The sequence below is a fragment of the Camellia sinensis genome, chromosome 7 (assembly GCF_055761805.1).
Source record: "Camellia sinensis isolate YWXY chromosome 7, ASM5576180v1, whole genome shotgun sequence".
NCBI lineage: Eukaryota > Viridiplantae > Streptophyta > Magnoliopsida > Ericales > Theaceae > Camellia > Camellia sinensis.
Window position 1 is genome coordinate 1,531,112 of NC_138967.1, and position 55,200 is coordinate 1,586,311.

Genomic DNA, 55,200 nt, shown 5'->3' on the forward strand with positions numbered 1-55,200 from the left:
TATGGGATAGGAGTGTTGTTGATAGCGCCCGACAACTCCCGTATTCCTCTAGCCTTCAAACTCCGGTTCAAAGTCTCGAACAATGAAGCAGAATATGAGGCATGCATTGCCGGTCTAGAAGCAGCCCTGGAACTAGGGGCAAGACGGTTGGACGTCATCGGGGACTCGAACCTTGTTGTGTCTCAAGCAAAAGGAGACTGGAAAGTCAAAGAAGAAAAAATGATGATGTATCACCGAACCTTGGTCTTGTTAATTCCTCGGTTTGAGAAGCTAAATTTTGCTCATCTACTAAGAGAGAACAACAGGTTCGCAGATTCTTTAGCAACTCTATCTTCCATGATAGACATCCCGTCCGGAGTCCGGATGCGTGCCGTCATCATTGACCAGAAATTTGCGCCAGCATACGAGTCAATTGCTGCTACAGATGAGGTTCAAGATGAAAACCCCTGGTATTACGACATTTGGAATTTCTTAGAGAAAGAAGCATACCCGCCAAGGGTAAATGCCAAGGATAAAAGGGCAATCAGAAGAATGGCCGTTTAGTTCATCATTTGTAGAGGTAAATTGTATAAGAGAGGTCACTTGGGAATGCATAATCTATGTGTAGAAGCTGAGGAATCAAAGCACCTGATGGAGGCCATCTACGGAAGAGAATGTGGGGCACATATGAATGGGGTAATGCTAGCGCGGAAGATCCTCAGACAGGGTTACTACTGGTCCACCATGGAGGAGGATTGTATCGGCTTTGTTTGGCGATGCCACAAATGCCAGATCCATGCAAATCGCATGAACATTCCACCGTCGAAGCTGTACAATATGACTTCGCCATAGCCATTTTCAGTTTGGAGAATCAATGTGATCGGGGCTGTTACTCCAAAGGGGTCGAATGGGCATGAGTTCATTCTGGTCGCGATAGATTACTTTACGAAGTGGGTCGAGGCCTAATCTTATGCGGTGTTGAAGGCTTCACATGTTACGAAATTCATTAGAAACAACATCATCTGCCGCTATGGGGTCCCAAACGAGATTATTTCAGACAATGGTTCCCACTTCAAGAAGGAGGTGATTGATTTGTTAAACAAATACAATGTGGCTTTTCATAAGTCGTCCACATACCGGCCGCAGACCAATGGAGCAGTTGAGGCTGCCAACAAGAACATCAAGCACATACTACAGAAGATGGTGGAAACCTACCGGGACTGGCCAGATAAGTTGCCATTTGCTCTGTGGGGCTACCGGACTCCAATTAGAAATTCTACTGGGGCGACTCCATATTCATTGGTTTATGGGATGGAGGCCGTTCTACCTATCGAAATTGAGGTTCCGTCTTTGCGAGTATTGGCTGAGTGTCAAACAGCCGAAGCAGATTGGCAGCAGAGCAGGTTCGAGGAACTCATGCTCTTTGATGAGAGAAGACTGAAAGTACTGTACCATGTTCAAGGTTATCAGCGCAGAATTGCCCGGGCTTTCAACAAGAGAGTTAAGTCCAGGAATCTAAAGGAAGGAGATTTGGTGCTCAAGGACAACCGAGCTCCCATCCACGACCCAAGAGGCAAGTTCAGACCTAATTGGACTGGTCCCTACATCATCAAGTCAATCTGGTCAGGTGGAGCTGTCGGTTTGATGGACCTAGATGGCCTAGAGTTCTCCCAACCGATCAACATGGGCAAGTTGAAGAAATATTATCCCTGAGAGGCTCGCTAGGCCGAAAACCCGAAAGGGCGACCTAGGCAAAAGGTAGAGCATTGAAAAAATTGGAAAATATAAAAACTAAGCTCGCAAGGTTGAAAACCCGCAAAGGACGGCCTTGGCAAAAATTAGAGCGTAAAAGGAGAGTGAAAATACTCGAGTGAACCTAAGCCTGAACTACGTAAGGCTTGATTCCCATCTTTGGGATACGTAGGCAGCTTCATCCTGAAGTTCAGCCATAAACTTTTCCCCGATCAGCTTTGTCCATTTGATCATCTCGGTCATCTTCGTCTATTTAGCATTCAAGAGTTCGGTCATGATCTCTGGTACAGTGTTTTTCAGACTAGGGGCAACTTTCCAGTTGCTGGGATCCGAGGTTTGTGCGTCTCAGTGACAGATCTCAGGCGTGTCCAGTTCTTATCCATATCGAAAATAGTTTTGAAAAGTTTTGGTAAAAGTTGACTTTGTTCAAATTAATCTTTTCACAACTAAGACCATCTCTAGACCAAAACGGGAAATTTTCAATACCACAACCTTCAAAGTTCATTGATTTCAGTACAGAGTTCTCCTGCTCTTGCATACAAATTGAAGTTGCTTTTTATTACACTCATAAGGAAAACTTAAAAGTACTAATAAAGCAATAAATCTGAGGCATAGTCAAGTCAGGTGTTCCTGCGCCCCTTTCCAGAGCTGGTCGAAGCCCCTGGTGCCAAGCTGGGCCCGATCTGTGCCTGCTCATTAAGCCAATCTATGCACTCATCAGACAAAGTACAACTGAAAGTAGGAGCGGGGGCCAGGAGTTCTCTTGTCCTCCACGTTGTGGCCTGCCGAACAAGTTGCGCACCTCGAAACGGAAAGGCAGCTGGATATTTTATCCCCTCTGCGGGGCAAATCTGGTCATGGACGAACTAGCGTCGGAACCGGAATGGAAAATAGAACACACAGTGAGTAAAGCCAATCAACTGAATCCCAGTCTGCCAGGACATGCTGTAGCCCATTGCCGGTAGATTGAGCCAAGGGCACCGCCAAGCAATGACATCGGTAGATAAATTACACATCCAGTCGAACCACCAACCCTCATCAAGGGTGTCAACCAGACGTCGCCTGAAGAAGTAGCCGCGAGCTGAATATGCTAGGCAAGAGTCCACAACCTGCAACTTATCCATCAACCACACCTGGAAAGGGATGAAAAATGAGAGAATAAAGAATAGAGAGAAGTACGATGAGAGAAAAGTGAGAAAAGGGATTTTTATAAGAAAAACCGAGCTTGAGGGTCGAGTGACGTAAGCAATACATATATAAGATTGGGTGGGAAACATTACCTGCAGCAGTAGTGGACTCCCCGCAAATCTTGTCTTCTCTCGATGATAAAAGGCGTCTAAGCCCATCAACGTCTCTGCCAGAGCCATGGCAATGCAGCTCTTGCCCTCCTTCAAGCCTAGGGCAACCTCGATCAATTGGACGCTAGATCCCCCGGAGCCTGAGGAAAACAGAAAATGAGATAGCATGCACAAATAGAGGGCATGTCCCCGGAAACCTTGCCAATGATGGTCGCTGAGGTCACCGGTATCAGAAAACCGATGAATCAAACTCGGAATATCTAGCATTCCGTCACAAATCAGAGATCGAGCGTCATACGTAGTGAGTCCACACATTCGCCCTAAGGTCTGAACATGACCAAAGTTAAGCTGGGGTAAGATCTCCTCGTCACGCTCGGATTCCATTAAAGCTTGAAATTCTTCGAAGGTAGGGCATACCTCTTGCCCGCTAAAGCTAAAGACATGAGTCACCGGGTTCCAAAACCTCGCTGCGGCATGAAGAAACGAAAAGTGCAGCGGAGTGCGACTCAGAGTGAATAGTGCATTTATGCCGAAACCCCGGAAATTCAGCTTTTCCGAGCCATCCAAGTTGTTAATCCAGGACGAAAGATTCTGGGCAAGAAATCCCTCCATTTCGAGCAAATCAGTGTTGAATTGAGTAGAACTACGAAGCTGGGGCCTTTTGTAGGGGATAAGATTGAGTGAAGGACAAGTGTCAACATTCTGGTGATTCTTTCATTCATGGCCGGCCGGCCAAATATAGTGCCGACCGACCACCACTTTTGGCCGATAGATCAAAGATTCTGGCCGATGGCCGTTTCTTGAGGCCAGCGGCTTTCTCCCGTGGCCGGTGGTCTTCCTCTTTGCTCCCTGAGCTGTTTATATGTTGAAACATGCTGAGAATTTGGAGAATGCCACCACTTCCAAGGCCCTCCGATGAGGGATTTTGCGGCGTCACGCTCATTTGTTTATCAAGTTGTTGTAAATTTGCTTATCGAGTTGTATTTCACTCTTTTCAAGTCTTTGTTGCTTGTCGAGTTGTACTCGCACTTGGCTAGCTTATTGAGTTTCCTTGTTTTGCTTATCGAGTTGTAAGTCAGTTCACTACCTGATTATTACGATGCGAATGCTCAATTTTCAAACCAAGTTCAATTTCATTCACATTGTTATGTGATACCATGCGATGCGATGCATAGGAAGCACAAATGTAACATCATTTTGAACAAAATGGTTGTTTCATTTCCCTCGTGTGTTTTGTAAAATACACATTTTTGAAAAGGTAAAACTTGCCTAAGGTAGTGCAATGTGTTTAAACTACTAGTAAAAAGGAAAGTAAAGCAAAAAGAAGAGCGAGGTAGCAAAGTATCGGAATTGATACTGGTAACCTCCCCTTGTGGTCAATGCACCTCCCGCGCCCTTGTTCGGGTCAACTATGTGGTTTGGCGCCTTCATTACTCAAAACAGTGCAAGGAAGTACACTTTCGGAACATTAGTAGGCCTTCGAGTTGACCTCAAGTCGTGTCTTCTATGAGCGATGCTCGGTACGCGCAAGGAACGTCCCTTCCCGTATCCTTTTTGTATCTTGTGAATTCCACAAATCGCTTCAATTATACCATGTTACAGTGCTTGGCATTTCAACATCATGAATAACTGGTCCTTACCATATTTCAAGTTTCTGTACACATTGCATGCGTTGTTGCGTTATGCTTTACTTACATGTGTTCAAGTTCCTTTTTATACACATTACTTGCGTAGACCGCATGCTTTACTTACATGTGTTCAATTTCAAGTTCCTTTCTCTACACATTGCTTGCGTAGACCATGCTTTACTTACATGTGTTCAATTTCAAGTTCCTTGCTATACACATTGCTTGCGTAGACCGCATGCTTTACTTACATGTGTTCAATTTCAAGTTCCTTTCTCTACACATTGCTTGCGTAGACCGCATGCTTTACTTACATGTGTTCAATTTCAAGTTCCTTATTATACACATTGCTTGCGTAGACCGCATGCTTTACTTACATGTGTTCAATTTCAAGTTCCTTGCTATACACATTGCTTGCGTAGACCGCATGCTTTACTTACATATGTTCAATTTCAAGTTCCTTTTTATACACATTGCTTGCGTAGACCGCATGTTTTACTTACATGTGTTCGATTTCAAGTTCCTTTTTATACACATTGCTTGCGTAGACCGTATGCTTTACTTACATGTGTTCGATTTCAAGTTCATTTCTCTACACATTGCTTGCGTAGACCGCATGCTTTACTTACATGTGTTCAATTTCAAGTTCCTTGCTATACACATTGCTTGCGTAGACCGCATCCTTTACTTACATGTGTTCGATTTCAAGTTCCTTTTTATACACATTGCTTGCGTAGACCGCATGCTTTACTTACATGTGTTCGATTTCAAGTTCCTTTTTATACACATTGCTTGCGTAGACCGCATGCTTTACTTACATGTGTTCGATTTCAAGTTCCTTTTCATACACATTGCTTGCGTAGACCGCATGCTTTACTTACATGTGTTCGATTTCAAGTTCCTCTTCATACACATTGCTTGCGTAGACCGCATGCTTTACTTACATGTGTTCGATTTCAAGTTCCTCTTCATACACATTGCTTGCGTAGACCGCATGCTTTACTTACATGTGTTCAATTTCAAGTTCCTTGCTATACACATTGCTTGCGTAGACCGCATGCTTTACTTACATGTGTTCAATTTCAAGTTTCTATACACATTGCTTGCGTAGACCGCTTGCTTTGCTTACAAGTGTTCAAATCTCTTCATACACATTGTGCACGTTGTCACGTGTTCTTTACTTACATGTGTTTGTGCCTTCACAGCATTGTTATGCGTCCCACTCAACTTGTGTTGTCACACACTTTCGATTGCATGTTATGCATATTGCTAACGATATCTGTACCTGTTAAGTTTTCTTTCTCTTTCAGGCACGATATTGTATGTATGGTTCATTTGAAGCTGGTGCAACCAGACGAACCGCGCAGGTATTGTATTCTCCGAGTGAGACGTATCGAGAATTACATAATTCTCTTACATCCTTTTCTGCATTGTAATGTAGTTTGGTGTACGCTAGCTTAAAACAGTTGCATCTTATGCTTCGTTACAGCTTTCTTTGCATGATCATAAGTTATGTTTGGCTCTTTGCATTGTCAGTTGCATTTTGCCCCTGCCTTCGGGCGCATATCTTTGCTTGTCTTGTATGTTTGTCTAAGTCTTCAGCCTTGTCAAAAATGGGTCGTCTCTAGGCTTTGACATTCACTCCCGTCATTGTTATGACTTTCGAGTTCTGTCAAAGAGGGGCAACTGTAGACACCCCATTTTTTACCGTCCTCAAGGCTTGGATGTCATCGTTTGAACACGCGATGATTATCCATGCTTGTGTTTGTTTTGAGTTTCGAAAAGTCTTGGCTGCGCGCCTTGCCTTAGAATCTCTTAACTTCTCTGTTTTGTGCTTGGTTGCACCAAGAGCTTGTGGATGTGTTCCTGAGGGAAGGGGGTAGCCTGTCGACCAAGTCTCCTGCCCACCAGCCACCTTGATTTTCAATCGGCCAAATGTGATGGCCGGCCGGCCAATTTGACTGCCGGTCGACCACTTTTATGGCCGGCCGGCCAAGTGTGGTTTTCAACAGATATTTCTGTAGACAGCTGGTTTTCAACAGATATTTTTCTTTTCTCCTACTTTCGGCTCTCTCTCCATTTGTGTGATGTAAATTTTTGAGTTTAGACGTAGGAATATTTAAAATGAGAGTTAATAATTTTACAAGAGATCAGAATTATTTTTAGAGATCCATGGAGCAATTTTAGATTTATGGTGATGGAATTAATTATTTTGAGGTAAATTCGGGTTGTATACAATATGCTCTATTTAAATCTCTTTGCAAAGAGTTCTCTATTTTTAATTATCCTTAATTTGTAATCCACTTGATTATTGTGGTTATTAATAGATTTTGTAAAATCATCTCATAGTCGAATCGTTGATATTCTAATCATTTGGTAAAGTTTCCTACAAATATTTCTGTGTTAAAATGGTGATTTGTCTGACTGAATGACATGGAAATACTCCGTACATGGATCGAGTGAATCTTATTAATTATTTACACCAATATGCCCAGATAAGCGTGGAGCTTGGGTGAGGTGAGTGAATAAATGAATCTATTCACTGGTCATGTACTGAGTAGAACCGGGTATTTGGTCCAGATAAATTATAGTTAATTTGTTGTGCAATTTGATAAATTGCTTGATTATCGTATCGTTGATTTAATGTCATAAATTGCTGGATTCCTGTTAATTTATTCCTTATCCGAGCCTTGTATTCATGTCGTGTTGTATACTTCCAGAATTAATTTATTTTTCAGGTGCGGAGCAGATTTTAGTAGAGCTCAAAATTGAGATTAAAAAGATTTATTAATATAGAGATTTGGGACCCACCACTGTAATTATTAAATTTGGAGATAGTTGTAATATTGTTTATTTTGGTGGTAATTAGAACATTTGGAGGATATTATGCCATTTGGAGACGATTTTGTAATTATTATTTTTGGGAGCAAAACTTGTATTTTTTTTAAGGTTATTTTAGTGTATTTAACGACCCGGGAGTAGGGCGTCACAAAATGGTATCAGAGCGTAGGGATTAGGTCTTACATGGGATCTGGTGGGTGGTGAGTATTATGGGAAAAAACAAAAATCATTTTTATATCAGAGTGTGTAGCGGAACCGTGTTATATGGAGTTTTAGTTGAGATTAAATTTTGGAGCATTACGGATTGGAATTTCGAGGACAAAATTAATTTAAGGGGGATAGATTGTGACACCCCGTATTTTTGAAGTATTAATATTTAATGAGTGGTATTGGTGGTTTATTATGATAATTTAATGGTGAGATTTTTAGATAAGAATCTAATTTTAAATTATTTATTTATATTTATCTCATCCCTTTTATACCTATCATATTGTTATTTATAATAAACTGTTAACTAACAGTTTTGTCTTTTTTTCTTTTCTTTTTTTTTATATTGTTTCTTTTTCCACGTGATGGGGAATTGTGGGGAAAATTAATTTATTATTATATCAGAATAAATAACAATATGATAGATATAAAAGGGATGAGATAAATACAAATAAATAATTTAAAATTAGATTCTTATCTAAAAATCTCACCATTAAATTATCATAATAAACCACCAATACCACTCACTAAATATTAATACTTCAAAAATACGGGGTGTCACAATTAGCGCTAACAGAGCAGACACAGAACAGATGCAAACACATGGTGGTTATGAATAACCAGTTCCATAAAGGAACATCCGGATCCGGATAACAGAGAATAAACATGCTGAGCCCCATGATGGAGCCTCCGGTACGGGTAATAAAGTACAGACATATTAAGTTCAATGATGGACCCTCCGATATCAAGTAATAACTAACAGATATCACATTATGCTAAGGATGCCATGAATGCATTATCAGAAATTGGACAATCATTCATTGTACAGAACATATCATTTCTGGAAACAGATCTTAATTCATCACACAGAAAATAAATAAGGTTGAACATAAATTTACTAAGTTATTACTTACAGTTGGCTTTGAGGCAGATAGATGGAACAGACTGGTCAAACAGTATTCGGCACGTGACCTACATGACACATAACAGATACATACCTGAAACACACGTTCGAATTGTACATAACTTATTTCGTTTGTTCTTAGTGCGTTTCTAGCCTTTAATCCTCATCATGGAGTCTTAAACATGGCCTAGGAATGCCTAGGATGGAATGATGATGCAAAAATGTATTGGAAAACATTTTTCAAAACTTGCTGAAAATAAGGTCCACGCTCGAGCGTAGCTTTCCTCGCTCGAGCGGGCATGCAGACAATGAAGCTCCGCCCAAGCGTGCATTTCCCCGCTCGAGCGGACTGCAAACGTTTGAAAAAGTACTAGTTGCATGTTTTTCACGCTCGACGGACGCTCCATTCCCGCTCGAGCATGAGACTCAGACCCTCGCTCGAGCGGACTGCAAAACACATGAACTTCTGGGTATATGCATTTCACGCTCGAGCGTGACTCTTGACGCTCGAGCGGAAGTGCATGTATTCAGATTGAACGCTCAAGCGTGAAGTCCCCCGCTCGAGCGTGGATTAAATTTCTGAAATTTCCAGATTCGATCACCAAGCTCAAATTCAACCTCAAATGCATCAAACCCAAATTTCTAGGCCCAAAACTTTGGAAAACACTTAGAAACTCATAAAACAACATGTTTAAAGCATTATTTCAAGAAATCGTGGGCTAAAAGGATACCAATTGTGCACAAACTCAACTTAAACTCTCTGAATGTTCCAAAGCATAACATACATGAACTCTCTTGTATTCAACCTCTTTAAAACATGATCAAACTAGGCAAATTGTTAGAAAACATGATGAATTCTCAAAACATAGATGAAATGAACACATGCATGAAAGGAGTCTTTGAAATCATGCTCAAAATGTGAAGAAATGCACATGCATGCACATCATTGAACTAAGGCTCTCCAAAACATGATCAAATGCTACTAAATAACATTAAACTCATTGTTTTCCAAAAATTAAAGTGAACTCAACACATGCATGAAGAAACTTTTGAAAATCAATCTTCAAAATGCTATGAAACATGCATGCATGCATAGAATGACTAACAATTGCTTAGTTCTAACCCAATTCTTGCATAAGTCCAACATTACACTTGAATCTTAGTAGAATCAAATTCAATTATACAACTAAAAGCTTGATCCCTTACCTAGAGTTCACAATTCCCTTAATTTTAGCCGAAACCAACAATCAACCACCAAATCCTTCCAACTCTTGATCCTTCATAGCAATTCTCTTCTATCCTCTAAGAATTGAACCCAAGCTTCTCCCTCTCATTCTCCTTCTCGTTTGGGGCTTAAAGGTGAGAAGAAGTGGAGTGCCAAATAGAATTAGTGGGGTCAAATGGTTTATTTGGAGGTGGACAAAATTGAATCAAATGAGCATTAATTTAATCTAATTTAATCGTTCTAAACCGAATTTTAATTAAACCTACCATAAAATTCTATAAATCCTAATCAGCACATAAATCAAGTCAATTTCTGAATCGGACGCCGATAAGGCCTCCAATTCGCAAACTGAAACTAGAACGTGAACAGATCTTCCTACGCCTAACAAATATAAACACAACAATACAACACACACATGCAGTTCAATTCAGAATTTCACCTTAATTACTAATTGGGCATGATTAATCATGGATTAACGTTAATCAGAGGTCGGGGTTGTTACAGTCTTCCCCCCTTAAAAGAGTTTGGTCCTCCAAACTCGGATTACCTTCATTTGGAAAAACATTGGGTCTAACGGAAATAGTTCAGGATATCTTTTCATCATGTCCTCTTCTGTCTCCCAGGTTGCATAAGTTCCTCCATAATTCTGCCAATCAACTTTTACTAGCGGTATTTCTTTATTTCTCAATCTTTTGATCCTGCGGTTCACAATCTAGATAGGTCTTTCCTCATAAGTGTAGTCGTCCTTCGAGAGCACATGTGTTGGCTCAATGACATGGAGCAGATCTCTCAAATACTCTCGAAGCATGGATACATAAAAGACGTTATGCATATGTTCCATTATTGGAGGTAAGGCTACCCGATAGGTTATTGAATTGATATTTTCAAGGATTTCATATGGTCCAACATATCTTGGCGCCAATTTGCCATTAACACCAAACCGAGTTTGACCCTTCATCGGGGTCACCTTTATGAACACATGGTCTCCAACTTCATACTCCCTATCTCTTCTTCGGACATCAGTATAGCTCTTCTGCCGACTCTGTGCAGTTTTCAGACGCTGCTGGATCAGTTTCACCTTCTTGGTTGTTTCTTGCACAAGTTTTGGTCCCAACAAAGGTCTATCACCTACTTCAGCCCAACATATCGAAGAACGACATTTTCTTTCATACAAGGCTTCGTAAGAAGCCATTCCAATGCTTGAATGGTAACTGTTGTTGTACACAAATTCAGCTAATGGCAAGTAGATCTCCCAATTCCCCTGAAAGTCTAATACACACATTCTGAGCATATCCTCAAAAGTTTGGTTAGTTCGTTCAGTTTGTCCATCTATCTGTGGGTGATAGACACTACTTAACCTCAGTTCAGTCCCCAAAGCCTGTTGCAAACTCTGTCAAAAGCTTGACACAAACTTTGAGTCCCTGTCAGACACAATAGATACTAGCACTCCATGCAATTTGTCACGACCCAAACCCGGCCCTATGGGTTTAGCACCGTAACCGGCCAGTAATCCGAGATTACCGAAGGCCTGCTTAACAGTAATACAGTAAAACAGAGTACAAGGCCTGGCGGAAGCCAATACAGTAATTAAACAATGTCCAATGAGCTGTGACAGTCTGTATGCCAAAAAGATTTTTCATGCATTCACATATATACACAAACAGTACAGTCTATACAGAATTTACAATCACACAGTACAGGGACCTAATCCCTTGATAACAGTACGGTAAACATTCAGTCTATACAGAACAGTTAGACAGTATGAAGACAGGCGGGGGAAAAACAAACAAAACACCCCCAAGCCATAGCATGGCAACTCGGAACCTCGCAGTGAGGCACAAAGGCTGGCTTGACAAAACTGGAGTTACCCTGACGCTCCTAGCTCCGATCTGGTGCCTGTACACCTACATATATATATGAGCAGTGAGCTAAAGCCCAGTGAATAACAAAATGCGTAAAGAGGTTTAGAATGAATGTCCTTACGGTAATGAAAACAATTCAATTCAATCAGTATTTCAGTTGTTCAGTACAGTAAACAGTCATATGTGGTACATCCATTAGCGTAACAGTAACAGTAGGTCTTAAAAGACCGAACAGTAATGATGGCCATCAGTAAGTAAACAGTAGTGGTTCCACAAGGGAACCGACAGAGATCTCTGTAACAGTAACAGTAACAGTAAACAGTAGGTACTAAGGATGCCATAGTACAGTTCAGAAATAAAGGACATACATTCATTCAGTAATACCAGTTCAGTAAACAGTTCAGTCCAGTATTCAAAAGATATCAGTTGAACATATCTTTACACAATTGTTACTCACAGAGTTTGGGCTACAGTAGGCTAGAGCGTGTCTCCCCAGTCGCCAACCCTACACAGTTCACAGGTTGAACACACACTAAGCTACACAGTTGGGAAATATCACAACTTAATCCCTAATTTGCCTTGGTGTGTTCTACAACGATATCCTCATCTAAATGTCTTAAACTAGGCCTAAGAATGCCTAGGATGGGATGAGGATGCAAAAAAAAATACACTTAGAAAACATTTTGCAAACTTTGCTGAAAATAGGGGCCTCGCTCGAGCGAGACTTTCTTCGCTCGAGCGGAAGTCCAAAATCAAAGGCTTCGCTCGAGCGAGGAATCCTTCGCTCGAGCGGTCTGCAAAACAGTAAAAATACTGGATGCTGAGATTTTACGCGCGATGGTCGCTCGATGGTCGCTCGAGCGGAGCCCTGGACAAAGGTGCTCGCTCGAGCGGGGAACCCTTCGTTCGAGCGAGGAAGCCAAATCTGGAATTTCCAGATTTGCCTCCCAAGCTCAAACCAAGCATTCTACCACTCCAAACTCGACCTCTTGGGCCCAAATTCTGGAAAACATAACTAAATTCAATGTATATCAAGTTTCAAAGCTCAATTTATGAATTCAAGCCCCAAAGGTGAGTCAATTAAAGCCATATTCAAAGCCATATTCAAACCCATTTTCAAGAATATGAAGAACATGCAAACATGCATGGATTCAAACCAAATTCAACCTTCAAAGCTTGTTCAAATGGACTCATTCCTTCAAGAACATGATGAATTCATGGAGTATGACCAAAAGATGGACATGCATGTGAGGAAACATGGACTTACAACCTCAAAACTTCAATATATGTACATGCATGCAACAATTAAGCTTCAATTCAACAACAATGAACCAATTCATGACTTAACTCTACAATTAAAGCATGAATTGTGCAAGAATGGATTCTAAGACAACAACAAGAAGATGAATGTCCTACCTTAGTCTTGTGTTCAAGGTCTAGGAGCTCAAAGTAGCAATCAACTCTTCAATTCCAAGCAAGATCAAGCAAATCTCTCAAGAACAACTCAACTCTCTCTCTCATGGTCGGCTAAGCTCAGGAGAAATGGCTGATGGAAATGTTTTGAGTCAAGGATGCAAGGCTCTAGCATCACTAGGTAGTGTGCCACTAAGGGTGGCAATATGGTAAATAAACCGAACTCTTTAATTAGCTTATTTTAATCTAATTTAATCATACCTAATCAAGTTTCAGATAATTATACTATAAAATCACATAAATTATGTTGATCATTAAACATCAATCAATTTTGGATTCGGCCGCCGATAAGGCCTTCCATTAGCAGTTTAAACATATAAGCATGAACAGATAATCATACAGTCAAACAGATAGAATGCAATTCAAACAGATGCATTCATTTAATTCAGTTTAAAGTTCGGTCAGTCAGTTCAGTACTTTAATCAGTTCAATTATCAGTCAGTTATCAGTCATTATCAGTTCCGTTTAGCAGTAATCGGTGATTATCGGTAATCAATCAGTCATTAATCAGTAAACAGTATGAGGGTTGTTACACAATTTCACAATTTCAGTCATATAAATATTGGTCAATTTGTCAGCATTGTAAACAGATTTAACAGGTAGGAAATGAGCAGACTTAGTTAAACGGTCTACAATGACCCAAATAGAGTCCATACCTCGGGAAGAGCGAGGCAATCCCACTATGAAATCCATGGTTATGTGCTCTCATTTCCATTCCGGTATTGGGAGTGATTGTAGCAAATCAGCGGGTTGTTGATGTTCAGCTTTAACCTGTTAGTAATGTAGACATCTAGCCACAATATCTGCAATACTCTTTTTCATTCCAGGCCACCAAAAATTCTGTTTCAAATTATGATACATTTTCGTGTTCCCCGGGTGCATGGCAAACTTGCTGCTGTAAGCTTCGGTCATAACATGCTTTTTCAAATCAGAAGAATTTGGCACGCAAAGTCTATTCTGAAATTTCAACACATTATTCTTAAACACAAATCCCGAACTCAGCTTCGAATCAAATTCCTCTGTGATCTTTTTCAAGTACTCATCTTCACATTGCTTCTTTTTGATTTCTTCAATAATTGTAGGTTGAGCGAAAATAGCAACTAAAATCCCACCTTACTCTCGCAAGACAATTTCAATCTCCTTCTGTTCCAGGACATCTAGCAATTCTTTTCGATTGGACAGCAAACATGACAAATTTGCAATGGATTTTTGGCTTAAGGCATCTGCCACGGTATTTGCCTTCTCCGGATGATACAGAATCTGTAGATTGTAGTCTTTAATCAATTCTAGCCACATTCTTTGTCTCATGTTCAGTTCCTTTTGGGTAAAGAAATATTTGAGGCTCTTATACACTTCACAAGTTACCCCATACAAGTAGTGACACCAGATTTTCAAAGCAAACACCACTGCTGCCAATTCAAGATCATGTGTTGAGTAATTCTTTTCGTGAGGTCGGAATTGTCGAAAAGCATAGGCAATCACTTTTCCATTTTGCATTAACACACCCCAAACCTTTGTAGGAAGCATCCTTATAAATTTGAAACCCATCAGTACCATTGGGCAAAGTTAAAATTGGTGCAGTCACTAACCTGGTTTTCAACTCTTAGAAGGCTGCCTCTCTTTGTTCGTTCCAATCAAATGACACATTTTTCTGAGTTAACTGGGTCAATGGCATGGCAAGTTTGGAAAAGTCTCTCACAAATCTCCTGTAGTAACCTGCAAGTCCCAGAAAACTTCTAACCTCTGTCACATTTGTCGGTTTAGGCCAGTCCACAATAGCTTCAATTTTCTGAGGGTCAACAGAAACACCATCCTTGTTGATTACATGACCCAAAAATGTCACACTGTCAAACCATAATTCACATTTGGACAATTTAGCATATAGTTTCTTTTCTCTCAAGGTCTGTAGAGCAATTCTCAAGTGATTCCCATGTTCTTCCCTGCTTTTAGAGTAAATCAGGATATCATCAATAAACACAACAATAACTTCATCCAGAAATTATTTAAACACTCTGTTTATAAGGTCCATAAAGGCAGCAGGTGCATTGGTCACCCCAAACGGCATTACTAAAAATTCATAATGTCCATATCTAGTTCTGAATGCAGTTTTCTTTATGTCTTCAGTCTTAACTTTTAATTGGTGATACTCAGATCTGAGGTCAATTTTGGAAAATACTTAGGCTCCCTGAAGTTGGTCAAACAAGTCATCTATTCGAGACAGAGGGTATTTGTTCTTGATAGTTACTTTGTTCAGTTCTCGATAGTCTATACACAACCTCAAAGACCCATCTTTCTTTTTGACAAATAGTATTGGAGCACCCCAAGGTGAAGTGCTTGGACGGATGAATTTCTTGTTCAGCAATTCCTGAAGTTGAGTTTTTAATTCTTTCAGTTCCGAGGTAGACATTCTATAAGGGATCTTGGAAATAGGTTGTGTTCCCAGAAACACCTCAATAGTGAATTCAATTTCTCTATCAACTACGTCCCCAGGTAAGTCATTCGGAAACACATCGGGAAATTCACAAGCAACAGGGATAGTTTCTACGTTAGTATTGTCAGATGGTGCAGTCAGTATACAATATAAGTAACCCCTACATCCCTTCCTAAGCAGTTTTACAACTTTCATAGCCGAAATCAGATATAGGGAAGGAACTACCCCATTCCCAGTAAAAATAAATTCAGGCATACCCAGTGGTCTAAACACAACAGATTTATTTACAAAGTCAATGGTAGCACAGTATTTAGTGAACCAGTCCATTCCCAGAATACAATCAAAATGATCAATGATCAATGTTCAAGGGCAACAAGTCAACATATAATATCATATCGCCAATCATAATATCACATGCTGGATAAACATGGGAATACATTATAGAACCCCCAGACGGTGTAGATATAGATAACACATATGTCATAAGTTCTAATGGTCTAGTCAATTTCTGAGAGAAAGCATGCGATACAAAGGAATGTATAGAACCAGAATCTATCAGTACACATTCATTTTGAGAACATATAGGGAGTATACCTGACACCACAGTATCGATGTTTTGTACGTCACCGGGTACTAAGGCAAACACTCGACCTTGTCTCAGAGGTTCTTTCCCAGTATTAGCCCTTGCATTTGTTTTGGCTGTAGAAGCGGACCCAGCCGAACTCACCATAGGACGGCTAGTATTCTCAGACCCAAGTGGGCAATCTTTCACTACATGACCTGCCTTGCCACATCGGAAACAAACGCCGGATACTCGGTAGCACACACCCCTATGTCTTCTTCCACAATCAGAATAGATCGGGATAAACCCACTACTCTGACTCGAGCTGCTTGTAGACCATGTATTCTGCTTCTTACTCCCATGAAACCAGCTTTTTCTAAAACCATACCCAGACCTTTTTCCTCTCCAATCAGTTGTTGTAGTTGCTGAGGCTTTACCTTGTTTCATAGCGGCTAGGGTGGCTTCCGCCATTAAGGATCTGTCTAATACTTCCACATAAGTAGGCAATTTCAGCACGCCTACTCGATCAAACACTTCTAAATCCAATCCACCTTCAAATTTCCGTGCTTTCTTGTAATCAGTATCCACCATATGTGGAGCAAACCGTGCTAGTTCAGTGAATTTGGCTTCATACTCAGCTATAGACATTCTTCCATATTTAAGTTCTTGAAACTCTGACACTTTCCGATCCCTGAAACATTGGGGAAAATATTTATCATAGAAGATTGCATTAAACTGTGCCCACGTCATATTCCCATTGCCGCTTCGAATTAGTAACCACCACCTTCGGGCTTCATCCTTCAGAGTATAGGTGGCTAGAAGGACTTTATGGACTTCAGAACAAGGAAACACTTCAAATAGCTTTTCCATTTCAAGTAATCACGTCTCTGCTTTCAACGGTTCAATTCCACCAAGGAATGTCAGCAGTTTCATCTTCATGAATTTCTGTGTCAAGTTGATAAATGTCATTATTATCTGCTTCGGCTTGTGCCGGCGGAGGTGGAGGAGGCAAAGGTTGTTGTCTTTGCTGTTGTGTCATAGTTTCGATCAATGCCGCAAACATTTGTTCCATTCGGCTCATGCGAGCCGATGAAGATTCACTTACATCATTTTCCCTTGCATTCTCCATGTTGCTATAGAGACATCAAATGATAATAAACATAGTAACAATCTTATTCGTTTCTTTCAATTCATTTGTTCAAATTTACATTCAGTTTCCATATCCATTTGGATTACCATACACTCACACATGCAGATGGAATGCCCTTAATTCTTACTAGGACATCCTAAGCTCATATGGACCTGTGTGTGCGGTAGAACACGTGCTCTGATACCACTCTGTTACGACCCAAACCCACCCCTGTAGGTTTAGCATCGTAACCGGCCAGTAATCCTTAGATTACTAAAGGCCTCTTAACATATTAGCATATAATAAGGGGCTGCGGAAGCAAATATACAAAATGCAAATGGTCTAGTGAGCTGTGACGACATACATAGGACAGAATAATTTAAAACTTGTATAAACATAAGAGTGACGACCAAAAGATGCAGCATTTACATAATCCTCCCATAAGGGTAATATAGGAAGACCAACCCAATTTAAACAAAACAAATAGAGTTTAATATGATTACAAAAACAGCCACAAAACAAGACTTCGTCTGGAATCTCCTCGACAGGCGCAAAGGTTGGTTGACAAAAACAGAACAAAGGCCGTCAACTCTGGCCCTAATCGCGTACCGGCTCACCTACATACATAATATAAATAGTGAGCGGAAGCCCAGTGAATAATAACGGAGTAAAAAGGTTTTAATGAATAAGTCCATACAGATTCAGAATTCATAATTCGTTTTCATAATAAATTCATATTCATATTCTTGTCCAGATCATATATAGAAGTTATAAGTCTTGCTTAAGCATACGTGGTACATCCATGAGCACTAACAGAGCAGATACAAAACAGATGCAGACAAATGGTGCTTATGAATAACTAATTCCATAAAGGAACCTCCGGATCCGAGTAACGGAGAATAAACATGTTGAGCCCCATGATGGAGCCTCCGGTACGGGTAATAAAGTGCAGGCATATTAAGTTCCATGATAGAACCTCCGATACTGAGTAACAGCTAACAGATATCACATGATGCTAAGGATGCCACGAATACATTATCAGAAATTGGACAATCATTCATTGTACAGAACATATCATTTCTAGAAACAGATCTTAATTCATCACACAAAAAATAAATAAGGTTGACCATAGCTTTACTAAGTTATTACTCACAGTTGGCTTTGAGGCAGACAGACGGAGCAAACTGGTCAAACAGTATTCGGCACGTGACCTACATGACACATAACAGATACATACCTGAAACACACGTTCGAATTGTACATAACTTATTTCGTTTGTTCTTAGTGCGTTTCTAGCCTTTAATCCTCATCATGGAGTCTTAAACATGGCCTATGATGGAATGAGGATGCAAAAATGTATTGGAAAATAAGGTCTACGCTCGAGCGTGGCTTTCCTCGCTCGAGCGGACATGCAGACAATGAAGCTCCGCTCGAGCGTGAATTTCCCCGCTCGAGCGGACTACAAACGTTTGAAAAAGTACTGGTTACATGTTTTTTATGCTCGACGGACGCTCGATTCTTGCTCAAGCGTGAGACTCAGACCCGCGCTCGAGCACGGATTCCCTCGCTCGAGCGGACTGCAAAACAAATGAACTTCTGGGTATATGCATTTTACGCTCGAGCGTGACTCTCGACGCTTGAGCGAAAGTGCATGTACTCAGATTGAACCCTCGAGCGTGAAGTCCCCCGCTCGAGCGTAGATCAAATTTCTGGAATTTCCAAATTCGATCACCAAGCTCAAATTCAACCTCAAATGCATCAAACCCAAATTTCTGGGCCCAAAACTTTGGAAAATACTTAGAAACTCATAAAACAACATGTTTAAAGCATTATTTCAAGAAATCGTGGCCTAAAAGGATACCAATTGTGCACAAACTCAACTTAAACTCTCTGAATGTTCCAAAGCATGACATACACGAACTCTCCTGTATTCAACCTCTTTAAAACATGATCAAACTAGGCAAATTGTTAGAAAACATGATGAATTCTCAAAACATAGATGAAATGAACACATGCATGAAAGGAGTCTTTGAAATCATGCTCAAAATGTGAAGAAATGCACATGCATGCACGTCATTGAACTAAGGCTCTCCAAAACATGATCAAATGCTACTGAATAACATGAAACTCATTCAGTGTGTTTTGTTTGAGTTTTTTGAATTAAGTTTTTTGAAAATTGAGTTTTTAGTTTTCGTGTTTTTTTTGTTTTTAGTAAATATTTTTAAAATTTTAAACATTTTTTTTACTTTTTTAGATATACCTTACTAGATGTATCTGAAAAGTAAAAAAATTGTGAAAAAATATTTTAAAAAATTAATAAATACATAAAAATACAAAAAAAATGTACTGAATTCTTGTATTTTTTTTATATTTTTGGTATTTAGTGAATTTTTAAAAGATTTTTTTTACTTTTTAGGTGTATTTATGTTAGGTGTGTCTAAAAAGTAAAAAAATTGCTTAAAATATTTAAAAAAATTCAGTAAAAACAAAAAAACACGAAAAATAAGAAAGTAGAATTTTCTGAAAAGTGTTTTTTAAAAAATGAAAACAAGCAAGGTGATTGTTTTCCCAAAATTAAAGTGAACTCAACACATGTGTGAAGGAACTTTTGAAAATCAATCTTCAAAATGCTATGAAACATGCATGCATGCATGGAATGACTAACAATTGCTTAGTTCTAACCCAATTCTTGCATGAGTTCAACATTACACTTGAATCTTAGTAGAATCAAATTCAATTATACAACTAAAAGCTTGATCCCTTACTTAGAGTTCACAATTCCCTTAATTTTAGCCGAAACCAACAATCAACCACCAAATCCTTCCAACTCTTGATCCTTCATAGCAATTCTCTTCTATCCTCTAAGAATTGAACCCAAGCTCCTCCCTCTTCCTCTCTCTCTCTTGTTTGGGGCTTAAAGGTGAGGAGAAGTGGAGTGCCAAATAGAATTAGTGGGGTCAAATGGTTTATTTGCTGGTGGACTAAATTGAATCAAATGAACATTAATTTAATCTAATTTAATCGTTCTGAACCGAATTTTAATTAAACCTACCATAAAATTCTATAAATCCTAATTAGCACATAAATCAAGTCAATTTCTGATTTGGACGCTGATAAGGCCTCCAATTCGCAAACTGAAACTAGAACGTAAACAGATCTTCCTACGCCTAACAGATATAAACACAACAATGCAACACACACATGCAGTTTAATTCAGAATTTCACCTTAATTACTAATTGGGCATGATTAATCATGGATTAACGTTAATCAGAGGTCGGGGTTGTTACAGAGCCGAAGGAAATTCAACCTAAAACAACGATCAAGACAATGAAAGGGAAAATTGGAAACCACAACCAGTTCATTTCAAACTAGTTCATATACTCAATGATGAGAGCTGAATGTAAAATACCTTGCGAGTTCAAATATTGATGGTGATCAATGGCGACGATGATGATGAGCAGCGGCAGTGGTACCTTGCGAGTGCAAGTTCAAGAGTGATGGTGATCAATGGCGACAGTGATGATGAGCAGCGGCGATAGTGGTGAGCAGCGGCACCTACTCTTTCTCTGTTGGTCGAGTGCCGTAATTTCTTCCCTGTTGAGACCACCGTCTCTATTTGAATCAAATTGTTGGAAGATTATCTTCAGTTTCTTTGATCTGCTACCTCTAGTCGCCAATTTCAGAAGAGAAAGAATTTCGAAACCCTAATCTTGAAGAAGATTATGGGTGATGAGAAAGATTTTCCATAGAGGGAGTGGAAGAGAGAACATGCAGAGAAGGAGTTGAAAAGAACAGGTGTGGGCAAATGTGGAAGAGAGAGAGAGCAGAAAGTGTTTGGGACAAAAAAAAATTGATCTTAACTGTTAGATATTGATTAGGAATCATCTCAGCTATCCAAATGAAATGTATCTCTGATACATTTTCAAAAATTGTTCTATCTTATTATATATATATATATATATATGTATTCAACAATCTTGTTGATTTATTTTGTCTCTTCCTTTGTTTCTTCCTCTTAAAGAGGGTGGCATATACCTACCACAGGAAGCTTCCAACTAGTTTCATTTTTGTCATTATATCATGCCATTACCAATGCCGGTGGGTTGATAAAGATGGGTTTCCTACTTGAATAAATTTAGGAATACAAAATCGACAGACACAGAATGCATAAGATATTTTAGAAATGGATTTTACTGATAGTTTTTATAAAATATTATCCATTTACATAAATTTTGTGTTCCATTCTTTGTTTGTTTTCTGTATTTATACAGAACTATTTCTACTTTCTTTGACATCACTTGCATTTTTTTTCCCGATCCAAATCTCCATTCCATCCATTTGTTTGATTTATAAAAAGAAATACATATATGTAAATATTGTGAAAAAGCTAGAAGCTGGAAATTTGATGATAATTGTTTTTAAAAACACTGAAAGTATAACGATAATTGTTCCTGTTTTTTTTTTACGATAATTCTTTGTGGATGAGCTTTATTTAATGATAATTGTTCGTAAAAATTTACTCCAAAGAAAAATTGTTTGCAAAAATGCTACCTTTTGACTTGTCTTACAAATCATATTCAAAAATTGTTTTTGTTCTTGAAGATAACGAATATATATATATATATATATATATAAACATGTTTGGTATAAGTATTTTAAAAAATTGTTGTGGAAAAATTTTCTTGAAAACAATTCATTTCTAAGAAACAACTTAAAATATTTTTTGAGTTATGGAAGATTTGCATTTCTAAGAAAATGAAAACGACCTATAAATGATTGTGTTTTCAAACATGCTATTTTTAAAAAAAATAAATAAAATAACAACAATAATAATTTAAATCGATAGTGAGAACTATGAAAATGATGTCAACAGTTTTTGTTTTTTACATGCTAAACGTTAATCCCAACTTAGACGTCAAGAAGAACCAAAAAAGTTGTAGCCAAAAATAGCATTTATGAGATTCCTGGAAATGATTTTCTTTTTGTGCATTGTGGTTCACATACACTCAAGTCTTATCTTGGTTTTCATGGTATTAGAGAAAGGCAACTTTTTTTATCTATCGTCTACTATCTAAGATCATATTTATGGTGGTGGTTGTATTAGGGTAGTAAATGAAAAATTAAAAATGCTAATAACCGTTAAAAAAAATGAAAAGAAAATCTTAAAAAATTTAACTCAACTTTAAAAATTAATGCATTCAATTTTGTTTTTGAACTTTTTGAATCAATAAAATAAATAAATAAAATTTGAAAAGTTTTGCTAAACACCTTAACTTTTCAAAAGCATAAAATAATATAATTTTAAACTAAGATTTCATTTGTTTTGACGTAAAATATTTTTGTCAAAAATATTTTACTTCCGTATAACACGTTCAAACAATCAATTGGCCATAATTTAAAAGAAAAAAAGAAGGAAAAAAAAAAAACAATCAACTGGGCTTGGCTCAATTGGCATGCATTCTTAATTGCGAGGTTAGTCAATCATCACCAGAATCAAACAATTGATTATTTATTTCGTAGGAGTCTTGTTCTAGTTATCTATTTATTTCGTATTACGGAGTTATTTCTCATAGTGATTATTGGTGTTGGACTTGTGGATATATAATATTAGACATTCTTATATAATTGGTTGTCCAATTTGATTTAATTCTATTGATATTTGTAATATATTATTGACCAAAAATAATATTAAAGTAAAAAAAGCTAATTTTCATTGTTTCTTAATTATATTAACTATTGATGTTGGATGATTAAGAAATCATAAGGGATATAATAAATAATAATTGATGAAAAAATATAATCACGTGTTACTCAGTGATAATTGTATGATTTTCTAAGTTCAGTGATCACAAATTTGATTGTTTTGTATACTTTTCTACCTTCGAACTATTGGACCGTATCTCTATCACTATGCATTAAAGAGCAAACCATTTTCGGTGCAACTTCTAAGAAAGCATCGATGTTGACCCCTTAAAGAAAGAAATGGGTCAATATACTTTATTAATTAAAGAAAGATTATACATTTTATAATTTTTTTTTAAAAAAACATAACTTTATATATTTTGAGTCCTAGCTAAAGACATGATCAAAGATTTTATAAGTTACAATTAAAATAAAGTCACAAGTACAGAAAAAAAATTAGTCATAACTAAAAATAAAATGATATAACTTAAAGTTTAGAGATATATATAATAAAAGATGTGTATAATAGAATTTTCTCGGTAATTAATAACAATATAGTTCAAAAAAATAATAATTAATAACAATAAATTTGAAATAGCCAATAAGATATTTAAAAGAAAAAAGAAAAAAAAGAAGCCAATAAGAGGCAAAGATAGATGGAGATGAAAAGCAAATAAATTTACTTTTGCTTTCCTTCAGCTTTCTTTACCAACAATATATTCTCTTTTATATTTTTTTCTTCTAAATGAGATTTGAATTTGGAAGTCTTCTTAGGAAATTTGAAAACAATCTTGTTAACAACTTATATTAATTTATTTTTATTTTGAAAATTTAATTCTGTGAGACTATTATAAATTCGGAATAATTGATAAATAAGAAATTATTATAACAATAATTTTAGAATAAATTATCACAATAGTATAAATACACCAATATCAATATATATCAATGATAAACAACAATTTTTTTCAATATGAGCAATGAAAGTCATCAATTTCAATACAAGCGAACGAGGTTTATTAGGATTGGACCATCCAGCCAGCATCTCATTTCAATGATCTAATTCGTTAATATTGTAGGACCTTATATGTATATCATCCACATAAAAAATTAGACTAATTTGATAAGAGTAACTACATGATTTTATCACATTTATTATAAAAAAAAATTAATAGACTAATTTCAAAATCACATTTAATCATGCAGTTGAAATTGTTATAAGATCAATATATTTTTTTGACGAATGATCTAAACATAGACATTTAAGGGAAAATTGCATGTGAATCCTATTTGAAAGTTGTGTACTCTATTTAATCTCAAAATTTTTTGTTTATACCCAAGGCTCTGTTTGTTTTCAGAGATAGAATGGAGGAGATTAATAGTGAGGGGATTAATAGTGAGAAATTGTTAAATTATTTTTATATAAAATAATAAAACAAATAAAAAAATATAAAAATTAAACATTAATATTTTTAAAAAAATTCCCAATATATAAAAAATAAAAAAAATAAAAAAATTTCTAATCCTCTCACTATTTTTCTAATACCATCTCTACCTCCTCACTATGAATCCCTCTTCCAAGGGTATTAGTAATACCAAAGTATTAGTAGTCCCAAGGCTATCTCTCAAAACAAACAATGTATTAAAAATACCAAGATATTAGTAATCCCAACCCTCTTCCTATAACCCCAAACAAACGGGGCCCAAAAGTCCTGTGCGTGTTTTCTTCTTCTCTTTAATTGCGCCTTTGCTCTTGTCTTTTTCTTTCTCTTCCTAATTTTGGGTGACCGGCGACTACATTTACCTTCTTCTCTTTCTCTTTCTAATATACAGTCATCGGCAATCGGCAACAACCATCAATTGAGGTTTATCGACAACCACCGACCATTGACTCTTTACTTCACCCTCATCGACGACGAAGGAGACGAGTAGATCTACTCAAATCTAATGTAGATATAGATTAACATCATATCTGAATAAATCTATAGCAGATTCGGCTAGATCTAAACCAAAAATAATTGTTTGGAGTACAATCCTCTCTTTATATCTGTCTTTTTCCTTCGATCTCTCAGTTTTTCTACCTTTTCTCTGCTATCTCTTTTCTTGTTTTAACAAAAAAAAATTTCAAGTTTTGAACAAGTTGCTTTTTGAGTATTAGTTACAGGCAGTGAAAACTGTAAAATTTTATAGTTTTAGCTTTTTTGGTATTGAAATGAATCATACTTTAAAATTGTAAAATTTTGCAGTGTCATAACATGCTTTGAAACTGTAAAATTTTACAATTTTATACATTTTTTTAGTTTGATTAATAAGAATAAATGATTGATAGAATCATACTTTGAAATTGTAATAATTTTATTGTTTTAGAGCCTGCTTTTCAGTTTGATCATTACTGAAGATTATTTGCTGAAAACGCTACAAAAAATGAAAAATAACATATTTTGTTTTTCATTGTTGTTGTTTATTGTTGTTATGTTATTTTTTTTTATTTTTTTTTCAGTTTTTCAATATTTAACATTTTTTTTCTTTAATTTGTCCATTTATTTTTTTCAGGTAAATATTCTAGATATTTCGATGGGTTTTTGACGATATTGTTGACGTCCAACGAACATTCTAGACATTTCAGCGACTTCTAATAATATTTAGAACATTTTGACGATACTTTAGCATATTTTCGGTGATACTTCGGCTATTTCTCGGTGATGTTGAACATTTTAGTGAGTCTTCGATGATCATCTGACAGCAATTTAGTGTTGGTGGGATGTAACAGTATCTTTAAATTAAAAAAAAAGATATTTTAGTAAAAGTAAAAAATATGTAAAATTAATTGGTATAAGTATTTTATTTTTGAATTAAATGAATTTTGAACTTTATATATATATATATATATATGAAATCTACCAATAAATTTCAAAAAGTTTAAAAGTTTAGTGAACCTAATCAGCAAAATAAGGCTTATGCCAATGGCCCTATACTTGAACTGTCCAATCATTGAAACTTAACTCTACCAATATATATCAATGATAAAGAAACACTAAATCGTCGGGTAGTAATTATTTTAGTTAAAAAAAATTAAAAAGTCATTATAAATTATCACATCGTTCTTTTTATTTTTTTACATATCTTTTTATAAAAAGTCAAAAAAATTACTAAAATAACTTGTTCCCAAACGAGTTCTAGCATTTAATGTGTATATTAAAGAATTTAAATTTGTCTACACACTTTAAAGTCCATAAACAAAACATACTTCTTGATTAACTTAAAATATTAAAGAGTTAATTACTTAAAGATTTCATTTGTAAATGTTATGATAACTTTGGTCCTATTTAAGATTTTCGAACCAATAAGTTCTATTTAGTAAAACTGAGAATATTATCAGTTTTTTTCAATTTTTAAAATTAAGAATATTATCAATTTTGCATAGTAATGTTCCAGATAATTATTTTATTAACTAATGGAAAAAAAAAATAGAGCATGAGATTAAACGTTTTTACCCTTCTACTTATTGATATAATTCAACTATCTAATAAAACCGAGAATATTAACAATTTTTTTCAATTTTAAAATTGAGAATATTATTAGTTTTTTCATGTTTAAAGCTTTGTTTTTGTTTTTTTTTTAGTTTTACACATCAATGTTCCATCACCATACTTCTTTACAGACACAATTTTTTTAGTTTTGCACAAAAAGATAATTCAGTTTTTTTTTTTTAAATAATTAGTTTTCTCAATTTGAAAGTTGATATTTTAAAGTTTTGAAAATCAAAATAAATTTTAAATCATCATGTTTCTTTATAGATAATAATAAATGATGAACAATCATTATTTGAAAGGCAATTTCGACTATTAAAAATTTAATGAGACTTGAAAAATTTAAAAAATCTTAGTTAAGACTAATGAAGTATAAGTTCATAAATTAAAATTTGTATGTAAATGTCCCAATATTAAAATTCACAATTTTATGCGAGGATTAATACACTTATTTGGTGGTTTATTATTTTTAACAAAGTAAAATTTGTATTTATTTATTTTTTGAATTAAAATAATAAAAAGTATAAGATTATGATAAAGAATGACACAGTTGAATAGATAAAATTTAGAGAAATTTATTAGAAAATCTTTTTTCAAGTGTTTGTATACCAATTAGTTCATAAGATATTCTTATATTTTAATAAGTCCTATTATTTAGATATTTGATCTACCAAATCATAATTCTCATATTTAAAGTATTTTATGGACATTTATATCTCTACAAATATTTTTTGAACGGTTAGCAATTTGGTAACGTGAACATTCATATTTTACAATGTGAATATTCACATTGACATGTTAACATTCACATTGATGGTGTAAGCATTCACATTGATAGTGTGAACATTCACATTATGGAACATTCACACTGTAAATGTGAATGTTATTAAGAATATTTTGGTAACTATGTCACCCATAAGACTTATTAAAAAATAAGAAAATAATGTAAATTAAATGAAACATAAGTAGGTAAAAAGAGATTTATAAAAAATGCCCCTAAAATTTATTCAAATTGAGAAAAAAAAGAAAAACAAAAAAAGAGAGCATTGATTTTGAATTAACGAGGCATGTTGACCAGTAATAGTAATAGATAGTAAAAAAAAAAAAAAGTAATAGTAATACAAAAAAAAATTATTCTTTTAATTTTAGGATGCTTTGAAAAAATGGTTAAAAATTATTTTTTAATTTTTTTTAACTTTTTTGTGAGAAAGAAAATTAAGTTAAAAATTAAGAAGTGACTTTTAATCCACTTCTCAAAATAGCCCTCATTCCTCAATCTCACCTAATGATGTGAAATTAGGCAGTTAAAAAATGTAATTGAAATTGAAACACCATTAAGGCCTTGTTTGTCATGTACTAAAAGAATTAAAAAGTTAAAAAGTCACTATCTTATTTAAATTATATCATCTTATTTAAATTACATCAAAAAAAATTAAAAAATATATTTATTTAATACATTTCAAATCACATCAAAAAAAATTAAAAAATATATTTATTTAAAACATCCCAAATCACTTATTTAGGACATTCAAACCACCGCCAGAGAATATAGCACATAGGCGTAGAAGTGAGCCATACCATGTGTATGTGTATGTGTACGTGTATGTGTATGTGTATGTGAGGTTGCAAACCGACGGCGCGTCCCTCCTTTTCCTATGTTTTTATTTCTTCTTCCCTAAGATTCGTCTTCCACGCCGAGCCTACTTTCGGTAATTCACCACCCCAGCCGAATAAATGTTAGCCGAAAAATATGAATTCTAAATAAATTATTAAATTTTTTATTAAGAGGTTGTTTGGGATATCCTAAATAAGTGTATTTTTTGTCTTTTTAAACTAAAAAATTGAGGAAGAAAATATGGATATTTGGATTAATTTTTTGACTTTTCATAGAAAAATATGTAATAAAAAATTGTAAAAATTGATTTGTAGGAAAAAATTATGATTGAAAGTTGTGCAGCCGTAATTGTTGACTTTTGATGAATAGTGTTAACTTTTTAACTTTTTAAGGAGTTGTTTGAGATGACCTAAATAAGTACACTTTTTGTCTTTTTACGAAAAGATGTGTAAAAAAATAGAGAGGTGATATGGTAGAAAAAAAATAAAAAGATGGATTATTTTGTGTATGTCAAACTTGGCCTAAATCTCTGACATTAGTGTCTGATCTACATCTTTGAATTTGTGTGAGTTCTACGTTCATATAAAATATTTGATATAAAATTTGATAATTTATTTAAAATTCTCAACTCATATTAGAGACCATAAATAAATATTATAAAAATAAATAAAATATATCCCATTAATTAAAAAATAAAAAATATTTTTTTTCAAAATCCCTATTATTATTCACTCCCACATTACTGCACGAAAACGCTTCTTCGTATCGTGCCACCAAATCTCTCTCGCTCGCGCTCGCTCTCTCTCTCTCTCTCTCTCTCTCTCTCCGCGTCTCTCTTCATTTTCTTTTCTCCACCGCTAACAGAACCGCCTTCTCTCTCTCTCTCTCTCTCTCTGTGGCTTTGTTCAGGGTTAGGGTTAGGGTTAGGGTTTCTTCCTTAGGCGTGTCCACTTCGACATCACTATGTTGCTGAAAACCCCCAACTTTTCCAATTTACCCCTCCAAAGACTTTTTAGGTCAAGCATGGCTTGAATCCCACCTCTTTCTGGGTAATAATAATAATTACTCTTTTTCATTCCATTCCATTCAATTTCACACACACACACATACATACATACATACATACATACATACCCTGCTTCTATCTCTCTCTCTCTCTCTCTCTATATATATATATATATATATTTGTTTCATATTTCATTGAGGCTTACTGTTTTACTTGAAGAATTTTCCTGATTGTTTGATGGGTTTCAGCAATATATACTTCTATGTGTATGAAATTTGTTGAGTATTATACGGTAAAGTTATTGCGAGAGTTCAAAAATTACTCTTATTTGTTATATTATGAGATTGCTGTGTTCTAATTTGTTGCCCTTTCAATCCTGCAAACTCTACTTTGGTGTCCCCGTTGGCCTTTTGAATCAGAGTGCTGCGATGATTCAAAGTTTTCAAAATTTTTTTTTTTTTTTCGACTTTATTGATTTTAGGGTTTTCTACAATTTGTCTGCATTTCCTAATCTTCGAGAGGTCCAACCGGTTAATTTAGTTGGCTTCTTTTAAGTGAGTTTTTATGGGTGTGAGTTTTTATGGGTATTTTAGATTCATGAAGGGAGATATGCTTGATAATTGGGAGCTGAATCTTGGTCCAGGTTGAGTTTGCTCAAATATATGTTTCTCTATGGCTTGTTGTGGATGGGTTTGTGTAACGTGATATTGTATATTAGTACAAGGCATTTCTGAGATTTATGGATGTTACTTTCTCTTTTCCTTCCATTTTCTCTTTGTCATGGGTTGATTCATACGTTACAGTTTTGGGGAACCAAAATAGTTTTCAAGTTATTTGTTTCCATTTATTTTTTTATTGTTAACCTCCATGCGTGGACACTGGGAAATAGTTTTGGGGGTTTAATTTTGAAATAGTAATTTATATGCAGGTGCTATTTAGTTCTTATAAAGACTGAAGGGGAAAGAAGTGCCTCTAAAATTGATTCTTTTCTGTAGCATTTTCAAGCTTATGCATTTGCGAATTTATTATTTTTTGTGTTGGTTGATATTCCTCTTTTTCTATATTGAGTGATTTTCTGTAGCATTTTTTTTTTCTTTGGGCTGGGCTAAGAAAAATGATAAGATAATGAATAGGTATTTGTCAAAAACAAAAAACCAAAATCATTTATTTTTGGTTAGTTATCCATAAGAAATGAACAAATACAAGTTATTTCATTTACTTTTCCTTACCTTTATCCAAACATAACTTTAGGGGGGAATGAAAGAAGAATTATCTTGTCTACATTTTCTCTCATGTGTATTTTCTTCCTTCCTTTACTTATTATATATTGGAGTTTTGTGTTTTCTTACTCCATGAAATCCGTTTCAGTGGTGGCAGTCCTGGGATGGAAATGTATAATATCTCTGAATATGGAAATGCAGAAGCTTACCTGGTAATTCCTCAGCAATTGATTCTCTTTAAATAAAAAAATTAGGGCCTATTTTGAACTGTTTTTGCAGGGATGAGTACATGTTATACATATCTGTGATTATGTTGATAGTAGTACATAGAATCACATCTCATGTCTTGGCTTTTAGATTCAAGGCACTGAGTCAAACCCAAATTTAACAAGTCCGTCTCTTCAACAACTTGACACCATGTATACTGAAGGGGCCCCAGAGTTTATCGTTGAACAGGGCTTGTATTACCCTACTGCCACCAATTATGGTTATGTCTGTACAGGTAATTTTTTACACCCTATCCTGTTTTAGATTTGGATAATGACATGTCATGCCTCATTTTTGTGTTGCTTTGTATGAATGTGGTCAGGATTTGAATCACCCGGTGATTGGGATGACCACCATAGGATTTTTGGTCTGGATGGTCAAGAAGTTCAGTACGCGGTCCGTATGCTCTCTTAATTTTTGTTTTTGAATCCAATGTCATATTGTTGTGATTTTTCTCAATATACATTTTTCCTTTTTCAGGGTGCGCAAACTGAAAGTTTGCCATATGTATATTATACACCTGGCTATGGATATGCACAGACTCCATACAACCCATACAACCCTTACATTCCTGGTGCTATGATAGGAGTTGATGGCCCATTTATGGGGACGCAACAATATTACACCATCCCGCCTTACGAAAACCCTGCGTCTTCACCTGCATACTTCAACATGGTTGTCCAACCTGGGCCAGAGGCGATCTCAAATAGTAGAGCAGAACCCTTCTTAGATACTGGTGCATTTACTGCAAATAGAGCTGATGGCCCAATTCTAAAAAATAGCCTTTCTTCAACGTCTGCAACTTTTACACTGACCCCCCCTAAGCCTGCTTCAAATCAGACACGTTCCTTTGCTAGGGTATCAGAAGGACCTAAAGCTAGTGCTGAACCAAGTAAGCTACCTGCAGCGCATGGAAATGTTACTTCTAGTAGTTTTTCCAGTCTGGCATCATCACAAGTACTACAGGTATCATCTTTTGATTTATTCAGATAGATTGTTTTTTCTTTGAGAAAGCGTAGAAGGTGCACATGCATTTTTTTTAATAAGCAGAGTAACTCTTGGTTGTGTTGTGCTATGGTGCGCACACATTATTGGATCATTATAGTAGCATTATGGTTATGGGTACAGCTACCCCTCCCATATTTTCTGATCTGTTCAACAGTGGAAGAGGCAATCAAAAGGGTCTTCTCTTTTTATAAAGAAAAAAACTGTGAAGATACAATATTGCATCCATGCTTAATTGAAGGGTATTTTTCTTGAAGAATATGACACCCACACCCATTTTTTCTTTTCCTCCAACCATACAAGTAGGAAGCCTACAATCCCTTTTATAGGGGATCCATTTGCCTTCCCTCCTCCCTCTCTTGCCTAGTTGCCTCCTCTCTCTCGTCTGTAGCTCAATTTTTGCAATCACAGTTTTTTGTTGCTTCTAAGCATTATTTTGCCAGGTTTCTTTTCTAACTTCTGTGTTTACAGGGTAGGGGTGCTCAAGCTGTGGATAACATTTCACATGGGAAGGCTTTTTCTCATCGTAACCAATTAAAAATGTCTCTTTCTTCTAGTAATGGCTTGTCCAACTTTGGAACAAGTGCTCACGGACGGGCCTCAGTCGAAAAGATACGGTCCAAGATCCACTATGGCAGAGCCTCGAATGATTTTAATGGAAGTCCAGATTCATTGGCTGAACAAAATCGAGGCCCTAGAACCAACAAATCCAAAAATCATTTGGCTGTTAAAGCTTACACAACTAGAGCTGGAGAGAGTGATGCACAAGGAAACATCATTATCTATACTGATCAGTATAACAAGGATGATTTTTCATTAGATTATGTGAATGCAAAGTTTTTTGTAATCAAATCATACAGTGAGGATGATGTGCACAAGAGTATTAAATATAATGTCTGGTCATCTACACCCAATGGAAACAAGAAGCTGCAGAGTGCATATGAAGATGCCCGAAGAATAGCTGCTGGAGAACCAAGAGGCTGTCCTGTCTTCCTGTTCTTTTCTGTGAGTTGTATTCCACTGTCTACAAAAATTTGCTTGTTAAGTAGCAAGTTTTGTTTTTGCACATATTTGGTTTCTGTTTTTCAATTACTTTCTGAGAATGAAAGTTCTCAAGATTTTTATTTTATTTTTTTCTTCTAAATGCAGGTGAATGCAAGTGGCCAGTTCTGTGGTGTTGCAGAAATGACTGGACCTGTTGACTTCTATAAAGATATGGATTTCTGGCAGCAAGATAAATGGAGTGGAAGCTTTCCTGTTAAGTGGCACATTATAAAAGATGTACCAAACCCCAACTTTCGGCACATCATTTTAGAGAACAATGAGAATAAGCCAGTAACTAACAGCAGAGATACACAAGAGGTTTGTTTTGTTTTTATACCTGATACACTGTTCACTTGTTACTTGTTGATTATGTACCTATTAAGTTTACAACTTGGTCATTGCTGCATGCATTTTTGGCCTGACTAAAGATTGAAACCCTTGAAGTAGCTTCACCTGGTAACTTTGGTTTTGCTGGTTTGTTTGGTGATTTTCATGGAATATATTTGATTGAATGCACAATTTTTAATTGTTGTGATCTCAAAAGATTATCAGGGTTGGAAAGGAAAAAGATAATGACTACATGATAACTAAGAATAGCGTAAATAGTCTAGAAGGATAAATAGAACTACCTTGTGAAAAATCACCAGTGTATGGATTGCCTTACTCCTGAAGAAGTGGCTTAATTAATGTGGGTACTTGTATGAAGCCCAATACGTGGCAAGTCCTATGGGTGCCACATCACTAAAGCCCCGCCCGCTCGTGGTATATCAGTAAGGCACCACAAGGGCATATCATATGTCTGATACATGGCGAGCCTACGGGTGCCATGTCACCAATACCTGCTTTCATGGCAAACTGCCAAGGCCCCATGCAAAACCAAGACCGTGTGCTTAGCCTAAACGGGAGCATATACAAGCTCAAATATGAAGAGCCCTGCAACAGGCAGCATCATTACCCCGCAGGCCCATGGTCCTTCATACCTTGCACACAATGGCCCCGTAGTCCTTCACACCTCGTTCCAAGACCAAACAAAAATATAATCAGCCCTTAGCTTTACTTGGACTTGGATTGATAAGCCCATTCTCCTACTTGATCACCTAGAAGTGAGCCCTTGGCTTCTCTAAACATTGAGATGGGCCCTCGTCCATTCACCTACTTGGTTGCTTGGGTTGGGAGTAGGACCTGGCACTATCGCTTGGGATCATCAGAGGATTTGGACTGGAGGCTAAGGTCATAGGATCGCCGAGATGGTTGTCTTCTTGCTAAGACATCTCCATCTCGACCAAGCTTACAAAAGAGGCAACAACGACCTTATACTCAGGCCACCTGATACATATGTGATACGTTGCTCTCCGCCTATCACAAAATGTTGCTCTCCTGTCTGCCATCAAGCCATAGACGACAGTAGGGCTTATATCACTTCCGGCAGAGTTGGGAAGAACGAGCCACTTGTCCAACAGGTTGCTTGGGCTCCAATACTCTTGCGGCCTATATACGTATCATACATGCAACAGGCAAACAAACTTCACTTCACCACAACACAACTCCATAACTCTTCACACATATAAGTCTTACACTTAGACACTCCCTCTCACACTCTACACTAGTGTTCAAGGTCCATCACTACCAACCTCTCCCTCTCTAAGCTTGCCTTGGCCTCCTCCTCTCCAACTCCGGTAATCTCAGGTCATTGAAATGCCCACCAACTTCCCAGACCATCTCTAACCACACCTCTCACCCACAATTAACATTGTAAAGCAACTAATAAATGTATGGTTGCAATTATTCATTTGGCTACAGTCCTACTTACCTACAATATCCTGGCAGAGTATGTCTTTGGATTGTAAGCGTTCCAAGCTGCCACCCATGCTCTTTTTAGGCCTTAATTTTAACCTGAGCCCCCTCAGTTTTTACAATATTACTCCTTGTTGACATGGTCTTGGGGCTTTATTACACTTGATGTCATAGCTTACATATGGACAAGGTGATTTAGAAGTTCTACATGTACTGCCAGTGTACTTTGTTTTTGCTTTTGTCCTTTTGTTTCTTCTCTGTTTCCTCCCCGAACCATTTTTGCATTTGGCCTCATCTTGATTCTCGAAGCCAGTTGACTAGTCAATTTAATTCACTCCCCTGTGCCCTTCTAATATTCTTGTGGACTAAATTTTTTTGTGTGTGTGTGTGTGTGTGTGTGTGTGTGTGTGTGGAGATGATGTGATCTATAGAATCAAAGTAGGTTTGCATTTGATATATTACGTGATCAACTAATACCCGCAAAGTTAGGAAAATTTTATAGAATAGCCATAAGGCCAGCGATGCTTTACAGGATAAAATGTTGAACAATTAAGAAACAACACATTCATAAAATGAGTGTAGTTGAGGTGAGAATGCTTGGATGGATGTGGTAAGACTAGGAAAAATAGAATTAGAAATGAATATATTTGTGAAGTGGTAGGCGTTGCTCCAATTGAGAAGATAAAGATGTGGGAAAATAGACCAAGTTTATTCATGTACAACTAGGACTTGTAGATGCAACAATAAGAATACTGATATGATCAAAATGTTATGGGGACGGAAGACCTAAAATGACATGGATTGTGGTAGTGAAAAAATATGATACGAATTTTGTTAAAACCTATCACCTACTTCACCCACTTAAACCTACTCCACTAAACCTAACCCACTACACCTCTACCACCTCACCTACTCCACTAAACCTAACCCACTACACCACTACCACCTCCACTTCACCTACTCCACCTCTCCACCTACTCCCAAACACACTCCTATATAATAGGAAACCTTGTAATTGTAATATACACAATAAACATATCAATCAATAATACATAAATTTTTACATGGTATCAGAGCAGGGTTAAAGAACCTGATCATTCTGCTTCACCGGCGGGCGGCAGCCTCGCCTTGGCCGCCCGCCGGACCTCTACACATACCTTCACTCCTCTGCCAGAAAGTCATAGCTGAACTCTTCTCTGACCTCCTCACCACCACATCTGTTGCTGCCTCATCTGCATCTCTCAGATCTACCATCTCCGGAACCAAAACCACTAATCCGCTGCTGTCTTCTCCTCCTCTCTCCTGTTTGTTGAGTTTGGTTTTGATTTTTTGGTACTTCTGTGCAGATTCTTAGATCTGTTCACTGTGTCAATATGAGAATGAAAATAAAAATTTATTGTTTTGGTTTAAAATCGGCCTCGGTTTGGGTTTCACACCACCGGCCAAGGCAACTTTCATCACCACCACCGTCTCTCTTCCTTTACCCTCAGTCCGCCGCCCTCGCAGCTTCGCCGCCACTTAACAGTGGCAATGGATGTTGCTGCTTGAGGGAATCATCAACATGGTGGTCAAGGTTTTGATGGATTTGTTGAATACTACGTTCGTTGTAGAGAATTGAACAGACTATAAAGACGAAGAAGATCAGTGCTGCTAAGAGAGGGAAATGGGTTCTCTTCTTGTGCCATCTCTGCATCATTCTACAGAGACACAGGGGGATTGAGGAGAGTTGTGACTTTTTCTTTTTTCGGCAAATGGGTTTTTGACAACACTTCACACCCACTCTCTCTCCTCACTTTGCATCCACCGCCCAAAATTGTTTTTTTATTATAAAGCTTCTTGGTGCACTCATTGTTCCCACTTTTGTTATTTTATATATATATATATATATATCTTTTTATTATCTTATATTAAAAAAAAAAAAAAAAAAAAAACAAACATCATCTCTCCTCCGATTGCTTTCAAACTCCATTATTTTTATTTATTTTCTCCAAACCACTTTCCTTATTTTCCCCATCTTTCATTTTTTGATTTCAATTATATTTTTATTATTTCTTTCTTTCTTTTTCTTTCACATTATTTTTCATCTTTTTCCAATTCCATTCATACCATATAGCTTTGCACACCAAACCATATTTTATTCATCTCAGGGATCAACCCCGATCACAATTTTACACAAAAAAAAAAAAAAAAAAAAAACACACAACAACGGCTTTGTTTTCTTTTCTGCAGACGGCCACACCCCGCCATCCCTTCTCTACTCTGCCGCCGGTCTCTTCTTCTTGCCTCCGTCTTGGACGGCCCTTGACGGTGTTGCCTTCGTGTTTCCTAGACCACCAAGCACGTTGCCTCCTCCATGCTCCTCCACTGCAGCATATGGCGGACCTCCAAATCGGAACATCACAGTGGCCTTCCGCTTCAGTTCCTTGTTTTCTGTCTTTAGCACACTTATCTCTGCTCGCGCATCCTTATACATGCGTTGGAGCAGAGCCAGCTGGGAGTTTAACTGTTGCACCTCATTTGTCCTGCTCTGCAGCCGGTGCGACAGGTTTGTGACCGCAGTCATGGTTTCCACACATGACTTCAGAGTATACTGATTGGCCTCAATATCAGTTTGCACCGCCATTTTTTGCTCCACCGACCGCATCGGAAAGTTCAACGGAGCAAAACCAGAGGTGTTTGGTTGCGGTTCACTGGCCACCGCACCAGTTATTTCTCTTGTGGACTCGTTCAATTCTGGAAAGAGCGTGAGCAGACCACGGGAAGAGGAGGCCATGTTCTGGGTAGCTGGACGGGAAGAAGAGGCCATGTTGCTGAGTGTTTCAGAGACGGGTTGGTTACAGAGTATTACAGAGTTTCTCTCTCAGTAAAGGAAGAGTTTTTTCAGAGGATTTTCAGAAGTTTTTTGTCTGCCTCAGCCTCAGCATCAACCTTGGTTAAATAGACGGGGCAGCCACGCGTATCGCGCGCCACTTGACGCCAGACGACAAACGGACGCGCCAGCCAAGGCACTCACGTGCCTCGCCATCATGTCCGGCACATCTTTTTATGACTTGGGCACGCCTTTTGATGGCACGCCTTTTGAAAGATTGGGCACACCTTTTGAGGGTGCGCCTTTTTAGGGGTCCGACAAGACTCTGTAAACTGTCCCGACATTGATTCCGGTTAGCTCCTTCATGGGTCCGACAAGACTCTGTAAACTGTCCCGACATTGATTCCGGTTAGTTTCTACAAGGGTCCAGCAAGACTCTGTAAACTGTCACAACAACTGTCACAACATTGTCTGCTACAGCGGTCCGACATGACCCCATAAACTGTCTTCTACATCGGTCTGACACCACCATACAGTGTCCTCTACAACGTTATGACACCCCCATACAGTGTCCTCTACAACGTTATGACACCCCCATACCTTGTCCTCTACAACGTTATGACACCACCATCCAGTGTCTTCACCAATGGTCTGACACGACCATACAGTGTCACCTATCCTCTTTTATTTTTATGTATTTTCTTGTTTTGTAACTCTCTCCAATCTCAAGTTGGTTAGTTCCTATCCCCCTTGAGTTTGCGGGGGGCTGTTAAAACCTATCACCTACTTCACCCACTTAAACCTACTCCACTAAACCTAACCCACTACACCACTACCACCTCACCTACTCCACTAAACCTAACCCACTACACCACTACCACCTCCACTTCACCTACTCCACCTCTCCACCTACTCCCAAACACACTCCTATATAATAGGAATCCTTGTAATTGTAATATACACAATAAACATATCAATCAAAAATACATAAATTTTTACAAATTTTTTAATTTAACTGAGCATATTGCCATAGTCAAAGCAAAATGGTGAAGAAAGATTTATGTAGTTAAGCCTACTTGAGTGGGATGCAAGGCTGAGTTGTTTTAGTTTGGTTTCGTTAGTACATATAGATATTTGCATTTGACATGAAGAGTTGATAACTTTAACATTTGTTACACGACATTTTTGCCTTGAATATTCGAATCTTGATGAAAAATTATTATTGTGTTTGTTTTGACTTGATGATGTGGGATTATGAGATTATTTTGATTGCTCTTTGTTGTTCTACTTGGATTGAGGTAACACATTTCTGCTCCAGTATGAAGGTTTTTTTTTTTTTTTAAATATTTTTTGTTTATTTGCAGATAAGGTATAAGCAAGGTATCGAGATGCTTAAACTTTTCAAAAATTACACAATGAAGACATCTTTACTTGATGATTTCATGTATTACGAAAATCGACAGAAGATCATGCAGGAGGAGAAAGCTAGGTTACTCATCAAGAGCTATGGAAGCTCGTTCCTTATTCCTGCTTTAGATCCTCCCCGGAAGCAAAATTTTCTGGTTGACATGCCTTCTAGTGCAGATGAAAAATCTACCAAGCCTAATGAGCTTAATAGCTTGGACAAGACTGTGGGCTCTGTAATTGAGCCGATCCACATTGCGGACAAAGCAAAGCATGATGACGTATTGTCACTAAAGATTGGCTCACTTGCTATCAACCCAAAGCAGGCTGAACCTAAACCTTTAGAGGTTCCCTCTAATGTTGCTACAGTAGTGGATACTAAACCAGTTGATGTTGTCACAGTAGGGTCGATGCCTGTTAGAGTTAATGGTTTTGCCAACTCTTCTGGTTTCCTTACTGTTGGTACTATCCAATTTGACTCTAAAGCATTACAGATTGACGATGCAAGTGTTGTTAAAAGTGAATCTCAACCTTGATGACGCAGTGGCTTTACCCCAATGATCTGGAAGTTATCTGTTTCAGCAGAATGCAATGCAATGCAATGTCATGCACTGTAAACTTGAGGTGTATCTTCTGGGTTATAGTTATGGTTGAAGGTCATGTGTAATACTCACTTTTATTTCATCTTTGTTATTTTCTTTGAAGGTTCTACCTTAGCTTTGCTGTGAAGGTTGTTTTGTGGGTGCTAATGGCGGTGTTGACTCATTTCAAGTGGAATACAGTGTGTAAACCTTTCAATTTTCCCCCTTCCATCAATGAAGATACTGATAAATATATTTTTCTTGCCAATAAACCATTTGTTCTTGCAATGTCAGTTCTCTCTCACACTGTTGTGCACACCTTCAAAGAAATAGCCTTTTAGGGCATTCATTGATATGGGTGATTCCATTTTCTTTTTTCATTCATGTTGAGATGATTGACCTGTGTGAAATCACGTGTTATTCCAAGCTGCTTTTAAAAGAATAGTTTTGGCAGAGTATTAAAAGGGTATAGTCGAATATATGGATAGGTTAAAATTATCTCTAAATTAATCAGCACTTTTTGATTTCATTTTTATTATTTTTTTGGCATACAACATATTAATACACAAATTCAGAAAGGCCGTTGAAGGTATCTTTGATTTAGTGGTTAGCATGATGTAAATGTCATTTAATTTCAAATGCTTGCCTCTGCTAGTAGGGACACACCTGCATAACTGTGTTTGGAATCAAATCCTCTTAAATAAGAGATCTGTGAAAAGGAAATTAATGGATTCTGTTTTGTTGTTAGTAAATGAAATTTAATCAAAGGAAATTGCTTTTCAACAAAATTAATTTTGCCCTTAAATGGTACAAGTGACAAAAATGTAGATAAAAAAAAAGAGAAAAAACTCATTTTCTTTCCCATAAAATCCGGTTATTCCAAAGGCACTTATGTCCTGTTGATAGGTTGGCACATGGAATGGGCATTGTCCGTGTTGTTGATCGTAAAGGAGGGGATAGGGTGCAAGAGGGCGATGGTGGGGTTAGAGTTAAGAGGAATGAGGAAGGGAGTTTAAAATTGAAAGAGATGTGGAGTGGTATGGAGATTGCGATGGGAAAAGGGAACTCATTTTCTTTTTGACATGTTTTTATGCAAACTAATCTATCTATCTATCTATTATTATATAAAGAAAATGAACTTTTTAATGATACGATTTTTAGGAGTTTTAAACTCTCATTTTAATTTTTTTGATTTTTTTAATTTTAAATAATTATTTTTATTTGATAATCCACATCAGGAAAAGAAGGGAAAAAATGAATTGTTTTACTCATGTAAAGAGAATCTTATACTCTCATCCTATTTAGTGAGGAGTCTTATGAGCGTTTCAATATCTCATACTAATTTTCTTGATTTCCTTAATTTTAAATAATTAAGAAAATTTTTATTGACTAACTTTTATTTGATAATCCTATATCCAAAAAAAGAAGAAAAAAGTAAATTGTTTAGGTTTGAAGCTTTTATTATAGTTTAGGTTGATGGTTTCACCAAACTGTACGGTGAAAATATGCCTCTCTAATAGGAGGTCACCTTATATAATTTTAAATTTTTTTTTAATAATTAATGCTATTATTATTATAACCCATAGGTCTCATGGGAAACATGTGATCTCCATTTAATCCCATAACTTTTTCACTACACCCAAAAGTCCTTTCCTCTCTCTCTGCTTTTTGCTTCCCTTCCTCTCTCGTTTTTTTTTCTACATTTTTCTGTCATCGTGTTTGTCATGGAAGAGGACCACCGGTGATCATATCTTTCTCCATTGATCGAGGTTCATTGATAACCACCAAGCATTGAAATCAACTCCGACGAAGAAGATGATATATTTTCCGACGAAGAAGATGAATGGATCTACTTAGATCTGATATAGATCTACTCAGATCTACATCAGATCTGAGTAGATCTACACAGATTTGGTTAGACATCCGTCTTTCCCCTTCGATCTCTTTTTTTTTTTTCTCTCTCTGCTATACACTTCTGTTTTTCTGTTCTAATGGAGAAAATTTTCGAATTCTGAACAAGCAGTTTTCGAGTTTTAGTTACAGGCGGTGAAAACTGTAAAATTTTGCAGTTAAAATTTTTTTTTTTGGTGCTGGAATGAATCATGGTTTAAAACTGTAAAATTTTGCAGTTTTATAACATTCTTTAGAACTGTAAAATTTTACAGTTTCATAACATGTTTTTTAATTTTTTTTTTCCGGCAATATTCTAGACATTCCGGTGAGTTTCCGGCGACCGTTAAACGGAAGTCCGACGGTAGTAAGATGTGAACAGTGTCTATAAATTTAAAAAAAAAAAAAGGATTTTTTGGTAACAATTAAAAATGTGTTGGACTAATTGGTGCAAGTATTTTGTTTTGGGATTAGTTGGGTTTTGAACTTGTTACATGGGACTTATCAGTAAGTTCCCCTTATAATAAAAGAGTTTCGAAATTTGGAGGCCGTTGCCCATCTCTCCCAATTGGGTCTATCTTGCTTACATGACTACAATTAATTATATTTTTAAAGCAATATTTTGCTCCAAATGCAATGATACAAGTTAATTCCACGATTATGACCACATGGATGACAATGTAACAAGGCACGTGTCGGAGAGGAAAAAGGCCAGTTAATTAATTTTGATTTATTTTCAATTTTTATTAGCAACATTCTAAACAAATTAAAATTCGATTTACTTTGAGCAAGACTATCATTTATAATCACGTAATTCTATTATATTTAATTTTTAAAAATAAATAATATATATAATTTTATAAATAGATCATATATTTTTATTAAAGATAAATACATTGAAATCACATAAACACGACTTTAGAATGAATTTAATTTTTTTTTTTTAATATGCATATGAGTTTATAAAATGATCGAGTATGATAAATTTACCAACCTAAATTATGCCTCTCTAATTCCCGTTGGCTAGTTTCCATTTACCTTTTATTTTACAATCGCATATCAAAAAAAGAAAGAAAAAGTAAATTGTTTCACTTACATAAAGTGAATCATATACTCCTATTTATATAAGCAAAATGAGATTTTTAGTGAGAAACCTTATGATCAATATCTCATACTCATTTTTTTGATTTTCTTAATTTTAAACAATTAAGAAAAACTCCATTGGGTAGCTTCTATTTGATTTTTATTTTACAATCTCACATAGTTTTGATTTTAAAAATAATTTTGTATGAGTTTTTGAAATTCTCATAATATGTAAATTTAAAATAATTACAATCTGGTCCAAACTCTCATTCTAAAATTATTAAATTTTCTTAATTTTAAGCAATTAAGAAAATTCTCATTGCTTAGCTTCCAATTACCTTTTATTTTACGATCCCAAATCGAGAAAAAAAAGAAGAAAAAGTGAATTGTTTCGTTTACATAAAGTGAATTTTATACTCCAATTTATATAAATTATTGAAATTTCTTAATTTTAAATAATTAAGAAAATCACTATTGGTTAGCTTCTATTTAACTTTTATTTTACAATCTCATATCGGGAAAAGAAAGAAAACATGAATTGTTTCACTTATATAAAGTGAATCTTATGCTCCTATTTATATAAACAAAAGAAATTTTTTTGTGAGAAACCCTATAATCAATATCAATTTTTTTTTTTTTTTTGTTTATGTGTTTAAAAACACATGTACAATACTCCTAACATATCACCTGTGTTATGTGGAGGTGCAATGTGAAGGTACTTTTGTAAACACAATTTCAATCTGCAATCCAATGTGCATATCTATTTAATTTTTATTTTACAATCTCACATCGGAAAAAAAAAAAAGAAAAAGTGAATTGTTTCACTTATATAAAGTAAATCTTATACTCCCATTTATATAAGTAAAACTAGCCTATCACCCGTGCTATGCACGGGATAATTATAGATATTTATATTTATTTTAGATTTTTTTTAATATATAAATTATGTTTTTTAAGATTTTTTATAAAAATAATTTAACAATCTTATTACTAACCATAGTGTATGGGAGAAGTTGAAAAGGGTACTGCAATAACTATACCCGGATTGTATCTATAATTATTTGTATGAGGGGATTTTAAATGCTAATTAGTGGATTTTGACAAAATCAATAAATGTAGGCATGTGGAAAGACATGTGGATTGAAAACGTTTAATAAATGCTGATCAGGAGATTTTGACCAAATCAATAAATACTGAGTTTTTTTTAAATAAAAAATAAAAAATTTTAAAAATTCAGATTGGGATATTGAACCTCCCACAAGCCTTGGGGGTTAAAAATCCCATTTTGCTTAATATATAGTATAGAAGTATAGATATAGATATAGATAGATAGATAGATTGTAAAAAAAAATCATTAAAATAGTAAATAAAAGATTAAATCACATTAAAAAAAAGAACCATTGAACAAACTACAATCACATCACATTTTTTCCATAATAAAAAAATAAATAAATGAAAAAAAGAACCATTGACTAACTACAATCACATTAAAAAAAAAAAGAACCATCTATACTATATATTAAGGAAAAGGGGGTTTTTAACCCCAAGACCTGTGGGAGTTTCAATATCTCAATCTGAATTTTTTAAATTTTTTATTTAAAAAAAAACTCAGTATTTATTGATTTTGTCAAAATCTCATGATCAGCATTTATTAAACAAACTACAATCACATTAAAAAAAAAGAATCATTCAACTAATTATAATCACATTTTTCTCTTTGTGAGGGTTTATACTTATCTAACTTCAATCATATTAAAAAATCAAATTATAATTTTTTATTCACTAGACAAATCACAAATATTTTTATACGCTATCTAACTACAATATTAAAACAGTAAACAAAAGGAAATGTCAAGAAGGAGGAAACAAAAAGAAGACTTATTTTTTTGCATACGTGGTCATTGAAGTTAAAAGTGTAGAAGTGAGAAGTCAAGAAGGAAAAAACAAAAAGGAAACTCACTGTTTGCAATAGGTATGTGAAAAGTTAAAAAGAGTATGTGTATTGGAGAAAAAAAAATCAAAAAAATTAAGAAATTAAGGTTCAGATATTGGAACTCCCACAAAATTTGTGGGTTAGAGATAGATATAAATAAATAGATAGATATAGATATAGATATTTATATTTGTTTTAATTTTAATTTTTTTTTAATATACAAATGATTTGTTTTGGAAAAGGTACTGCAGTAATTATGAGAGAAATCAAAAAGTCTTGTGAGTTGAGAGAAGTTAATAAATGCTGAGGTTAATTTAAAAAAAAACAAAAAACAAAAAATTAGAAAATTAAGATTGACATATTGAAGCTCCCATAGGCCTTGGGGTTAAAAACCCCCTTTTACTTAATATATAGTATAGATAAGATTTTTAGTGAGAAGCCCTATAATCAATACCATTTTTTTTTTAATTTTCTTAATTTTAAATAATTAAGAAAACCTCTATTGGTAAGTTTCCATTTAACTTTTATTGTACAATCCCATATAGACATTTTGATTTTAAAAATAATTTTGTATGAGATTTTTAAACTCTCATAATATTTAATTTTAAAATAATTACAATCTCATATCGAGAAAATAAATAAAAAGTGAGTTATTGCACTTATATAAAGTGAATCTTATACTCTCATTTATAGTACGGGTCATGCTCCGGAGCTCTAATTAGAGCTGCAACAGTGCAACTCTAATGAGCTGTCCAACCATAAAAAAAAAAAAAAAAAAAAAAAAGTGAAGTAAAAGACAAAAAAGAGGGAAGAAAAAGACAAATTAGAGATGCATTAGAGGTCTTTATTTAGTGGTCCAAATCATTTTTGTTATAGGACTGTTCATGTTTTAGTTCAAGATGGTTTAAATTTTAAAATAAAATTTAAAGGTTTTAATTAATTAATTTTGTTATAAATAGGTTGGTCTTTTAATTTAGCCAATTAGGCAGAATCGTTTTCAATTTGAATAATTAACTAGTTTAACCACGATTTAAGTTGTTTTATAAAAATATATTGTTTAGATTTGTTTGATTTGAAATAAATTAAGATTGACCTTATTAAATATTGAATGACTGAGATTACTTGATTAGAAATGAACTTCCCGTCCAAACAACTGTTAACTTTTATTGTACAATCTCACATCAGAAAAATGAAAAAAAAATGAGTTGTTTCACTATATAATATTGCGGTGCTGTGTATGTTTCAGTTCAAGACAGTTTAAATTTAAAAATGAAAATAAAATTTAAAAGTTTTAATTAATTAATTTTTGTATAAGTTGGTTGATCTTTTGACCTAGATGATAAGGTGAACCATTTTGGTTTGACTGATTCACTGGTTTAACTGTGATTTTAGTAGTTTTATCAAAATATATTGGTTAAATTTATTTAATTTGAAATAAATTAAAGATTGACCTAATTAAAGATTAAACGTTTAAGATTGCTTGATTTGAAATAAACTTCCTGCCCAGACAATTGTTAACTTTTAAACAATTAAGAAAATCATCATTGGCTAACTTTCATTTAACTTTTATTTTATAATCCCACATCGAGAAAAAAAGAAAAAAGTAAATTGTTTCACTTACATAAAGTGAATCTTATACTCTCATTTATAAAAACAAAATGAAATTTTTAGTGAGAAGTTTTATGATCAATATCTCATACTAATTTTTTTTGATTTTCTTAATTTTAAAAAATTAAGAAAATTCTGATTGGCAAGCTTTCATTTAACTTTTATTTTACATAATACAAAAAAATTAAATATAATTATTATATTTTTATTAAATAATATAATATTTTATTCCATATATAGCACGCGTGATATGTTAGTTTTTCATTTATTTAAAAGGTTATATATATATATAAAAATGTTTTTATTAAAAATAATTTTTCATGATTTTTAGATTAAAAAAATCACTAGCTGCCTCTAATTTCAATGAGTTAATCTTTGGGCCATCATATTTTTATCCACAAGGTTAATTATACCAAAAATTTATAATTGTTAATGCATATCACTTAACCCCTAAACTATGTTATTGTATCACTTTTACTCTTAGTCCTCGTTTGGTAAATATTTTGAGACTAAAAAATACAAAAAGACAAAATAAATTATATAAACTAATAAGATAAAATGTCACATTCAAATCTTAATCATTATATTTTTTTTCTTATAAAATTTTAAAAAAAATCTAAAAATAAAAATCAAACAATACTAAAAAAGTTAGACTAAATAACTAGGTTAAATTACACATCTTATTTGTTTTCATTAACTCAATGAGAAATTTTAAAAAAATAACTAGGTTAAATTACACTAACACTCCCTAATATTTATGTTTATTATAGTTTTTCCCTCACTTTTTGAAAATTATATCTCCCTTCCTGAGGTTTAAAGTTTCATTACAGATTTCTCTCATCAGCAATTTAATTTTTTTAAATACCAATTTTGCCTTTACTGGGTAAATTATATTGACAACCCTCACATTTTAAAAATTATAATGCCCTCCCTAAGGTTTCAAGTAACATTACTAATTGTTCCTCGGTTAGTATTAGTTGAAAAGAAAATTCATTAAAAAAAAAATTATTTGAAAAAAAATTAATTGAAAATAAAAATTGTTAGTAAAATTTTGAAATTTTTGTTTAAAAACCAACGTAAACTCATTTTTTGAATTTATATTTTTTCCTCAAATTTACAAATTAAGACAACCATTTATAAATCAAAAAAATTATCAAACAAGTTTTTATGACAGTTTTTAAAATTTTTTAAATATAAATTGAAAACTGAAAACGAAATGGTTACCAAACAGGTTTTAGATGGTAAAAATGTCGTAAAATTAACAAATAATTAAATAAGTTACCAACGTAAAAAATGACTTATCAAAATGTTCTTAGGCTATGTATGGTTTGATTTTCAATTCTTTTTTAAATTAAAAATTAATTTGGTTAAGAAATAAAAAATAAAAAATAATTATCATTTTTATATAATTTTTATCTTTCGAGTGGCTAGAAATAATTTTTTACAAATTAAATTTACACAGTCATACGTATGTATATAACCTGCCCAAAAGTTAAAATGATAATTATTTTTTATTTTTTAACCAAATTAATTTTTAAATTTTAATTTTTTTTCCTAAAAATCAAACCATACATAGCCTAAGAATCTTTTGATAAGTCAATTCTTGTGTTGGTAACTTATTTAATTATTTGTTAATTTTACGACATTTTTACCATCTGAGGCCTGTTTGGTAACTATTTAATTTTCAGTTTTTAATTTGTATTTACAAAAATTTTAAAAACTGTCATAAAAATTTATTTGATACTTTTTTTGGTTTATAAATTGTTGTCTCAGTTTGTAAATTTGAGAAAAAAACGTAAATTCAAAAAATGAGTTTACGTTGGTTTTTAAACAGAAATTTAAAAATTTTACTAACAAAATTTTATTTCAAATAATTTTTTTTTTCAACTAATACTAACTGATGGGGCAATTGATAATGCTACTTTAAACCTTAGAGAGGGGATTGTAATTTTTAAAATATGAGGATTGTCAATGTAATTTATCCAGTGAGGGCAAAATTGGTATTTAAAAAAATTAAATTACTGAGAAGGGAATCTATAATAAAATTTTAAATCTCAAAAAGAAAGATGTAATTTTCAAAAAATAAAAAGAAAAACTATAATAAATATAAACATAAGAGAATGTTAGCCTAATTTACCCAAATAACTATCATAAATACATACATAGACTCGTCCCCAATATATTTGACCCCTGTGTCTTCTTGATTTGTCTCAGATTTGTCTCAATAAAAAGAGGCAACTAATATATATATATATATATATATCTGATACTTTCCGATGTACCCCAAAAATATATATATATATATATATATATATTACTCGCATTTGAACATGGCATTCTATTGGGGGTGGAATTTAAGCGGCTTAATCGGAGCAACCAAACCTTGTTCGAATTTTTTTAGAATTTGGATAAAATATTTTTAAATTCGGTATAAGATTTGGACAAAAATTTAAAAGTCTGAATTAAATTTGGGTAGACTTGAGCAAAGACGTCAAACAACTCGAGCAACTCAAAACCCAAATTATACATATATAAATATATAAGAATATACAAATTATTAGCCATTACATTATATTAAAATAATTTAGATTATTAAATCATATTGAATATATATTATATATACAAATAATATAAAATCTTACTCTCTTTTTTTCACTCATAAATTGTAAAGACTACTATAGCGACATTTCTCTAACATTATATAAATTATTTGTTTTGATGGTATTAATGATTTTCTATAATAAAAAAATATAAATAGAGTCAAATTTTAATAATTTAATAATATAGTTGCAAAAAAAAAAAGAAATTTATTTACAATCCGGGCAACTCAGGCAATTTGAGTTTAACTTGAGTCTGGTTTGAGCAGGCAATCTCGGATTACAATTCGAGTCTGGGCGGATCTCAACACAACTTGGGCTGGGCTGGGCTTGGACAACCTCCCAACCCGCTCGAGTTGTACCCCTACATTCTATAGTACCTACCAAAAACAATATGTGTAACCCATTAATAAGATTTATAAGTTCTTTACATTTCACGGTAAATACAACAAATGGCACATATATGTCTCACATATGAATGTTTATTTATTTACTTATTTATATATATTTTTTAGTTTTGGAAGGAGTTAATAATATATATATATATATATATATATATTTGGGTGATGCACCAATAAATCTCAAATTTCAATCTTGTGATCCATTTAGTCCTACTTTTAATCTGATGAACCAATAAGTCTCATTCCAGTGTGAAAGACGTATTGCCCCATGTTTTATAACTTAAAGGAAGGGGTAATTGTGGGTTTTGTTGATGTTGCATTTACATTTATGCCCCAAATCTTTCGTAAGGGAAAATTTTGTTTCCCCCCAAACCAATCGGAACGGAAGAGACATAAGAAGGGGAGTTCTGCTGTGTTCTAATGTTAATGGGATTTCGATTGTTGTGTTAGTGATCTATTCGCAGCAGGCAACCTTGATTCGGTGTGGATTTGTATTGTAAGTTGAGCATTCATTTTGCTTCGTAAACCCTAGAGGCAGACGAAGCCCCTATTCTGGTGAAATTGGAGCGGCGGTGTGAGTGTGTGTGTTCTGCGAGGACAAAACAACATCAATTCGTCGTCGCCGGTAATCGTGTCATCAACAAATGACGTTGGGTAAGTTGTTCCCTTATATATGTGCACTCATGATGTTTGTATTGGTCTGTGTTAGGGGTTGTATGTGTGTTGTAATTTGTTGAATTGTGGTTATTGTTAATGTTGATGATGAGTGTTGTTGGTATGTTCAGGTTAATGTTGTTTGCATTTTTTGGGGGTTTTGATGCAAATGTTTTTCAGAAATTGTGTTTTGATTTAGAGTGTTTACTTGAAGTGTGTGTTTTATGTGTGGGCAGTTAAGTGTTTGTTGGGGTTCATGTATGGTAGTAGTTTACATTATCTGCAGATTTGGAATTTTTTTTACATTAAAAGGAGAATGAAATAATTCCTCTGTTGCTAAGCCCACCTTACTAACTAATCAATTTCATAAACAATTTTACCAATAGCTTGAAACCCACTTTAGTAACAAAGGACCAACTTCTTCTCTCGATAGGCTTTACGTTAGCTAAGAATGTGAGCCTTCGTTGTCATTACAGTTAATGAAGATGTGAATTGTTTTTTAGGGGAGAATGAAGTAATTCCTTTGTTGCTAAACCCGCCTACTAATCGATCAGGAGTTGTTAATGTTAGATGCGAATGCTGTGTGGTTTTTTACATTGAATGGTAAATGAAATAATTCCTCTGTTTGTAAGCCCACCTTACGTTAGATGCGAATGCGAATGCGAATGATGTAAATTGTTTTTTGGAATTGAAGCGAGAATGAAATAGTTGTTATAAACAATTTTCCTAAAAACTTAAAACCCATTTTGTTAAAAAAAATTTAGCATCATCAAATTGGATTTATTTACATTATATGCGAATGTGGTTTTTCTCATTGTAGATCCAAGGGTATATATTGCATTATGGTAGTTTGTATTGTAAATGTCTTTTTTAGAGTAACGGTATAGTTCCTGTGTTTGTGACGGGGTACATTTTACATTATATTCATTTGTATGTGCATTCATAATGTTACTGAACCGGAGTTGCTAACAAACGCGCGACGTAGACATTGTTAATATGAAATTAAAATTTACGGTACTACACAGACGTTGAAACTTGCTAGACTGGTGGTATTTACCGTTTTGAATGCCAACTTGGTGTTTCTTTGCCCTATTAGGGACAAGGGGAATGTTCATCTGTTTCTGATTGGGTACACATTACAATATGGTAATTCGTATTGAAAATGTCAATTGAATGGTAAAGTGGTTTAATAAGTGTTTTTGATGTGTAATTTTTCTAAAACCAGGTTACTAACTACGTAAAGAAGCAATAATTGTTAACACAATACTCAGAGCTGACTTGATTACACATGTGTGAGAAGTTTGTGAAAATGGGGCCATTTACATTAGTTACCAGCTATCATGGTTGGGCGTGTTAGTTATCTATTCGTAGCAGGTAATGATATGATTGGTTGGTAGTGTGTGAGATATCATTGGGTAGCAGATGATGTGATGCTTAATGTTATGTTTGTTATGTAGATGTGTTTGTACGGTAGTCGATGTGTTTGTACGCTTGCTAATTCATGTTTGTCAGTAAAGTAATGTAATTTTGTTTTTTAGATGGATTTAGGTGTGACATTATACTTGGTGAGGCACTAGGTTTTCTTGAATTTTGTAATGATGGGTGTTTGAAATTGTTGGCAGGTAGCATTGGCCAGCAAAGTGGAAAACGGAACGCTAGTAGCATCTCGCTACGTCACAGACAGTCGGGCAACACGTCAACCAAGTTGGCCCCGAGAAGGCAAACCAGACTGCCATTCAAGAAGCAGAAGGTGGATAGTGGTACTGTTAAACATTCTAAATTGACCCTGCAAGACTAATGTACCGGTCCAACATTTCGGGAGTTATCAAGATCGTGCTTGAGTTGAAGTTGGGTGACTGACATATTCGGCAATTGGAGAAAACACCATTTAGCCAATGGTTGTCGCTATCCGGGTCCACAGACTAGATCCCAGAGCATATATGAAGTGTGATGCAACGGTATGTCGGATCATTCAAACGTACCATCCGGGAGATGAGAAGTTTTACATTGGTGGGGTTGGGCTTCCCCTCAGGAACAACGATATTTGTTTGATGTTTGGAATTCAATGTTGAAAAATCTAGAAATCCCCTAGATGTTGATTTGTGATTATGTATCAATTTTAAGCAGTATATAACAATCCCAATCAAACAATCAAAACAAAATGACACAACGATTTTACGTGGAAAAACCACAATTAGACACCTCCAATTGTGATAAAAAATCACGGGCAACAGCCACAAAACAATCCACTAAGAATATATAAAGGAATTACACAAGTATACTCTCAATTACCTAGCGAATCCACGCCCGAATTGAACCAACCTCTATGTGCCTCTTTTAACCCCGTTTTCATCTCGGAATTGTCTTGATGATGAGCCACTCCGGAATCCACCAAAGCTTCAGGATCGAATTCTTCAGAATCCACCGAAGAACAACTCTCTCTTTTGTGTAGAACAAACAAAAAATCCTTTGATGTATATTCTTTAAACCATGAGTTAAATATGCAATTGTAGACGCGCCCGCGTGGGGCCCTCGCTACAGTTCGGACTCGATTTCGTGTCACGGTTCTAAATCTGAACCAAAGAGTCCAAATCTGGCAAATCGTTTTGAGAAACAGATTTTTTTTGAAAAGAAGTGCCAAACATGGACTGCTTTGCCAGATATAGAGTCGCCACCTAAATATTTTTAAAATGGGAGAATTTAGGAAACCCTGACTCGGTGCCGAAGGCCACATGTCCGTCATCACCGGAGTTATCTCGGCTCGGGAGCTAGGGTACGATTGGGGAAGGTCAGCTATGAGCACCCCCTCTCGCCCGATCCTAAGATCGGCCTCTACTAACCGTGATATCCGATTTTGAAAATGTTACGTGTTCTTATCCCATTTATTAGCCTAGAATTACTATGTTATGCGCACAGCAAACAAGTATAGACTAGATTGCCTAATTTGGAAACAAGCATTGCATATCCGTTTGTTTTGAAAAGCGCTTTGGAATTTGCTACCCGCGAGTAGGCTAAAACACGGATTTCAACGAGTTTTTTCAACTCAAGCAATCCAACCTTCACCCGCAGGCATCCAAACAGTTTATCTCATATAAGCATCTAGCCACATGGTAAGCATGCTGTCATGATAGTATTCACACGCATGCGAGATGCTACAACATAAATACTTACATTGTACTCCGTGCCAAAACAATAAACTAGTTAGCAAACATGCGTGTCCTAGTTCATTTTGAATTGACTAATGCAGCACACACGGGATGCAATTAGATAGGCTCGGCTAACCTAAACATGGCATGTGAAAATGCACAACCAACATGTATTCAGTTTGGAATTTGAAATACAGATGTGGTTAGAATGATGCGCCAAGCTCGGTGCATGTAGAACAAATGGATGAATGCACGCATGCATTACATGAGGTATGCTAATTTAAACGTGCCCTAATCTACCATCATAAGCAGGTAAATAAAAGGGAAGAAAGACGTGAGGTTGGAAGACATACACACACTCACGCACACTTATTACAGATTTGCCCTCACTCGGAGGGACCAAATAAATAATACAAATTAATTAACTATGCAAGCTAATTAATATTACAAATTACCTAATTAGCTAACAAACTAATTAAGCTAATAAAAATAGTAAACCGCCTCGGGAGGAGGGCCGGATGCAGCGCGTGCTCGGGTTTTGCTCGGAAGTGCACCGCCATGCATAGTCTACCTCTGTTTTCCCTGCTCTGCCCCTCTGAAGACTGCCAAAGTCTCAAAGATGCTCTTCTGGATACTGGAGATCACCACCGGCTGAATGAAATTACCACCGGCAGTGGTATATTGTCATCGGCACAAGATGAAGCTATCGGCAGGAGAATTACTGCCGGTCGGCAAAGAATGCCTGCAGAACCTGCAACTCACAGCAGCAGAGGACAGAACTTGCATGGCAATACAATTTAAACAGTGTATGCACCAATCATGCCCCCTATCATGCTTGTGACTCAAAAGGGCATGTGCCTCGATTCTCGGACCGCCAATCACGCATTTCCATGCATGACGGCCCAAAGAATCAAGTGTGCAACTTTCATGTCAAATGAAATGCAAACCATACAAACAAACCAAGGCCCAATTCCCATCACCAATTCAAGGAACAAGGCATGTATGCAAGATGCAATGCAACCTAGACATACAAGCTAAGGATGCAACATGGCATGGCAAGACATTTATGCAAGCATACAAGCAAACATGAGGCAATACCAACCAATGAAAAGGTGGTCTAAAACATGATTTGGGCAGCTCTAAATAGGCCCAAAACAATAGCCAAAGTGACCAAAACAAGGGACCAAAATACACATACACGCATGCACATGTTAAGGCCCAAATGCTTAAGCATCAAAGGGCTATTTCTAAGCACGTTTGAATGAGGCAATCATGGACAAATAGCATGCAAGGTAAGCATTGTAAAACATGTTAAAACATGGAGCCAAATCAAGCAACAAATCAAGCCAAACATGCAACAAATGGCCTAAGTGCTTGAAGCAAGTCAAAGGGGCTTAAACCATAGCTAAGCCAACCAAGCCTCACAAGGCTAAGAGGGCTTAAAATAGGTTCAAGACAGACCTAGACCATGCAAAATGGACTCTTAGATGGCATCTAAGTGGCTCAAATTCAAAGGCATACGCAATGGCCAAAACATGGAGCATACTACATAAGCTTTCAAAGCATTAAAGATGCGTCCAAGGCAAACGTATAGGCATGCAAATGGGACTGAAATGACATGGTAGATGGTTCCGAGTCACCAAATCAATACAAAAATGTCATGCTATACACTCATACACTTAAGGCCAACAAGCTGGAATGCAAAGGAGCTATACTAAGCATGCCAAATTCGACCCAAACAACCTAGGACAGACCTTAAACATGGCAAAATGAGCACAAAACCTTCAGAAGGCTAAGCCTAAAACATGCTAGAACAAAGGCTAACAACCTAAGGCATATTAAGGCAATAACATGGCATTACATGGTAGGTATGCTAAGCATGCATGGTGTACCAAAACCAACAAAAAAAGAGGTATGTTATGACATATTAAGCACAAAAAACAACTAAGGCATGGTCAACATGAAGCTTAGCTAGGTGCTCCCTCAAGAGGCCAAAAATGATCCTTTTCAAGGACAACAAGGAGAGGGGGTGGCCCTCTCCTTCTTGGGACTTCAAGGCACCATCTTCACCACTGAAATCCCTCAAGATTTCAATGGTGAAGAGGCCCAAACACCAAAGTCTCGAAGCTTGCACAAAATAGCACAAAATGAGGCCTTTCAAGGCCTAAGAGAGGTCAAACACCTCCAAACCACAAAACACTCTTAATAAACAATCAAGAGGGCTAAAAAAAGAACTTTTTTGTATTATACACTAAGCTCAAAAACGATTTTAAGATAGGCAAAAACAAGATGCAAAAATGGAGAATAATGGGACTAGATTCTTACCCTTGAAGACCCCTTCACAAATGATGCTCCAATGGCCTTCCTTGGCTTGAATCCAACACCAAAACACCAAAATCAGCCCCTTAGAACCTCAGGAGCCAAAGGAAGGTGAAACACTAGGTGTTTGTGTGCAATAGTATGAACTAAAACACCTAGAGCACAAAGAGAGAAAAAGAGAGATAGGAGATATGTATGAACCCTAACCCTAAAACCAGAGCTTCTCTCTGTCTTTTCTATCTCTAAAATGTCTCAAGTGTCTAACCTTAAAGCCAAGAGACAAGGCTTCTCTTTATAGAGGCTTTTGTCTTGTAAAGCTTACA

The 55,200-nt window shown here is 35.4% G+C and overlaps 2 protein-coding genes across 3 annotated transcripts; one reads left to right on the forward strand and one right to left on the reverse strand.

Moving 5' to 3' along the window:
• Positions 1-13,871: 13,871 nt before the first annotated feature.
• LOC145794958 (uncharacterized) lies at positions 13,872-17,029 on the reverse strand. Its single transcript, XM_082877438.1, has 4 exons — positions 16,192-17,029; positions 15,572-15,707; positions 14,992-15,106; positions 13,872-13,937 (listed from the first exon to the last, which is right to left on the reverse strand). The coding sequence occupies exons 1-4, from the start codon at positions 17,027-17,029 to the stop codon at positions 13,872-13,874; spliced, it is 1,155 nt and encodes a 384-aa protein (XP_082733564.1).
• An 11,811-nt stretch (positions 17,030-28,840) lies between these two features.
• LOC114257112 (YTH domain-containing protein ECT4) lies at positions 28,841-39,518 on the forward strand. Of its 2 annotated transcripts, none has more exons than XM_028196843.2 (8): positions 28,841-29,165; positions 30,491-30,554; positions 30,700-30,844; positions 30,932-31,005; positions 31,090-31,575; positions 32,086-32,619; positions 32,764-32,976; positions 38,626-39,518. In XM_028196843.2, the coding sequence occupies exons 2-8, from the start codon at positions 30,507-30,509 to the stop codon at positions 39,199-39,201; spliced, it is 2,076 nt and encodes a 691-aa protein (XP_028052644.2). In that variant the 5' UTR covers positions 28,841-29,165; positions 30,491-30,506; the 3' UTR covers positions 39,202-39,518. The 2 variants fall into 2 exon arrangements, with proteins under 2 accessions (XP_028052644.2, XP_028052646.2); XM_028196845.2 differs by having other exon boundaries at positions 28,858-29,414.
• The last annotated feature ends 15,682 nt before the right edge of the window (positions 39,519-55,200 follow it).

Bases quoted from the DNA above. Each gene is read 5' to 3' on its own strand.
- LOC145794958 (XM_082877438.1), bottom strand. From the start codon at position 17,029: ATGGAAAAGCTATTTGAAGTGTTTCCTTGTTCTGAAGTCCATAAAGTC. The intron at 15,107-15,571 runs GTCTACCTCGGA...CTCTAAAAGCAG, and splicing joins TCCAAGATCCCTTATAGAAT to GGAAGAACATGGGAATCACT. The intron at 13,938-14,991 runs GTAATCAACAAG...CATTACTAACAG, and splicing joins GTGTGACATTTTTGGGTCAT to GTTAAAGCTGAACATCAACA.
- LOC114257112 (XM_028196843.2), top strand. From the start codon at position 30,507: ATGGAAATGTATAATATCTCTGAATATGGAAATGCAGAAGCTTACCTG. The intron at 31,006-31,089 runs GTCCGTATGCTC...TTCCTTTTTCAG, and splicing joins GTCAAGAAGTTCAGTACGCG to GGTGCGCAAACTGAAAGTTT. The intron at 31,576-32,085 runs GTATCATCTTTT...CTGTGTTTACAG, and splicing joins CATCATCACAAGTACTACAG to GGTAGGGGTGCTCAAGCTGT.